The 70,683-nt window shown below is 49.1% G+C and overlaps 3 protein-coding genes across 6 annotated transcripts in view; 1 reads left to right on the top strand and 2 right to left on the bottom strand.

Annotated features, from left to right (window-relative positions):
- LOC118219250 (protein MON2 homolog) overlaps positions 1–7,491 on the top strand; it is a 22,610-nt gene extending 15,119 nt beyond the window's left edge. The window contains exons 24-36 of one of the 4 annotated variants that reach the window (XM_035402258.1): positions 136–298; positions 651–944; positions 1,066–1,264; positions 1,680–2,368; positions 2,685–2,828; positions 3,318–3,335; positions 3,978–4,106; positions 4,400–4,590; positions 5,051–5,111; positions 5,201–5,324; positions 5,965–6,172; positions 6,404–6,486; positions 6,800–7,491. In XM_035402258.1, coding sequence (XP_035258149.1) covers positions 136–298; positions 651–944; positions 1,066–1,264; positions 1,680–2,368; positions 2,685–2,828; positions 3,318–3,335; positions 3,978–4,106; positions 4,400–4,590; positions 5,051–5,111; positions 5,201–5,324; positions 5,965–6,172; positions 6,404–6,486; positions 6,800–6,963 — 2,467 coding nt within the window. In that variant the 3' untranslated portion in view covers positions 6,964–7,491. The remainder of the gene's footprint in view (positions 1–135; positions 299–650; positions 945–1,065; positions 1,265–1,679; positions 2,369–2,684; positions 2,829–3,317; positions 3,336–3,977; positions 4,107–4,399; positions 4,591–5,050; positions 5,112–5,200; positions 5,325–5,964; positions 6,173–6,403; positions 6,487–6,799) is intronic. The other 3 variants (XM_035402259.1, XM_035402260.1, XM_035402262.1) reach the window with 3 other exon arrangements.
- A 14,653-nt stretch (positions 7,492–22,144) lies between these two features.
- ppm1h (protein phosphatase, Mg2+/Mn2+ dependent, 1H) lies at positions 22,145–48,360 on the bottom strand. The gene is made up of 10 exons (XM_035402341.1): positions 47,239–48,360; positions 37,824–37,986; positions 34,322–34,675; positions 31,814–31,926; positions 30,166–30,250; positions 29,882–30,000; positions 24,673–24,736; positions 23,626–23,733; positions 23,010–23,161; positions 22,145–22,498 (listed from the first exon to the last, which is right to left on the bottom strand). Exons 1-10 carry the CDS (start codon positions 47,469–47,471, stop codon positions 22,351–22,353), a joined length of 1,539 nt encoding a protein of 512 aa, XP_035258232.1. The 5' UTR covers positions 47,472–48,360; the 3' UTR covers positions 22,145–22,350.
- Positions 48,361–58,700: 10,340 nt separating this feature from the next.
- Positions 58,701–62,370, bottom strand: LOC118219290 (arg8-vasotocin receptor-like). Its single transcript, XM_035402358.1, has 2 exons — positions 61,401–62,370; positions 58,701–60,448 (listed from the first exon to the last, which is right to left on the bottom strand). The coding sequence occupies exons 1-2, from the start codon at positions 62,368–62,370 to the stop codon at positions 60,159–60,161; spliced, it is 1,260 nt and encodes a 419-aa protein (XP_035258249.1). The 3' UTR covers positions 58,701–60,158.
- Between the last annotated feature and the right edge of the window lie 8,313 nt (positions 62,371–70,683).

Here is a 70,683-nt window from a genome sequence, read left to right as displayed (position 1 = left end):
CCTCCCTTCCAAGGACAACAAGAGTAGCCTTTTCTCTACACATCCATTTCACTTAATGACACAGAAGAAGAGAAGCAGTTTGCATACAGCCGGTACAGATGAACGGAATCACAACGCCTTTGTTTTTGCCTTCAGGGAGTCCTTGATCCGAATGGCCTTCCAGTGCCTGCAGCTGGTGGTGACGGACTTCCTTCCCACAATGCCCTGCACGTGCCTGCAGATCGTGGTGGATGTCGCCGGCAGCTTCGGGCTCCAGAACCAAGAGCTCAACATCAGTCTGACTTCCATAGGCCTTCTGGTAAAAAGGCTCTTTTACTTCAACCAATCCAGCCAGCTAGCATCTTTACTTTTACTTCAGTTTACTTTACTCAGATTCTTTACCATAGACGCTCGACTCCGGAGTGGCTCACAACGCAAGAAAAAGTGTTCTGGGATTGTAGTGCCGATAGGGAAAGTGTAGTCCCAAAAGAGACAGCAAGTGCAAGATGTGCAGACTTCTTAAACAACTTGCCAACAACCCTGCTGAACATTAAACTGTGGGCACACAAACCGCCATTTTAATCTGTGGTCTATGAGGTAATGTTGTTGGCTGTGTATGAGAAACAAGCTGCTCATTGTGCTCTTGTAAAACCCCCCCGTGTTACCTGCAGTGGAACATCTCGGACTACTTCTACCAGAGGGGAGATACCATCGAGCAGGAGCTGAACAGGGAGGAGGCGGCTCTGGAGAAGCAGGCCAGGGAGAAGGGCGTGGCCCTGAACCGGCCCTTCCACCCGGCCCCGCCCTTCGACTGCCTGTGGCTGTGCCTGTACGCCGGGCTGGGGGAGATGTGCGTGGACCCCCGCCCCGCCGTCCGCAAGAGCGCGGGGCAGACCCTCTTCTCCACCGTCAGTGCCCACGGCACCCTGCTGCAGCCCGCCACCTGGCACACCGTGGTCTGGAAGGTGAGCGCCCGTCGGCCAGCTGGATCTGTTTACCTAAATCCGTAAAATGGCCCCCCGGACGCTTGTGGCAGTGGCGGTCTCTGACTAAACGAGTTTTTGGGGACGCGTCTGCCTGCCTCAGGTGCTCTTCCACCTGCTGGACTGCGTGAGGAAGTCCTCCAGCACGGCGGACAAGGAGAAGATCGAGTCCGGGGGCGGGAACATCCTCATCCACCACTCCCGCGACACGGCGGAGAAGCAGTGGGCGGAGACCTGGGTGCTGACGCTGGCGGGCGTGGCCCGGATCTTCAACACCAGGAGATACCTGCTGCAGTCTCTCGGTAACGCGAACGGCCCAACGGAGCAATTCCACATACGTTTGTTAGCCTCTAAAGGCACCTGTGAGTAGGGCTGTTTCTGTCAGTAGCCCAAACTGAGGTTTACTGATGGAGCTAACTATGAAAGCGCAGTTCATTTTGCTTGCAAATTATCTTCGGGTAGCAATAGATAATAGGCTGTGTGCTGCTCTTGTATTCAAAGTCGTCAAAAAACAACCCAAAAAAAACCCCCTTGTTTTAAGCCTAAACTTTGCACCTACCCTAGGCTGCAGTCCAAACTAGGCCGCATGGCTCTATGGCTCCAGTGCTACATAAAGTAGCTAACTGTTAGCGCACTCAAGGCGCAAGCATTAGCCTTGCATCTACGAGTCAGAGTTCCTCCTGTTCCCATAATTCCTTGCGGTGGTCCTGTTCCCAGGGGATTTCTTCAAAGCGTGGGAGGTCCTCCTGGACCACATCCAGTCGGCCGCCCTCAGCAAGAACAACGAGGTCTCCCTGGCGGCCCTCAAGAGCTTCCAGGAGATCCTGCAGATCGCCACGCCCGCCCGCGACGCCGAGCGTTCCCCCGACGCCCTCGCCGCCATGGGCGTCCCCGCGGTGGCCGACCCGGCGCAGGCCTGCGGGCCCGGCAGGCCCCCGCCCCCCGATTCGCCGGCAGAGGGGCCGGGCCGGTACGAGGGGGCGGAGCAGCAGCAGCAGCGGCAGCAAGCCCCGCCCCCCGGGGCAGCGGCAGACGAGCTGGAGGAGGACTCGGCCCTGTGGTGGTCGGCGTGGAACACCTGGTACCGGACGGGGACGAGCAGCACCCGCCCCCCCACCGCCGCCGCCGCCACCGCCACCGCCACCGCTGGGGACGGGCCTGGTCCCGCCTTCATCCCCAGCCAGCCCTTCCTCACCGCCCTGGTGCAGATCTTCCCCGCCCTCTACCAGCACATCAGGGCCGACTTCAGCATGGAGGAGCTGCGCAAGCTCGGCGTCATCCTGCAGGGGGCGGTGTCCGTCCCCATCGGCTCCGACGCCTCGCCCTTCATCCTCCCCGCCTACACCGAGGCCGTGCTCACCAGCCTCCAGGAGGCTGTGCTCACCGCTCTGGACGTCCTGCAGAAGGTGAGCGACCTCTGCTGGCTGGGAGGAGGTACTGCGTTCTAACTTCAGGCTTACCCACAGGCTTTTTTTACTGTTGAGTGTAAAGGACATTTGTGTTAGGTATTGTAAGTGTAGATCTGGCATATACGTAGACTACTGGAGGACGATGTATTGCAATAGTGCTGTAGTTTTTCTCCTTCATATATAAAAGACGTTTACAGATGAATGGATCTTGGCACAGATGGCACAGTTTTGCAGTGTTGTGTAAACCTGTTTCAGAATTGCATTGCCAGCAGTGGTAAAAGGTGTGTGATGTATGTTGTCGTACCCGGCGCAGGCTATATGTGTTGGCCCGGAGAGCATGCAGGTCATGTACCCGGCCATCTTTGACCAGCTGCTTCTGTTTGTGGAGTTCTCCTGCAAGCCGCCGCAGTTCGGGAAGCTGGAGGCCAAATACGTCGCCAACGCCAAGTACAGCCAGGTGAGCGCCCCCTTTCTGTCAGGGTTTGTCACAGTCTGTCTGCCAAACCAGGGTTTGTCAGTCTGTCTGTCAGCCCAGGGTGTGTCAATGTTTGTCTGTTAGCCCAGGGTTTGTCAGTCTGTCTGTCAGCCCAGGGTGTGTCAATGTTTGTCTGTTAGCCCAGGGTTTGTCCCAGCCTGTCTGTTAGCCAAGGGTTTGTCCCAGGGCCTATAGTGACATCCTTGTAATTCATGTAACGTGAATAAATGCAGCCCCCCCTCGTTCCCGCCAGCCGAGAACGTCATTAAAACCTCCTCAGTAACAGCCGCTCCCCGTGCACATTCATCAGCGGGACGATATCCGCTCACTCCCCCTGCCCCGGTTACGTTTTCAGCCACACAGCTTCCTCTTCCTGGATCGCGCAGGTGTACGTTAACGTTTGTACCGTTCTTCTCTCGTTCTGTTTTTTTTTTTCTTCTTCTTCTGTATCACGCGTTGGATCGACTTTAGATCCAACTGTTTACACCGGTGAGTTGACTCTCCCTCGGCCCTCTGTCTCAGATTAATGCACTCTACAGTCGTAGCGCTGACAGATCTAGCAGTTTTACCCTCCGTGGTAGGCACCTATTCCTCCACCTCCACCCTTTCCTCCGTCCTCACACCGTGTGATGTGTAGGGCTTTGAGCTTTCGGCAACTGGACTCCGTGGCCTGTCACCACTGAGAATCCACTGCGTGCCTCTAAAATTCTCTACTGGCACCTTGTGGCTGGAAGACTGAATTACAGGCCATAAATGCGGTTGCCCAAATCCCAGAGCTCTGCTGATGGAGTATCCCTTATCTGTGAGCCGTCAACCCGTCTCCTGTGGTGTATTTTCCTGATTTGACGCCCTTGATTCCCCTCTGATTTCACCTTGTGTTTAATGATTGACCCCCACTGGCAATAATGCATGCTTGGGCTTTGTTATTTGGCGATTGGTTGCTAGCCTGTCAGCCTTCTGATGCTCCACCTTGGCACAAAACGAGCTGCTACAGTGTTTTCAGTTTCGCAAACAATTAAAAATGAGTGTTGATACGGTGGATGTAGGTAACGTGTCTTCTGCATTGAGGTACCTCTCCCAACATGTAAATATGCCCCCCTCTCTCTCTGTCCCTCTCTCTCGGCCCTGCAGGCGGAGTGGGTAGCTTTGAACTATGTACCGTTTGCAGAGAGGTCCCTGGAGGTGGTGGTGGACCTGTACCAGCACACGGCCTGTCACAAGGCCGTGATCGGCGAGAGCGTTCTGCGGAACATCATCAAGGTACGGCGTCCGGCCCCTCGCGAATCCCGACGCGTTCGGATTTCACCCCGACCGCCGCTGCCACGTCGTGCGTTCGGAGTGAGAGCTGGCTCACGACACCCCATAAAAGAGCACCCCTCTCCCACTGGTCCCCACGGAACACTCTGGAACAAAGGCTGTGATGTCACAGAAGGTGACACACCTGCAGGAAATTACAGTCGTGTGAGGGCTTTTCTGTGGGGCCTGGCCCGCACGCTCTCTCTTCTTCTTCTGTGGTGTGAGGAGTCCGGCCCTAACCCTGTTCCCCCCTGCAGACGCTGAGGATGCCCCTGGGGCTGAAGTACGCCTGCCCGTCGGAGAGCACCTGGAAGCTGGCCGTCTCCTCCCTGCTCGCGGCGCTGTCCGTGGGGCTGCCCGTCGCCCGGCAGCACGCCGCCTCGGGCAAGTTCGACGCCATGTGGCCGGAGCTCGCCGGCGCCTTCGAGGACTTCCTGTTCCCCAAAAGGTACCCGCGCCGCCGCGCTTAGCCGCCGCCGCTTCGCCTCGCCTCACCTAGCCTAGCCTCGCCTAGTCTAGCCTAACCTAGCCTAGCCTCACCTAGCCTAGCCTAGCCTAGCCTAGCCTAGCCTAGCCTAGCTATTTGAAGGTCCTTGACTTTGGCCGATGCGGAATGGATTCAGATCGGGTGTGGTTAGGGAGGAGCTAGCCTCGCTAGAAGCTAGCCTCGCTAGGCTCGCTAGAAGCAGTTGTGGCCAGGAGAAATGGCCAGGCAAGAACGGGAGCAATTACAGACCCCGAATCCCCCGGAAACATTTCTCAGTAGAGGGCGGGGCAGTGATTCAGGGCCTGGATGCCAGTTGACTGTTATCCTTTGGGAATTAGTGCTTATTTTTATAACGCACACCCCGCAGCCCTCATCCTGTGCTCATGAGGAACCTGTGTGCTTTTTTTCCCTCTCTTCCCAGCACGCCGCCTGATAGCCTGTCCATCGAGGAGTTCCGGAAAAACGAGAGCGTGGACGTGGAGGTAACGACCCGTTGCGAATCCGGGGGGGAGTTGGGGGGGGCTCCCGGACGGTCACGCGCCTCCTCACGTCCGTCGCGTTGCGTCCGCAGGTGGTGCGGCTCATCAGCGCCCAGATCCTGCCCTTCGCCAGCTCCATCCCCAAAGAGTTCGTGGGGCGCGTCATGGCGATGCTCAACAGGGGCTCCATCCACTCCCAGTCCTCCACCTTCACAGGTCGGGGGCGTGGCCAGCGCGCTGCAAAAGCCTTAAGTGTTTTGGTCTTGCAACGAGATGAAAGAAAACATTATATTTTTTCTCTCTCAAGTAACAAAAAAATATTAGCTTGTTTTAAGTTACTTTTTGCTTGAAATCTTGAAATGAGTCAAACTGTCTCAGGAGGCCAACCCCACAGACCTCATTGGCAATCTTTTTGTCTTCTTTAGCAGAAGAGTAACTGAAATAAGGTTTTAAAGTCTAAATATAAGACTAATGTTCCCGATAAGACTGACTTATTTTTTGGTTTTCGCAGTTGGAGGCAACAGCGTCAAAACACCACCAGTCATTTGTCTTTGCCTTTGGCCTAATGTACTTCTGGAAATATTCCTTGTTGTAGTGCATATTTGAATGCAAGTTCAGAACATGTATTTATTATGCATCAGATGACTGAATCTTCTCTAGATAAAGCAGCAAGCAAGGTATTGTTAATACTGTTTGTGGGTGCAGGTTTGTAAGGGAATATGGCTCACGTTACATTGCACACGTATCGTAAAATCGAGCGTTCAGGATGACCGTTGGGTCGGAATTGCGTGTGAGGCAGTAAGGGGCGTGTCCCGTAGCCTGCCCGTTCTAAAGGGGCGTGTCCCGTGCGGTGCAGAGGCGGAGCTGGACGTGCGCATGCGGGAGGAGTTCTCCAAGGCGTGCTTCGAGACGCTGCTGCAGTTCTCCTTCAGCAGCGAGGCGTCCACGCCGCAGGAGGGCTACATCTCCCGCCTGGCCCTGTCCGTCCTCCTCAGGCGCTCCCAGGACGTCCTGCTCCGCTACGCCGAGGACGAGAGGCTGAGCGGACGCTGCCCGCTCCCCAGGTGAGCTCCGTTTCCCCCCGCCCGCCCCGCCCCGCCCCGAACACCCGAAAAACGCGATGAACCGATGTGGAATGACTCAGCAGAATCTGAGAAACCGTTGCAAGCGTATCCAAGGTCTTCCACAGGCTTAAATCCTTTGAGGACAAAGTTGTTTCAGAACGATACGTACACCTGCTATATCAGGATATTATGTGATTGTGTGTATGTTTGTTTTTTTTGTGTGTGTACTAGGCAACAGGTGACGGAGATAATCTTTGTGCTCAAAGCCATCAGCACCCTGATGGACTCTCTCAGGAAGACCCAGCCTGAAAACGGTGATTCCAGACCCTTTGAAAGGCGCTTTAAGGCATTCTCATTCAATCCCATGTCATTATCAGTCCTTGTGCGTGATAAAGTACGAAACGTATTAATATTTGTCATTTCCTCAATGTGTAAATAAAGCTTTATTATTCAAAAAGCATTATGTGATGTAGCATGACCCAGAAAGGAAGTACGGTGACACAACAGATAGATAGAACAGGTGTAGAGTACAGTAATAAGCGTAGCAGTATAATAGCCAAACGCAGAGCAATCGCTAACTTCTGTGTCGTCACTTCCTGTCTCCTTCGTCCCGGGCGTCGGCTCCAGTGGACGGGAGCACCTGGGCGCAGGTGATCGACCTCTACCCGACGCTGGTGGAGTGCATCACCTGCTCCTCCTCCGAGGTCAGCCACGCCCTGAAGGAGGCCCTGGGGCCCTTCAAGGACTTCATGCAGCCCCCGGCAACCAAAGTTCTCAACGGGGAGTCGTGACCCAAGGCGCACAGCCTTTTCGGGCGGGAACAAAGACGTTACCCTCGGGCCCGCGGGGGGACTCTACTCGAGCGACGAGGACGACCCAAAAGACTGTTACCCGGGCGACTACGAGGGTTGGCGCTGACGGCGGCCGGACGGACCGGTGCCATTGTGAACTTCTCGTGCGAGTGGGCAAGCCGACCTCACCTGCAGGAATTTAACATACCACTTACTACACTAAAAATGGCAGCGTTCTCAATTTAACTTTGTTTCTCCTGAAAGGAGGAGTGAATTTACTGAGTATGATGATGATGGTGTTAATGATGAAGCTAAGAATAAAGGCTTTGGTTGTTATTACTCAAAATAAAGCAACAACAACAAAACAAAACAAGACAAAAAAAAAAAATGAAGAAAATACTTTTTCATCAGGAAGATTTTTCTTTGCTAGGTCTTACTGAAACACTCCATTTCATCATCAGCCAACCCAAGGAAGGATGTACTTCTGAATGTGTGTGTAAAATAAATGGTACAATTCAGTTTTAAAAAGGTTTATTTTCTCTGTGTTTATGCCTAAAGGTCGTTTGCTGAGGGGGGGGGGGGGGGGGGGGGGAAGGTTACTTGTAATCGAAAGAAGTTTTGTGCATTTATTTTTACAGTTTCGACTTGGAGAAAATTACATAGGTGACAAGTGCCTTTACTGATTGAGCTAATGTGGAGCTCTGGAGTTCAGTAGTCAGTGAATCCAGATATTATGGGTTTTAAGCCATGCTAAGTAAATAATATGACACGTTGATCTTGAGCATTGCAACTTCTATGTCTTCGGTGCATTGTAACAGATTTCTGTATTATGTTTATTTAGTTTTAAAGCACACTTCCGTGCATGTTACTTCGCTGATGTTTACTACGCTGTAAACATCAAGCAAGCAAACAGCTTTGCAGGAAACCACATACAAAATATTTTCCGGATTGTTTACAATCTTACCAAGTAACCTTTGCCATGTTTGTGATAACACGCGCACCCAATAAGCGGTCAGAATCCCTATTGCAAATGAGGATTTGAATTCTGACGCCTTAATTACGCAAGCAGCCTCACCTGTGGCGTTTGAACCATAGACATAGGTTATTGCTAATACTGAGGAAAATATTGTAGCTATCTGCTAGTATTTATTCATTTCGCCTCAACTGAACCACTATACACTGTAAAATAACGTTTAATAACGTTGTAGCAAGTTGGTGAGTTAATTCGTTCAGCTTGTTGCTAGCTAGCCAAACTGCTAAACATTGCTTGTATTGACATCTGCCGTAGAACAACTACAAAACTGTTTCTCCTTGCATTGTTAATGTGTCAGTTAATTTTCGCAATTTATACGGTGATTTATTCGTAAAAATGACTCGTTTCCCTGGCAGTTTGAATAGTTCGCTATTAAAGGGTACCTGTTTTGCAACTATCCGTTTGCCTGCCACACCCTCACTTTGTTATTCACTTGCTAGGTAAGTTTTTAGTATAGTAAATAATGTTTTTATTATCGCATAATATTAATATTATTTTGCGTGTACACGGTGTGCATATTAATTTACTGGATCTTCCACTACTAAATCAACTGCTATGCAAAGGTAGCTAAACATTTTGGCAAAACCATTGCTAAGAACTGGGATATTTAAACAAATGATGATAAAATAATTATTGTCATCTACACATGCTTCTCTATGTGTAGGGAACAATTTTCTCTATAGTTGTGCTTTAATAGTAGTTTAAGTGAACCGCCATATACTGAAGTCTCATTTTCATAGTTTAGCTTTGGTTTAATGCTTCTCCGCTCACACGTTTTTCTGAGCATGATGACTGCAACGAATTCTACAGCTGTGGGGCAGAGGTCACGAGAATCCTCCAGGCGCCGAGGAATCGATGGAACGCACTCTTGCCAGAGGGGGGCGCTGTTGGAATTGACTGTCTCCGATTGTGGCCACTGTTCAGACGTATTTTGAGGTACCCTTTAAATACAGGCGTATATGCAGGTATTATACATATATCATTTCTTTTTTTTTTTTGCCAATATATATTTCACTAGAAACATGTCTTTATAGTACACGTGTATTATAACAGGACACTGACAACAAAATGGGAAGGGCTGGTAATTGTAGTAGTAGTAGTAATAATAATAATAATCAGTTAAGATGCAATAGTGCACAGCTGGAGAACACTTTCCAATGGTGTAGAGGTCTGTGGAGAATACTGTGAGAGTTTGTGTGCATCTGATATTCATCTGATTTAACACAGTCACCTAATGTACAATCATCATAATGATACTGAGACACAATATACCATTAAACTCTTTAAGCTCCTTATCAATGCAGATAAGCAGGAGTGTGCGAACTTGGCTTTTGCAGTTGAAAATGTTGTGAATTTCAATCAAATGTGGCCTCACGGCCGTTAATGTGTGGGGAATGGATATGCAGGGTTTGGGAGGGACCCTGACAATGGACGCTGCACGTGGAAGAGGGGGTACAAAAGCACTGTAAATGTGGGCTTCATCGCTGCATTGTGGTGATTGGTGGAGGCAAGATGCAGGGTGGATGAAGTACTGCATTACCAGGCGGCGCACGGTAGGTCCTATGCTGAAGTTGTGTGAAACTGGGTGAGATCTGACGCGTGACCATCTTCGACAAACACGAACGGGTCCCCTTTTCAGATTTGGGTTACTGGTTTTGGGATGCTGACGGTTTGATTGGGTTCTGAGGAGCAATTCGGGGGGGAAGCTTTATTCAGGGAGGCCTGAGACTTGGGTAAATTGTGAGGGTGGGTTCTGGTGGTGCGACATCCATTGTCCTCTTTTTATGGTTTCTATTCAGTGTCTCATCTTTCAGACCCGATAACCTGTGCTTTTAAAACTATCTTAAGGGTTTGCTTTTAGACTGCTGGATAAGGGAGTGTAATGGAGGAACAGCACGTTTGGAGCAAGCCTGGAAATTGTCGTCGTCATGTATTTTTGGAGGGAGCGTGCGCGACAGCTCTCCAAACTAGCATGACTGGTCATTGGAAAAATGACATTGCTTGTGAGGAATTTCTAATTTAATTCAGTGTTTATCCAGGAACCAGCTTCTGGTGCAATTGAAGACAAAACACCAATTTTATAACTGCTAATTAGCTTAATAAGAGACATGCAGCAAGTAAAGATTGTCTATCAGACATAGGTAACAATCTACAACCTAACAAGGACCAAATCATGCTTTATCTACTGGACATAATGTGAGGCAAAGATAACATCTGAAATGTGAGTGGAATTTGGGGCGGTTTTGGCATGCACCATAAATATGTATTTCCTGTAGTGTCAGTTAGCCCCCCCCCCCCCCCCCCCAGCTGACTCGGTTTCCCACAATCCACCGAATACGAAGTGACTACGTGATGCTGTACGCCAAATCTGACGTTTCCCGCGAATTTTATCCAGGGTGAATCAGAGACTTCGTACAGAACAGCCGAGGTTTTACGAGGTGTGGACGTGTCTAGGAAATGGCCGTTGGGTCCCTGCCGTGGAGCGTTCGGATTAATATTAAATGGAATCCGGAGGTTACGAATGCTATACTATTGCAAAGGTCGGTTGCACGAACACTGAGGATTGCCTGGCAGTGTGTGATTGATGCATTCGAGCACGGAGGAGAAAATATTAATTAATCGGGTAATGTAATCATAGAACGGAACTGACAGCTAGGCGTGTTATAATTTAATGAAGCTGAGATCACAATGAACTAGGTCTTGATCACATGCATGGTCAGTAATAGAAAATGGGATGATAACTATAATTAGAGTGATGTTCTAGAATGGAATACGTTGTTTGGAAATAATTATATCGAGATAGTGAGTTGCTATTCTTTTAGGTTGGGTAATATCTAATATTAATTTTGTAGCAATGCACGTGTATCGGTAGCTAGCATGTAAGATTTCGACCTGGTTGCAAAATGTTAACGTTTGCTAACATTTGATGTTTTGAAGGTTTTTTTTTAGGTTTTGGGAATGGTAGCCTACGTAATCTTGGAAACCTGGATTGCTACCTAGTTGTCAGTTATGAAAATCGATCTCATTCAATTGCCATTTTTCAGAGAAGAGCGGATATCGCCAGTGTACATGGCAGTATTTTAGCCTGCCACAAGGCTCGGTATTTGTCTCCCACCCGCTGCGTACTGCGTGTTGAAAAACACGTGTCCATTACTGCCGGATGATATTATATCCTTATTTTGATCCTCGATGTAAATATTTAATCTTGGAGCAGGAAGTATTATTTCTGTTTGTTTGTACTATGGGCTGATTTGTTCAAAAACAGGTTGTTTACATTGGGATTTCTCCGTTTGATTACAATGTTAAGCAAGTGCGGATCAACCTTAACTGTTAGTCAATATCCGCAGACCACACTGTACACAATATTTGAAGAGCAATTTTTGTAAAAGGACGCTTTAAAAATTAGAATCATTGCATGGGCGCGCATGTATTGTGTAATTCATTAATTAATACATAATCGTGTAATCGATAACCTAGAAGTTTCTGACCATGCAGTTATTAGCTGAAATTACATTTCCGCACGCATGCACCGTCCTAACGTTACTCGCCAGCTTGATGACTAACCAGAGAAGTGTAAAATGAGGTTTGACATGCCAGTTCCAGGTCATACGAGGAGAAGGGCAGTGCGCGTCTATGGGAAGGAAGAGAAGGGGAGGGGGGTCCCTGGGCGGGGTTTCCCCCCACTGTTTCAACACGCAAACGCCACCGTCCTCTTCACGAGATGGAACGCGGCGCGTCGAAGGAGTAAATTGGCCATCAGTTCTACATTTTTAAACCGTTCTCATTTCGCCGGCTAGCAGACTGTTACCATGGAAGAAAGGATTGGTAGAAAATACGTCCCACCTCGCGCTGCACCACGTTCTGGCTGAGGTAGTAGTTTGTGCTGTTGGTCGGGTTGTGACATTGCCCGCTATGGAGATGACTGCGCAAGCTACTGCCTTGCCAGCGCTGGTGATAGGCTTCAGACGAACACTATCAGCCGGGACGTGCTTCCTCAATTTTAAAATGGCCACACTTACCAGCTGAGAAGGCCTTTTTTTTTTAATATCCTTTCTCTGTCGAAGATTTTACTAATGAATGTGCCCATGTTAAATGTGCTGTCGGTTATATTTTAATGCAGGTTTACCACACAGTTTCAGCTGCTCTAGTGTGTGTTCTTCAACCACATGGATGATAACAGTACTGTTCACATGCAGGGGACAATCATCGTCTTGAAATTAAAATAAAAATGATTCAATTGGTCTCATTTTGTGGGTTTTAATTTGCTTCATTGCTTCGTGTAAGGATCTGAGACGCTCAAACTCATCATTTCAACCACGCTCAGAGGTGGATGTGTATGTTGCCATGCCCACCTGGTTGTTCAGCAACCCTTGAGGAATTGTATGTGTAATGATGCCATGTCATACCAAAGCATCCATCTACTTCCTGTTTTTATTCTCTCAAAGACAGTGAGCCAGAATGAGAATGAGCTTTTGTTCCACGTGTAGCTGTTCTGAGTGTAGTGCAGTGCTGTGTCGTGCTCTGTGGACAGAATAGCTTCCAAGTGCTTGGCGAAATCCCCTGTGAGCCAACGAGCCATGATCTTACGTGTCAGTTATTCTTACTGCTTTAATATTTCACAGACCGCTCCGGTTCCTTCGCCCTGGAAATTAAATGGCAAGTCCTTTTTTTTGTCAGCTCGACGACAGCCCTTCACCAAACAAGCAGATGGATCGCGTTCTTTTTACACCAGGGAGGGAGAAAGTCATTAATTTTAGATATTTGATCTCCCCCCCCCCCCCCCCCCCCCTCAGGCACTGCTTTAAAAAAAAAATAATAAAAATTAACATTTAGGTCACAGTGCCGTTCCTATGAAGAGCCGTGACATCATATTCTCAGCACTCCAAACATAAATCCTTGTTTGGTAAGGAGGGGGGGAATGAGTTGGGATGAGACACAAGGCTAATGCCTGTGTTAGAGAGACAACTCACGCTCGGCTACAAAGCAAAGTACTGCTTTAATCGTTTTTTTTTTATTGTCGTTTGTTTTATAAGAAACAGCATGAATTTGCTGATCTGTATAATAAGCGGATTGACTGGCGTAGTGGACTCTGTGAATAGGACGAGTAACGTAGACCATTAGCAGATCTGATGAGTTCACAGAACCAGGAACTACGGTGCCAAAACCCAGCTATGTTTTTAATCGCAGTAACTGTCCAGGGACGTGTGCTGGGTGGTCGTGCGGTTTGGACGGGGACACCCGGCCCTGCTGGCCCCCCCACCCCCCCCGCTGGCGAGCCGGTTTGGGAAACGCGTCGGTGCCCCGGTGGCGGTGCCAACCAGAGCCGCTGAGTGCCGGCTGTGCTCCTGCACCTCGCTGCAGAGTAAGCATCGGCTGTCTGACTCCGCCCCCCTCGATGTCACTCTGTCACTGGTGAGATGAGACGGGTGGACACCATTGGTCACTGATTACCTTATCAGATGCTCTTGTCTGAGGTCAGGCTCTTTCACTGGTTTAAAATATAGGAAAGTGTACACCTGTAAGAATTCAGAAGTACCCACGAGTCACAAAATGCAGTTTTTTTTCTGAAGCCAACCAGCCATTTCTGTCCGAATAGCAGCGACGACTTCACATCTGTGCAGAATAAGGTGACTTTAGTCTCCTCCCCTTTGGAACATATGTCAGAACACGAGGAGGACTCCGGCCACACCGATAGACCCGAAACGGCACCGACCCCCCAGCAGAGGCGGTGAAGTTAAGCCGTTGGATATCGGGGGGCCATTTTTCATCGGACGGCATAATTAAAACCTGCGCCGCTCATACGAAACGGTCACCAGCCGCCGCGCGGCTCTGTGCGAGCGACTGCAGGATTAATTATCCCAGAATTCCTTCTCGGGCAGGGGGTCGGGGCTATAAAACCTGCAGATGAACACTAATCTTGTCCAGCTGAATTATGTGACTGCTCCTGAGCGTGCTCTGAGGGGAGGAAGGGGAGGAGGAGGAGGAGGGGGGGGATAGGGGGTTTTTGTTTTTCATTTCTCCATCGCCAAGGCAACGCTCCGGGCTGGGGGGGGGGGAGGAGAAGCCGTCCGGCGCATAAATCAGCGGTAGGAGCGCCGGGAGGCTCCGGCCCCCGTCCCGGGCCGCGATCCTTCATCCGGCGACGTTCCCATTTCAGCCGCCGGCCGTTAAGCCCGGCGGTGGTGAATCAGAGGCCCCCCCCAACCCCCCCCCCCCCTCGCACGCTCGCACCCCGTCGCAGAAAAACCCGCCGGCTGTGATTAATTTCCGGGTCGCGCGTGGGAGCCGCCTGACCGACCGGCAGGCAGGACGGACAGACGCACGGACGGACGGACGCTCACGCGTACGGCCACGCATATCTCGCATGCTTTCAGATTGCCCAACTCCTCCCCGCCGCTTTGCGCAATACGCGAGCGGGTCCTCTGACTCTGCAGATTCCCGACCCCAACCTCCCCCCCCCCCCCCCCCCCCCCCCCCCCCCTTCTCTGCTTCTGAAGTAAAGGTTCTCGTTGGTAACGGGGGATTGCAGTGCTGTATTACAGCTTACGGTGTCCGTCGCCACGGTATCGCGCCTGGTCACCCACCTGACAAACAGTCGTAAAGTAGTAATTTATTAAATTGGAGTGCGTTGCCTACAACAGTACCCTGCGATGTTTCAGGACTTGGAGCTGGGCAACCAGGAAGACTTGTCTACATAAAGGTGTGAGGCCTTGGACTGCAGCCAGTTCAAAGTAATTACAGTTAAATTGTAATTTTTTTTAAAAATGGCCTCCCCTCGGAGATGGCCTCGATGCCTCACGCGCAGCGCTGCCCTTTCGCCGCGGGGGACGGAAACCTCATTCCTCAGCGGCCCCGTTTTCACTCTCACAGGCTTATTAACGCCCCTCTCCCGCTCGGGACGGGCGGTCCAGCCGCCTCCACCAGAGCAAGCGGAGGAGAAGACACGGTCGATAAGGGGGTGGGGCCACTGCCGCCAGACAGTGCTACAAACCTCACCCGTTAGTGACTCCCCTGACAGGGGCTGACTTTAACACTCAGCTTCCAGGTAGACACCACAATTCTGGGGCTGTAGGGTTCTTTGTGGTGTCAATTTGATCCTTAATAGCCTTCTTGCATTTATATCCTAACAACTTATAACTCTGAAACACCGCCAGGGAGAAAGGTGACCAGTTCTGACTGGAATTGCTGTAAAACTACTTAAGTTGTCCTAAGGGTGGGTGTATGTGGTAATGTTTAAGTCTCAACATTCCCTTCAACATTTAGTATTCCACTGGCTGGATGAATCGCCTGCCAACGCAACGTTAAATATGTTTTAATTGCGCTCGTTTAGCAGAAGTTCTTGTGCAAAGCAGATTAGAATAGAATAGAAGAGAACGTAAGCGCATCCACCAGAGTTGTTTGAGCAGCAGTGGCCATACCTGGCTGAGAATAATTCCCCGGACCAGCGGGCATACAAGGTCAATGACGCACTAATGCCAGTTCAGTGCTAACTGAAAATACAAAACCGCAGTACACAGAGGGGAACGTCCATAACCAGCAACAGGAACCACCGACTGAAGTGGAGTCTGAAGTGGTGGACAGGTCTGTAAATCTATACTAATACGTGTCCTCTTTTGCACTTCCCCAAAATCTTCTATACTTCTGCTCGCAGTTCTGTCAGCTCAACGTTTTAATACCGCAATAATCTATCTTCAAACAAACCAAAAAAAAAAATCATTTTTTTCTTACTTTGCAGATATTGTCCATCTCTATTTTTTTTAAAGTAAGGACTCTTTCGGCTATATTTCTCACCAGTTTATTGTAATGTGTGAATCGATGAATTAAAAAAAATAAAATTAGGTCTTGTAGCCTGTGCATTATTTCCCCCCGCATATTGTAAATAATACCAGGCGCTGTGTGTCAGAACGCGGAGGGAAGAACACTGAATTACATGTTATTATTGTGTCACAAATAATTGCACATGGGCTCAGGGACCTAAAAATTCTTTGCAGATGTTGAATTGAATAGAAGTATGAGCGCCCGGAGGTCACAGTGCAGTGTGCTGCTGGGCCCTCGTGCCGCATGCAGTCTTTAAAGCTAAACCCGAGCGAGCCGTCAGAGATGCGAGAACCGGGTGCATATGGAGCACAGTTCAGCAGCTCCTTTGAATCATTCTGACGGCAAGCGCTTGGTGACCTTGAGAAGCCAACCGCCCACATGTACACACACGCACACACAGACACACACACATACACGGACACACACAAACACTCACTGACACACACACACGCTCACACTTACACACACTCACACACATACACACACACACACACACTCACACACACACACACTCACACACACACACACACACACACACACACATTCTCTCTTTCTCTCTCTCTCACACACACACACACACACACACACACACATCGGATCACGCTGAGAGGCTGTGTGTCACCGCTACGCGGCGAGGCCCTCTCACGCAGGGACAGCTGAAGCGTCGCGGCGAGCTAGCGCTCTCCCGGGCGCGCGGAGGATACGCCGTCGCTAGCTGCCGAACCAGATGGCCCCCCCGAACCCCGCTGCTTCTCCGCGGCGAATCCCCCCCCCCCCCCCCTTTCAGATCCTCCCCCTGGGTCTCAGGCTCCGCCCCCACCTGTGGGACGGTCGGTTTGGCTGAAGAGGGCGATGTGGGGCAGAGGCATAGGTTATATTGGTTTATACGGTCTTCAGCTATGACAGTCCGTGAGGATTCACTATCAAAGTAACAATGTCGTTTTTTGGTCAGATTTGTCTTAATATTTAACTGAGAGCTTTTAAGTGTTGTCAGGTAAGCCCCAGTATTGGCCCAGATCGGCCCAGTATCCCAGGTACAAATCATAAAGCTAACGTGGCAAAAATGAAATATCTGCATTAAAGGAAGTTAATAATAATAATAATAATAATAATAATAAGCATCCCAATAGCAAAAAAAAAATTAAATAAAAAATGAATGGATGATTTAAAAAAGAACGTACTTTTTGGAAACACTTTCAAGAGCCCCTGTTTTCTGTTTTCCCTCATCTGGTCCATAACGGGTAAGCTCGATGCGAGCGTGAGCGCGTTTCACTGTCCCAAAGCGACCCTCCTAAGCCCTCGACCCCCCCCCCCCCCGATAAGAGCTTCCATTTCATCAGGGCCCGCGATATCAGGGAGCGATCTCTGCGTCTCTGCAGCGCCCGGCTAAAAGGTTTGGAGTGGATCTCGAAAGCCCCATTGTGACTGGAGGACACCTCCGCTCTCGCCGTTACCGGCGAACGGCACGGCTCTGTGCGCCTAGGAAATCGAGGAAGTGCACTCTCCAAGATGGTGATTAAGGCACACACACACACACACACACACACACACACACACACACACACACACACACACACACACGCGCGCGGAGAATGGAGATTAGCAAAATGCGTTCGAGTGAGCCAGCGCCAAAGCTCATCTAGTCTTATATTATCCTCAACGATACACTCAGAGTGGCATTGATTCAGAAATAATTACGGTAACCTCTAATGCGGATTTATGCTAACGGTTCTCATTACGTGCAGTGGTTCAGAACCCAGGCCGTCCTCCACAATGGTGGCTATTTTTTCACCTAGCGGTCACTATTGAACCCCTCTCCCCGTTCGGTTTTCTAGGATTTGGGAGGAAACGAGCCAGAGTGTTGGTAGAGTCCAAATTAGCATCAAGCTAAATCTCGAAGCCCTGTAAAGCAGGTTTGTTTTTACGCTCGCTTTTGAGTTCAGATTTCTCTGTGTCACGCTAGGCCTGAATTGTAAAATGGAAGTGTAGCAGGACTGAACTCGCTGGTCAGTTGCTTTTGAGGTTCCACGGTGCGTGTACGGAACGCGGTGCATCGCGTCGCTACGCAGGTGATGCTCTTTCACAGTGGCCTTGGCATCAGGGCTTTGGCCGCTTCGCTGGATTCCTGGTCAGTCTTGTGTCGAGCCGGTGGGGCCCTAGAACAACTTGTGGGTTGGGTCCTTGGAACATCTTTTCGACTGGGACCCTAGAACGTCTTTTCGTTTGGGACCCTAGAACATATTTCCGGTTGGGGACCCAAAAACGTCTTTTCGGTCGGGACCCTTGAACGTCTTTTCGGTCGGGACCCTAGAATGTCTTTTTGGCTGGGACCCTGCAGGAATCTGTGACGTTCTCACTCCTATTTCTGCCTGGCAACAGCAGGGATGGACCTACAGCAGTGTGGGGTGGGGTGGGGTGGGGGGTGCTCCAACCCTGTTGCCACGGCGCCGATTCACGCACCCAGCCTGGGCTGCATCAGCACGCACTGCAATCAGCATGATCAATTCATGGAGGCGGATGCAGCACTTGTCGAACCTGCATCAGACTCAGTACTTCCTGTTTGTGATTTGCTCATGAAGTTGCATTTTTTCCTTAGGAAAACTGAGCTACAGTTATAAATATAAATGACAAAGAAAATATGGTAAAAGTAAATATAGCCATTTTTTTACTACATCAAATGTGTTTACATTAAATTGGTGCAAAATTGTATGTGCGTGTATTTATAAAATCACCATTGACACAGATCAGAGGATCTGATTTTATATTTTTAAAAACAACAAAAACAACAAAAAAAAACACAGTAGGTACACAATTTGTTTTTTTCTTCTAGTCCTTTGTTTTTGTCTTTGCACTCAAAATGTAATGCAAAAAATACCCTTTGACTTCATAGCATTTCTCTTGATTACAAAAGGTCACGTTGACAAAAGGGGATTGACGTTGACAAAAAGTTCTTCCATTTGCAGTCTTTACGTTTTTTTTTAGTGAACCGCGTATTGCACACGGCGATGTGTTCTTATCGTCCTCAGAAGGGCCCTACTGCTCATCCCTCTGTCCCCAGTGTCAGCCACAGGGATGAGAGGAGAAAGAAGAAGGGATCCCACTCATCCCCCTCTCCCCAGTGTCAGTCACGGGAATGGAAGGAAAGGGACGAAGCCGGGGGGGGGGGGGGGGGGGAGGGAGGAGTTGGCGGCGGCAGCAGTGCTGGCGGACTCCTGTCCAGCGTGACGGAGAGATCGATCACAGGCTCTTCACTGCTGAGCGCTCCCTGACACCGCACTAAATCACACACACACACACACACACACACGCACAAACACACACACACACACACACACACACACACACAAACACACACACACACACACACAAACACACACACGCGCACGCACACACACACAGTGCGTACACACACACACACACACACAGTGCGTACACGCACACACACACCGCCACGCCAGCACAGACACACACACACACACACACACACACAGTGCGTACACACACACACACACACACACACACACAGTGCGTACACACACACACACACACACAGTGCGTACACGCACACACACACCGCCACGCCAGCACAGACAGACACACACACACACACACACACAGTGCGTACACGCACACACACTGCGTACACGCACACACACACCGCCACGCCAGCACAGACACACACACACACACACACGCACACGCACTAAATCACACACACACACGCACACACACACACACACACAGTGTATACACGCACACTCACACACACACACACACACACACACACACACCGCCACGCCAGCGCAGACAGGCAGCCCATACTGCAGACTAAGGTCACCGTTTCAGGAATATCCGAAGCGTAGTGTCCAGTCCAAGTAATGTGGAATAACTAGCACAGATGGAAAATGAATATGTATTTATGCAGAGGTTTTACTGTTTACAGTCATCTCTGAAAGAGAGTATGTACGGGTATATAGTCCAAATGGTCCAAGTGCAAACGGGGGGGTTAAGGGGAACGTTTTGGCCGTACCGAATGTTTGGGTGATGCACCCTCATTTTCTTGTGCAGAGAAACCCGTATCTTTTTATTTAATTTTGAAAGCTTGATGTTAATGGCTGGTCACAGATTCAGGTTTTAACAACGTTCTGTTTTTTCCCCCCTGAAAAACCCATTAACTTGGGTGCAATGGCACCTCATACCCCCTCTTAATACTGATATTTCCTTTCATGATTTTAGTGGCGCTGACGTTAAAAAAAAAAAGTAAGTACTCGCTGAAGGTCATGACCTTGGTCCATGCAGTTATTCCACAGTCCTTGCCTCTATTTCCTCATTTTGGAAATCTCAGAGCATTTAAAGTTCATGCGGTAGTGATCCCGTTTCAGCACATTTTATGTTTACTTATGGTAACTCAGACTTAAAAATGATCAAGAAATGAAAACACACTTAAACATGGAATGTGGCCACTGGGGTCTTTTTTTTTGAAGCAATCACAATGCCCTTGATCCTTCAGGTAGAGTTATTCTTTCATGCAAGTGTTGTAAGATTTCTAATTTTCTTGATAATTTTCTGGTAATTTAAATGAACTCCAAACCTGTTGGTGTCCAAGCAGTGGCAAATGAGACGTGCTTATCTTTGTTGAGGGCAAAGGGCATTGCCTTAAACAGGGCCTACGTCTAGCTAAACATGGGGGGAGGCACACATTTCTTTGGAAGGGGTGTGCTTTTTGACCCAGTTATAAAGATCTAATTGGCTGATCTTAAATTAAAACCACTCAGGAAGTGTGTATGTTGGGGGGGGAAATGGCACATGCAGTTAACAGGTTGCGTAGCACGTTTGAGCAGTAAACCTAACCGTTAAATGAGTGCAGCGTGCTTTTCTCACAACGGGACTGAGGTGGAGTTTTATCGTTAGCTGTGAGATCAGTTGCTTTTCTAACCCTGAAGTACAGAGCATACGGATGCTGTCGTCTTCTATTCATCGGAAGGAAATGACCAGTTGTGTGAGGTGGATGACAGATTTACCGCGAGCTCTGCGTTCCATTAGACGAACACACACGCTTCGATTTGGTTTTCAATATGGATTCCCTTTGCCTGCTGAGATCATGTGTAAATTCTGAGATGCCGTTTGTACTCAGCACCGTAATTTTAAACCCATATATGACCTACGTAGTCCATTCACAAAGGATAACGATAGCATTAAATAATTACCAAAAGGACATAGCGTAAAGTTGGCCTTTTAGACACTTGCAGTTGTAATTTTCTCATCTGGCAGTGGGTGCTGGAGTTCAGCTGTTGTCTGTTCTGGAGTTTCTCATTGGTGAATCGAAGTCCAATATTAAGAACCATTTTAATGTGAACATGTCAGGATTACAGGCGGGTCTTAAGCATCAGAGGCTGACCGTTAGCCTGTAACTTTGCCATTCAAACTCCCACCTCCATCTCCGTGAATGCTTTTAGAAAATGGTGATTAAAATATATTTTCAAGATATTCCTTAAGTGTGGCCATGACAACAGTAAATCTAAATAGAGTAAGATGTTTGTGTAGAGCAGGTTTGCTCTTGACTCTTTTGCTCTTGCTCGCGGACTTTAACACACCGTTATACGAGGAGCACTTTCAGCTTAAAACCAGTAGCGCTACAGAGTGCCCCTGAGGCCTGTGACTGTGGAATTATGGGTATTTGGACGCTGGGGATGGATGGGTGAACGCAGTCAGGGAGAGCGAATCACAGCAGAGGAGCAGGACAGGTTTGAGCGGAGGAATCACCTTTAACGACATACGATCTCTCAGTATATACACTGTACAGCCAATAAGCAAAACAGGGGGAATTAAACACTGGACCTTTTTCATAGACTTTTTTTTTTGTTACACACGTAAAAAGTTAAATTAAAAAAAAAAAAATTATACACCAAACCGAACAGCAAGTATCAAAAGAAGAAAATTGTAAACCATTGCACTTTGCTCTGATTCCCAGCCCAGTCCCCTGTATTTCATGCCACTGCCCCAGCAACACACACCCCCAACCCCCCTCTACAATCCCCCAACCCCCCTCTCCCCGGCCCTCCCCCCGCAAAGGAATTTTGTCGTAACTGTGAATCATCCACAGAGAGAGCTGCAGAGCTGCAGGGATTGTCTGTATGGCACACCCTGGCTGGAGATGACTTCCCCCTTCAGTCATAAGAGGCTTTCTGCAGCATTTCAATGTGGGGGGGGGGGGGGGACTACAGGGTATCCCGGGGCAATTTGTCAATCCAGGGTCACATGACAAAGGTGGCGTTGAAGATCCTGAGAACTTTCTTCGTTGCACTGCACAGGGTGTTGGTGGGGGGGGGGGGGGGTTGTCATCAAACACTGTGGCCCTGTGACGGGCTGGGGGGAGGCGCTTGGGTTGGGGGGTGTCAGGTCTGTCGATTTTCCATGATCATCATCACTTACAGTACAGTACAGTACAGTGGGGGGCAGAGGGAGAGGGACGGTTTTGGGTTGGGGGTGTCGGGGGGGGGCGTCGGCGTCTCCCCGTCGCTCAGCCTGCTCTCAGGCTACGGCTGCCGGTTGCCGTACAGCAGGGGGATGATGTAGACGGAGATGTCGTCCCCGGAGCCCAGCCTGTCGTTGGAGATGCGCCAGCCCCTGTCCTTCAGCACCCCCCGGGCCCTCATCACCAGGTCCTGAGCCGCCATGGTGTACCTGCGCCCCCCCCCAACCACCCAAAAAAAAAACAGTGTACTCGTGAGGAAAGGCTCAGGGTTACTTTGCATATCTGACTTAACTGGGAAAAGTAGAGAAGACTACAACACCTTTGCAGCATCTATAGCATGACGATACAAAATCGGAGCAATATTACTATTCATTTTCACGAATTATTTTTTTACTAATTATTCCCAGGGCGTGAGCGTTGGGAACGGCTTTAGCTTGCCTTGCTTGGACAGCGTTCTGCCTGTCGGAGCTGTGCGGCGTAGCGGAGCCCGTCAGCCTGTGACTCACGCACCTGTGCGGTGTAGCGGAGCTCGTTAGCCCGTGACTCACGCACCTGTGCGGTGTAGCGGAGCCCGTTAGCCCGTGACTCACGCACCTGTGCGGTGTAGCGGAGCTCGTTAGCCCGTGACTCACGCACCTGTGCGGTGTAGCGGAGCCCGTTAGCCCGTGACTCACGCACCTGTGCGGTGTAGCGGAGCTCGTTAGCCCGTGACTCACGCACCTGTGCAGGTCGTCCGGGTCGCAGTTGGCCAGGAAGCCGGCGACGGCCTCGGACACCTCCTCGTTGGACAGCACGTCCCACAGGCCGTCGGTGCCCATCACCAGGACGTCGTCGGCCCCGTGCTCGTACTGCGTCAGCGGGTACACCTTCACCTGCCGGGGGGGGGGGGGGGGGAGGGTGGAGAGAGGTGCTTAAAGACCAGGGGGGGGAAGGGTCAGTTCCGTTTCAAATCCGTTGTTTTAGGATGTGAACCATGATTTTAATGCGTTTCCCCAATTGACCCCTGACCTTTTGGAGGTTTGTTTTGGCTAACTTGCCTCTAAAGTCCAAGCACGCACAGCCCACGCAGACTCTGGAGGCAAACCGCCATCTACGAAACTTGTCCCCCAGACGCACATTTCCGAGAACGCTTTCACACCGTAGCCATTTTAGCAGTCATTCTTATCTAGAGCGATCATACTGCTTTGACCAACAGTACATTTCTCTGTCTGACTTAGGGTGTGTGTGTGTGTAGCACAGTGCGTGTTAACAGGAACACCATAGCGCAAGCAGCGTGTCGCGGTCTCCCGGGGAATTATGGGTATTGTAGTCCTGCTTTGCGGCACACGGGCCCTACCTCCGGGCAGCAGGAGAGGAAGGGCTTGATGTAGATGTTGGAGTCGTGCACCTTCAGGTCGTGGTCCCCGAGGCCGCGCGTGACGCCGATGGTCGCCATGACGCGCGCCTGCAGAGGAGAGCCGCCAAAATTCACCCAAAAACATTTTTTTTTTTAAAAACATAGACGATAATACAGACACCCAGACCATATAACACAGGAGGTGGAATCACATTAGAATGCATTACAGCACAAACAACTCATTTGACGGAAGCTTTAAAATGTATTGCAGGTTCACTTCTCCGTCTGCCCTCTCTAAGAGGGATGAGAGCATGTCTCTGTGCCATCTGGCGCGTTGCTTCTCCGTTCTCCCGACACAGCCCTCCTCTGTTTGAAGCGCGGTTATGTTCGCCCCGTGACGCAGTCGTGGCCGTTGAAACAGGGGCAGCCCGCGTAGCCGGCCCGAGCGGTGTCAGATGGGGGAGACGGGAGGTTTGGGAGGTGAGAGCAGCCCGCTGAGCAGATGGAGGAGGAGGAGGAGGAGGGAGCGTGAGGAGGAGCCGGTCTCCTCTCGCACAGCGGGAGGAACCTTCTAGATTAATCGTTTGCTCTGTGGCCCGGTGCCCCCCCACCCCCTCCACCACCACCGTGGCACTCCTCTCATCCATCTTTCCCTCAAAGCAGGGACCCCCTGGCCTGGCTTTTAACACTCTTCATCGCTCTGCTAGTGAGCTCATGTGCGTGAGGTAACCTACAACCCAACCGACCGGCTCAGAATGTTTCAAACGATTTAGCTCTCCAGTCCCAGAGATGTTATGAAATGTTACATTGTTACTATAACCTAAGATACTTTACCATCCACTTGGACAGTTTTCGCACTGGGTGAACAAGGACTGCAAGGAAACAGAGCCCCCCCCCAGTTCCATGCTTCGACAGTTCCTTTAGTATCTGGTCGGATGTGTAATGCCACAGATACTTTAGCCTGACCAGATAGTCAACCCCGTGTTCCTGACGTCGTCAGACTCGAGGTCGGAGGAGTGATTCTGCCAGCTGCGCCAGGGCTCTTACCTTCTTCCCTTCCCCGTATATCAGAGGAAACTTCAGGTCCTCGTCCTCTATGGTTTTATACGCCCTGCACAGGAGAGAGGAGACTGTAACGCGTTTGGGCTTTATGCCTTTCAATGTACAGAGAGAGAGAGAGAGAGAGAAAAGGAGGGAGGGAGAGATAGAGAGAGAGAGGATGAAGGAGAGGGAATGACATAGAGAATGAGTGTGCCTTTTTTTAACTTTTAGCTTCCCTTTATTAACAATAAGGAAAAAGATACCCACAAATAACCAATGTTCACACACTGAAAACCAAAACCAGGAAAGAGAAAGTGAACCAGACATACATATTTAATATATTATCAATGATAATAATAATCATATATTGTACTACTACATTGTGTACTACAGCACACATGGTATATTTTGGGGAGTGAAGATCATTACACTGTCGGTGAAAGCTGTGCTTTCATTGCATTTGCCAGACTAAGCTGAAGGGAGTGTGAGTGCTCAGAATTTGGGATTTTATCCCGCTTTCTTGTGCTTTACGGGACGGGGAAGCTGCTGCCGCTAGTGAATAATGCATCGGAGACCAACTGTGCGAGTAAATGATGTATTACGGCACTTCAGAAGGGGGGAAAAATACAAGTGGAAAAGTTCTTTTTTTTAATCTCTGGCAGAAAGATACCGTTGGTTTTCATGATTAAATATTAAAGTCTCGGGCCGCTGGCGGGCAAATTCGACGCGATTTTCTGAAAGTGTGTGCAGCCGCAAAGCTTGAAGGTGGGCGTGGCATCTCGGGCGTGACAACAGCAGACCTGTGTGTGGGCGGGCGGGGTCACGTGTTGTGACAAGCTTGCGCGTGATTGGTCGTCCGCTGAGACAGACTGTGTGTACTCAGGCTCTCTGGGAGGCGGGGAAGGGAATGCTACTAGTGTGGCCAGCCAAGGGAGTTTTTTTTAAATGTACTTTACCTCCATTTTAGATTGTAAGAGGGCAGGAGAACAAATCAGTAGCACACAGCAGGTCTTCCCGTGAAGGGGTGTGCCATTATAACGAGCCTAAGCAATGACATGAGCAGCGCTCGAGCTGATTGCTTATCAGCCTCAGCTGTGCCTGTCTGTGTGTGAGGCTGCTGTCCAAGGTCCTGCACGCCTCCCAGCCTCTGTAGTAGCATAAATTCATGTTTTATAATTTGGGGGGTTAGCAGTTATTCTCATCAACCTTACACCCTTCAAAGTGTGCAAAATTGTAAGATAATACAACAGGGCAACGAATATATTAGCAAAGGTATTTCAGGAGTGTCACTCGAAGAGCCGCGCTGGTCCTCAGGAACGTTTTTTTATTTTTTATTAAACAGATTGGCTCCCGAGGACCATATGCCCTCACAGCAGGCGCACCTCCAGAGTCAGCACTTTTCAAACCGCGGCCTCGGAATCACTGAACAGCGCGGCTCGGCACCCGCCCCCCCTCCCCCCCTCCCCCGCCGAGTTAGCCTTCCTCGTTAGCGTTTCGGCTTCAACGCGAAAAAGAGATTTACGGCATGGAGGAAAGAAAAGGGCTCCCTGACCCCCCCCAGCCCCCCCCCCCCCACCGCAGATACCGAGGAAAGTTCGGCACTCAAAAGAGCTGTAAACGTGGCGGACGGGCGCTAGCTCGATGCTAACGGGGCGCCGGCGGCGAGACGGAAAGAGATCAATCTCGTTTTAATACCCGCTTCCGCGCTCTCCTCCGAGCCGCTGCCTCACCGCCGCCAGAACAGTTCTTTTGTTTATTTATTTATTTATTTATCGGAGGGAAGGCTGACAGTCCATCAAATTTAATGGCCTCAAATTTAGCACGCTTAAATTTAGCACGTACCTAAAGGTCTGTTCGCGGCTTCGCGTAAACGCGACTGGGGGAGGGGGGGTTGTTTTTTTTTTGTTTCGTTTTTTTTTTTTGCATAATCAACCTTGCGGCAAGTTGGGCTGACCCGAGAGCGGCCTCTCTGCTTCATGAAGCGTTCGGGCGCGGGCCACGGACCTGAAAGCCAAGCGAGGAGCGTGTGCGTAATCGGCTGTGTGACACCGCGACATTACCGTCCCGTTGAGGTCGATGCCGGAGGTCGAAGTCCAGCTGCCTGCGGTACTGGGTGATACTGGGCGTGACGCGAGCGGAGAAGGAAGAGAGCTCAGGAGGATATCACTGAGAGTCCGTACGGAAGCCGGTTCAATGGTCACAGATACGGGGGGAGAGCATGCGATGACTATGATCAACAACTGGGCGTTCTATATTGGAATGAAATGTAAAAATAGGCTTTAAAAATACACCATGTCGTCTCTTCCATGTTTGCATGTTGGATTTACTGTACTGTACCGTAAATAATGAAGGCTTCCTATTTCTTTTAATATAACAGATCGAACAGATTGCCAAGAATCAAGAAGGCTTGGGTAGCCTACGTTTAGTTGTGTGTCTATATATAGGTGCGTATTTCTTATTTGTCATTGAAACTTCTCATTAGCGCCATTAGCTTTTTGTAATAAGGTTTCCATTGGATAAGAAGCTGGTGAAGAGCACAGCGCAGGAAGGGGCTAATTTGTGGGTCATTGGCAGGAATACCAGGCCGTTACCCCGGGTTACGCGTACAAGCTGGGGGGAAGTCGGCTGTTTTCGGGGGTATTCGTTTTACAGTCAAGTCAAGTCAGAAAGGCTTCCCCCCCGTCACCGCTGACCTTCAGCGACTTTCAGAACCCCTCCGAGAATGTGGCAGAGCGGATTAGGATCTCCACAGAAAGCAAAGGTCACCTCATCACTGCCCGGGCACACACACACACACACACACACTCACACTCACGCACACGCACACTCACACACTCACAGGCACGCAGATCACTGCCACACTCTTCATTTCCGCTGCAGAGACGTCTCCGCTAACACGTCAACCCAGCTGCGATTACAGTTACCAAGGAGACTACGAGGAGAGAGAATCCTGCTGGGCTCCTCTCTATTAAAGCAAAAGATACTGTAACATTACACACACATACACACACTCTCTCTCACACATATACGCGCACTCATGCGCACACGCACACACAGACACAGACATACACGCACTTTCTCTGTCTCACACTCACACACACAATGTCTCACACACTCAGTGCAGTCTGTGACCAGCCCCAACATCACACACACACGCACGCACGCACGCACACGCACACGCACACGCACACGCACACGCACACGCACACGCACACGCACACACACACACACACACACACACTTCGCAGTATTCAGACCTTGCCCCAGACTTGCATCTCTCTCTTTCTTGGAAGTTCACACTGCATGCCAAGAAAAGAAAATGGCACCTGTGAGCAAACCGATATCACCTTAGTAATGGTGAGCTTAGCCATCCCAAATACAGGGAAAGATAAAGGAGTAACTCCGGCTCACGTAGCTCAGACGATGGCCGGTGTGTGGCAGCGTTAATGATCAGTGACACAGAGCAGCTAACAGGTTGTGTGGCTCTGATGATTCACAGACAGAGTCCTCATAAGCTTCTCCTCTCTTACAGTCTGCTCATTTGCATAATGGTAGTTAGCGGGGTTAGAGAACGGCGAAACGAGCAGCGTAGATTTTTGATACGTTTCTTGTGATTCACAAAATCTCTTAAACTTTTTTAAAAATGCTTATTTCTTTATATCTCTGCTCCACACACTCTCTCTCTCTCTCTCTCTCTCGCTCTCACTCACTCTGACACACACACTCTCTCTCTCTCTCTCTTTCACACTGACACACACACTCTCTCTCTCTCTCTTTCACACTGACACACACACACTCTCGCACAGTCCGTGACCTTCCCCCCCCACACACAGCGCGCACACACACACACACACTCTTCCCAGTAAGGAAGCGTTCAGAGTCATTTCGCTAGACTTGGAACACAACGCAACCCCCCCACCCGAGCTTTAATTTACCCAGAAAAGGAACCGTTAATCCTTCACAGCAGCCTGCCTTACGTCAGCAAAAAAAATTCAAAATGGGTGACACGGTTTCTCGTGCACTGAACTGGCCTCGCACGCTTGCCCTTGTAGAGGAGCGTGCCGAATTTAAACCTCTCCACCTCGCCTGACCCGGGTCTTTTTTTTTTTTTTTTTTTTTTTTTTTTTCTGGGGCTGACCGCTTGAAGTGCCTGTTTAAAAATACATCACAGGCTCTCAGGCCGCGAGGACGGACCCGCACCTCGCTACTGTGATAATTATAACGAGCAAGGGCCGCAGGGCCGCGGGGTCTGCAAGCTGAACTGCCGCGGACCTTTTTACTGCTGGGCCTCAGGCTGACTGCAGGCAGCAATCGGTTAATCGGCTGCGCGCGCGGTTTTTTCGGTTTCCATGGAAACGGCACCGCGGGGGGGGGGCGAGATTTCTTCTCTCTTCTCGCCGCCTTCTGTCGTGACTCGGTCATTTCGGGGGGGGGGGGGGGGGAAACGTCACCGCGAGCGCACGTCCACCGCCCCCCCCTCCCCCCGTGCGTTCGGGGGCCAACCTTTTAAGCCGTTTGATTTGCGGTTACGTCAAACGACTTTCAGGCGCAGGTGAGAAGGTCTGAATCCAGGAAGCCGGTCTTTCGAGGCGTTCTGTGCCTACGCAGCGGTCCGTCGGCGTCACCCGTAGATACCGAGCGTCCCGCGACTTCCAGCGGATTATTAACGGACAGTTCACCGATGGCGAAACCGCGCGTGTCACTGTCACTGTGCCTTTGGGAGTAATGCACAGGACGGCGGGTGCAGGAGCTGGGATTGTGTGGGTTCAGGCGGCATGGCAGCAGACCAGAGGCGGTGTCAATACCGCTGCAGCCGCAAGCAGGGGAGACGGGGGACCACTGCGCCCGCTAATCAGAGGAATCATTCCTGAACACAGATTTAGGTCTGCTGTGTCATTCCCCGAGAGAGAGAGAGAGGGACAGAGAGAGGGGAAGAAGAGAGAGAGGAAAAGAGGAAAAGAGATAGGGGGACAGAGAGAGAGAGGAAAAGAGGGAAAGTGAGAGAGACACTAAGGAAGAGAGAAAGATTGTCATTAAACCGGCATCGGTTTCCTTCCTTGCGTTTTCTCACTATTGGCTCCATTCAGCTGGGCTGTTTATCGGCGTCTGGTCTCACTGTTAACTGCTTTGGCATCGCCGTCGCACGCGCGGTCGCGCCAGCGCAGCGACGTTTAACGGAAACGGGCAGAGCGAGAGCCGCGCGGCGCTCACTCACCAGCCGCTCATGGTGAAGTCGCGGTACAGCATCCTCTTCCCCACCTCCTTCCTCTGCACCCTCCTGGGGAACTCCAGGTGTGTGAACTCGTTCCCCAGCAGGTGCGGCTGCATGTAGCCCTGTAAAGAAAAACAAAAAACACAGAGGCCCCGCCCCCAGGAAGCAGGGAGGCACGCCTGAAAACTTGCACACAGACCGCGCTCTTATTTTGAAACCTCTCCTGGTAGTTTATCATAGAACAAGCTTTTATTTTTTTTTAAAGCACCTTGCCACCCCGCCCTTACCAGAAACTGCAGCCTCTGGCGTTCGGACTCCGGGGTGAACTCTGAGGACATGGGGACCACTTCCCCGTTCCGAATGATTATGGCTCTGACGGGAAAAGAAAACGGGGAAGCAAATCAAATAACCCGTGGCAACAGCAGACGCCGTTACCGGAACGCAGTCGCGATGTTGTAAACACGCGCACTGGTATTCCGGCGTTAGCCAGCGCGTTCCAGTATTCCAGCTACGGCCTGAGTCACGTAAACAGTCTTTCCTCCGATAACCGTAGCCCAAATAAATGTGTGTTCTGTTAGGCAACGTTCTTCTGTGAAACGGAATACTGAGTCATGGAAACGCCTTGCTTTGATTATTTGGAGCAGACGGGGGACACGTTTCCGTCTCTCGTTTGCCGAGTTCCGCGTTCGCTGCGGCGAAGCCGCCAAGCTGAGCTCATGAAGGAAAAGCTGCCGTGTGTGTGCTTTACTTGTTAGTCACGGTGAAGGGCAAGTGTCGATTTGAGTGCAGGTCATAGTCGTTTAATTTCCCACGGCAAGAAGCATAGAAAAAAAGGCATTTGGCAGAGTTGTCAGCGTTGGGTCTAGTCCTTCATCGTGATTGGTGCAGTAGCCCGCTCCCTCCAGGGGCGGGGCCAGCTGAATGCCAGCGGGACCGCGCTGGTATATCTAGTGCCCGGGCGGGCCCTGCTGTCACGCTCCCGTTCGTTCACGCCCCACTTCCTCTCCCACTTCCTGCGCGCCGCGGCGACAGGATGTCCGGTAGGGCGAGCAGTAGGACAAAAAACTTCACGTACGCGCATTCGGAGAATGGAATGAACTTCCCTAGAGCACACTCACAGCAGAATAATGTGATTGGGTAATTAGATACATAGTGTTAGCCAATCAAACAAGCTTTTGTTTCAATGTCAATGTCAAAAGGTTTCATTTCATGTGTCAGAGTAGGAGACGTGGGGGGGGGGGGGGAGGAACAGACGGCGAGCCGTAATCACTCCGCACCTCCGCTGACGACGCGTGATGTCACCTGCGAAGGCCAGCGAATCGGCGCGCGGAGTGACAGGGGAGTGGGGGCGGGGCGTCTGTTGCGGCAGCGTTGCCATGAAAACGGCGCTGCTCTTGAAAAGTGCGCGCACAACCTTCTGTACAGGCTAATCAGATGTGAACGCTTTGGAAACGCACGCAATCCATATATTATGCATCTATATCTGTTTATGAATTCATATACCTACAATACACGCACAGCACATTTACAGACCTGGGGCAAGTATACTTAATACCTTAAGATGCTGGTGAAATTTGAAAACAGCCTGGCAGATCCTTTAGAATTTTCCACAAAAATATGTGAACCGAATTGACTAATCAAATGAAGGGAGAATTGTATTTATTTAATATTTATGAAAAGAATATTTAATGAAAACACCATAGATTACTTTTTAAATTATTGACATTTTAACTATTACAAATCTTCCTGTTGCTTTATGGGTTATTTTAACTGGTGGATATGTATTACTTTATTTGTTAAAGGATTTCAGATTTGACCCAGGTCTGATGCGCACACACACGCACACACACACACACACACACACACACACACACACACACACACTCACACATTACAGCGCGCAGTGTAAAGGCAGTGAGGGGCGGAGCTTCTGACCTGCTGTCCCCGGCGTTGCCCACGTACAGCTTCCCCAGGAGGAAGACCACCACCAGCGCCGTGCAGCCCCCGGAGATGCTGTACACGGCCTTCTCCCGCTCGATCTGCGCATCCTGCGCACACAGAGAGAGAGACGCGACACTCAACAGCCAATCACAGCGCTCAGTCCGGTGCAGTCTGGTCGTTACCTCTGGTCCAGTCACAGCACAGCACTTATTTCAGTGTAGTCTGGTCTTCATCTCTGGTCCAATAACACTTCAGTGTCAAAGGACAGAGTGAGGGCGTAAATATGGCAGCCGTCCCTTCAGGAAAGTTCCCCGGTCAAGCCTCGTTTTTGTGTCGCAGTTTAGGACTCACTCTGGGAGCATTAAACATGTGCAGGACCTTTGTGTTAGTGTAAGTTACTTACTTGTGGATGCATGTATTATATGCCCTGAAATGGCAGTGTGTGTGTGTATATATGTGTGCACGTGTGTGTGTGAGTATATATTTATGTGTGTGTGTGTGTGTGTGTGTTTGCATGTGTGTGCGTGTGTTTGTGCGTGTGCATATGCGTGCGTGCGTGCATGCGTGCGTGTGTGGGTTTGCATGTGCGTATGTTTGCGTGTGTGCTTGATTTAATCTGGCTGAAGAGGCCTGGCTTTGCTAACTGCATTTGCAGTGGTGACAGAACAGCCAGAAGCAGAGATCCAGGACCCTTCCCCTTGTCCAGTGCAAAGCACACAACCCCCTTTTTTATACCCTCATACAGCTGGGTTTTAGCCTGCAGCCTCAGAGTCACGAGCACAGTAACCTCATTACCGCAATACTACACTGCTGGCCCACGACCTCAGCTGCACTGTGAGGGAGCGCTCTGGGTGTGCAGGCCTGTCCTTGAGTACGACGTGACTCCCCCCCCCGGGAACGTGCTCCTCCCACGCTTTCAGCTGGGTCGTTAATCAAGCATCCGATCCGTGTGTCCACACTGGGGCCGCGATGCAAGGCATGGGGGGCGGGCATGATGACACGCGCTCCGCACCACAGAGCACAGCGCGTATTTCAGCTCTGCTGTGGCCTGGGGGGGGGGGGGGGGGGGCTGATGACACGCGGGCCTTTTCCTCAGATCTCAATCCCCCGCCACTTACAGCCTGCGCAGACACCGCGACTGATAAAGCCCCCCCCCCCCCCCACCCCCCAAGCACAATCCCCTTCCTGTTTGATGCCTTACGCGCTCCTCTGTGTTTATCTGTCTCCGGCAGATCCACCCCCCCACCCCAAACGGGCTCGTTTCCATAGGAAGGCACTGCCACTCTGCTGGCAGAGCATCAGACAGGGATACGGAGATAAGATAAACCGGATTTTTAAAAAATACATAAAATGGAGTCATTCCATTTGCGAAATAAAAAGGGCTTCGTGAAAAATCTGGGTTGGAGAGAGACAACGGCGGCGTAGAAAAAGTGGGTTTAGCGGAAAGGGTTTGAAAGGTCCGTCCGAACGTGGCGGGACAGACAGACGCTTCGTTTCTGCACAACGCATGAAGCAGACGAGGCTTCAGAACTCCTTGAGGGGCGAGGAAGAAGCTTCGCCTCTGCATCGAGGACATGAGCACGGAACACAGGCTCCCTGAAGCCAGCGCTTTGCCTGCGTGACCTTCACACACGGCCACTAGCAGTCAGGGATCTGAGTCCAGGGATCCGCCATGTTTGCTCCAAAGCAAGGGCATGCCCGCGCAGGTCTGTGCGCATAATATCAGACATATTAATCCTCTTTAAAAAGCAGGCTGTTATCCATCCGAATAAAAGCCAGACAGTGCAGACCTTTGAGGTCTCACAAAAGCCCTCATTATGGCAGCTAGACCTGGACTGAAATTATTATTATACGTTGTGCATTTTTACAATTGAACTCATAGAGTAAAGAAGGACAGTGAGAGATGGGACAAAGGGTTTTTGGTTTTGTGGATTGTCGATTTGAAATACCTTCTGAAGGTGCCATTTCTCTGGTTGCAATCGGTTACGATTGTAAATTTGCAAAGCCGTTAACAGAAATCATGGTGTGCGAACACGTAAACACACTGTACCACTGCCTCTCGTTGTTGTAGCGGGAATTTTCGTTTCGAGCGCATTTCGTGACAAGCACCTGAGGATGGCAGAATATATTGAGTCACACTGCCGCCTAGTGGAAACATATCAGTAGCACTCCAGCATTGCGTTAAAAATATAAAATCCCTGCAGATTAGACGGAAGATCTCAATCTGTCAGAACCAGGCAACGGCAAGCTGTGCTGGCGAGCAGATTGTGAAAGTTCTCTTCACCATCCACATATATCACAAGCACAACTTCCCCTTCTGTGACAGCCGGAATCAACAACAACACCCCCCCCCCCCCCCCCCTCCCCTGCAACCTTGTAACCATGGGCGACCGGTCCAGGCCCACCAGTTAAGAGTACTGATGATGACGCCCTGCGGGACGGGGGTAGGGGTTAGGGTTAGGGTTGATGGGGCGGGGGCAGGGGTAGGGGCGGGACCCTCACCATCTCCTTGAAGGCGTTCTCCATGGCCCCGATCACCAGGCTCTCGTGCTCCACCTTCTTCTCGGTGAAGAAGCGGGTCGGGGGGGGCGTGCCCGGCGAGCCGGGGGCCCCCGCGGCCCCCCGGAGGGAGGCGGCGCGGGTGAGGGCGCGGTGGGAGGCGGGCGTGCTGCTGCTGTTGGGCTCCTCCCCCAGGCAGGTGGGGGGCAGGAGGGCGGAGTTGCGCAGGACGTCCAGCACGTCCTGGAGCTGCTCCACGATGTGGTGCTGCAGCAGCTTGGAGGCCACCACCGCCGCCCCAGAGCCCGCGTGCCCGTCGAACAGGGCCCAGTAATGGAAGGCCAGCCCGTCAGAGTCCTGCACACACACAGATACACACACACGACACGCACGCATGCACGCACGCACACCACACACACACACACACACAAGCATGCACACACCACACACACCACACACACACACACACACACACACGTGCATACACACACGCATGCACACACACACACAGACACACACAAGACAGACAATTTTGAGTGTTAATTCATTGTCACTCTTGAAATATTTACGTACACAAAGATTAACTACTGTTAAAAGGTTGTTGTACTGTTCATAACAAAATTGAAGCTTTATTCCTGTCCCAGAGCTGTTGGTTCTGATACAGTTTCAGAGGGCAATCATTGGCGTGTACCACTGGGTTTCTACTTGATGCATCACATGCTATTGATTACAGTCCGACCCTGGCTTTACCTAAACCGTAACATCGTCGTAACTAACTTTTCTGCCGGGTGTAAAAAGCGCAAGTCTGCTGACTTTCTAAGCCTGCTTTCGCCAGCCCGACGCCGCTCGTCCTTTCGCTTTCCGCACAGGAAGCGGTGAAAGCTTTCCCCGGGCCTGACCAGATGGCCACGCCGCGGGCAGCACGCGCGATTCAGAACCGCGTGACGCTGCATCACAAACCTCCCGCGCGAGGCACCGGGTCTGAGCGACGCTGCCGCGCGTTAAAGATCAGCGCTGCACATCCGACCCCGCGTGTTAGAGGGTATTACTACAGTTCAGAGAACCACTGTTTAAATCTGGTGAGTAAAACAGCACAGTTTTATTCAGTCCACGTTGCTTCCTGGCTAAAACAGTGGGGCGTCATTGGTTAGGACTTCCTCATTCTTCGTGAAGTAATTAATCTACTTCATATGTGAGATGTGTACATGTAGCAGCAACCCTATTTCTGTAGATCTGCCATCCTGTGGGTTTTCTAATTTGGTACACCTGACTACTAATTATCAGCACAATGAGATCTCTAGCTGTTGAACGAGGTGGGTTCTGTTAGGCTCGGAGTTAGGACCTACAGAGCGGTGGATCTCGAGGAACGGGATTGGGCGGCCCTGACGCGCATAACGCGGAGTGAAACCGTGGCGACGCAGCGCTTTCTAACGCGCGGTAACTCTACCTCAGGGCCATCTTTAAGAGGATCAGCGTGTAAGAGCGAGATTGCATTGAATAAGACACGCTTAACGGGGGGGGGGGGGGGGGGGGGGGTTTTAAAATGGCATTATCTCTATTAATAGCAGAGCCTTTTCAGACCAGGCAGCCGGGGCTAATTGAGAAACACAAACCCACTCCCCACCCCCCCAGAGCGGCGGGTCCCCCGAAAGCAGGTGTCTGAACCGACGGTGACCCCCTTCTCAAATTTCCCCCCCAGCACCTCCTCCCCCCCCCTCCTCTGCGGACACAGTGCGATCCATTGTTCAGCAGCTGTTACAACCCCGGCTGGAATGTCTAAGGCAGAAAGGAGGGAGGAGGCAAGATGCTGCGGTTTTCTGAAGAAATGCTTCCCGTCTAGACACAACTCCCCCCCCCCCCCCCCCCCCCCCCCCCCCCCCCCCCCCCCCCCCCCCCCCCCCCCCCCCCCCCCCCCCCCCCCCCCCCCAGGTTCCTTTCTCCTAATTTTGAAACGTGAACCTTGAATGCCGCCTCTCGGGTTCCCTGCGAGCACCCGTCGCCCGCGCGTGTTCATCAGTGCGCGGGTTAGCCGCTCGCACATGCTCTGTTCCGCCCTCTCCAAGCACACGAACGCCGAGACGTTTGGCAACCGATCCGCTGACTGATACGCGGTCTGACGAGCTCGCCTTGCAGCGTAAGGGGTTTGTCCAGTTCCCCTTTTTTTTTTTTTTTTTTTTTTTGGCAAGAACACTTACAAAAGCGCACTTTTGCGTGTGTAGGCGTGAAATCACAGGGCGAGAATCATAGGCGATACTTAAAAAAATGGGGAACATCCATTCTGACTGTAAAGTTGTCTTGCTTTCAGTTTGACCTTCACAACCGCTAATCACGTCTGGCAGGATAATGCCTCAGGAAATTATTGTTTTATTATGTGAGTTAATTACCTGCCATTGGTCCCAAAAAAACATGTGTTGAGCTAAAATGGCGAGGCTCATCTTTGCCATTAGCACAAGCTAACTCATCACAGCCTTTGGTTATTTACTGTCGCAACTGACACAAATTCTTCCACAACTGTTTCAGTCTGAAGGGAACAGCTCCGCACCAGCAGTTCCAATTCCTCTCTCACCTCCTAAAACCCAGAATTTAATCTCTTAGAGTCTCTGGTCTTAGTCTCTACTTAGTCTCCGTATATTCGACCATGCTGAAACCTACACTACAAGGGACATTCCGTGAAAAGTTAAACGACATTTTTGAAAATATTTTCACTGCAATGTGTTTTTGTCGCCCAGGACACTTGTTATTATGTTGAAACACTGCAGTCTATAGGGGGTGTCAGTGGTAAGGCTGGGCCCGTTATGACTGTTCACTTTCAATTCCCTTTCTTGCGCTCAAAACGGCCAATTTGACCGTTCCCATTTCCCAGTTTTAATGTGTCAACTGACTTGCTCGGTCTGCTCGTGGAAGCCAACGTAGTTGTGGACTCACGTAATCCTGTCCACAAGCAGGCCTCAGAACAGAGATTGCGTAGCACTTGTGTGATCGGGCTTGAGAGTTTGAAGCTGATGAGAGGACCATAGAACTGAAACAAGATGGCATGATGGGATTGCTGGAGGAGAGGATGATTGGATAACATGAGAGAAGAATTATGTGACAGCTGCAGCAAAGGAGGATGGGATAGCAAGAGAAGAGGATGGTGGGATAGGTGGAGCAAAGGAGGATGGGATAGCAAGAGAAGAGTATGGTGGGATAGGTGGAGCAAAGGAGGATGGGATAGCAAGAGAAGAGTATGGTGGGATAGGTGGAGCAAAGGAGGATGGGATAGCAAGAGAAGAGTACGGTGGGACAGCTAGAGCACAGCAGGATGGGATAGCAAGAGAAGACTATGGTGGGACAACTAGAGTACAGCAGGATGGGATAGCAAGAGAAGAGTATGGTGGGACAGCTGGAGCAAAGCAGGATGGGATAGCAAGGGAAGAGTATGGTGGGACAGCTGGAGCAAAGCAGGATGGGATAGGTCGAGGCGCAGACGGCAGCCTAACAGATGGCGGGGAGCGTGATGACTCACCGAGCTCTCCCGCAGGCCCAGGCCCTCCCCGTTGGGCAGGGAGGACCTCCTCTTGGTGGTGGGCGTTTTGCCGGGGGTGGAGCTGCCCGCCTTCCTCTTCACCAGCACCACCTCGCAGCAGGCCTGGTCCTCGTTCAGAGTGCTCTTCCCCGCGTTGATCACCCTGTGCGACACAGCGGTCAAAAAACCATTCACCGCTCCGTTCGCAACAGTCCTCATTCACTCCTTCAGTTTCTCTTAAACGAGGGACAGTCAAGGGCTGTGATTGGTTTTCCTGCGAAAGATTCTGCGATCCGATTGGCTTTTTGCAAGGTTTCGGCCAGCATTCCTTTTGGCTTGAATCGCCACAGCCAATGGAAAAAAGATGCTGGATTTTATCAGAAGGACTAACAAGAGCCTCGGTTCCTTAGCATAACACAGCCCAGAAAGCTCAGCTGGCTTACCTTACGTGAGAATATCAGCCTGGTGAGGAACACTGTTACCATAACCCAAGTGAGGCTGCTCCTCCATTTAATTAGCCAGTCAGTCATTCATTAATAACAATAGCAACAGTCATCCCAATAATAGCATTCGACCATTCTTAGGCCACCACGCATACGGGTTTAGACATGCACTACTGACAGGTGGATTAAAGTTAAAATGGCCGCTGAGACTGAACAAAGGTAATGGAAATGTGAGAGACGGCTGACTGGCGTGAGGGGCGGAGGTCTGCGTAGTAAGCGCTAGAAAAGTAGCCGCGTGTAACCGCGCTGGTGATCGTGCGTTTTCTGAACAAGATACTTCACACCAGACCTGGGTCAAATACGTATTTGTTTTGGATTCAAATACTTTTCTGTGCTCTGTTGATCTTGCCTGGTGTAATTGAGCCTGCCAATATGACCAGAAGGCGGGGTCTGCACTATTTGAGAGTATTTCATTGGTTCCAGTACACCAGAGGGTTGTAATGTGTAGTGCGCTACCCGATCCACCCAAACGGCGGAAATGCATTCGGGGCAGGGTCAGGGTCCGTTCCCTTTCGGCTCAGTCCAGCACAGGGGAAAAATAACGGTCGTATTCTGTGAGGACTTTTCACTTCCTGTCTTGAATTTCAGTTCATGTCGATCAATGCCAGCTCTGATTTTGAGTGCCCTGCAGGCTCTGTTTCACTGACCGCCTACAGCTGAATGCATGTTTTTTTTTTATACCTTCTGTAAACTTTTTAAATTGTGCTACAGTTCACTCTCAGGTTTGAGAAGCAACCTATGGCAGTAGTTCACTGCCCTTGATCTTTGTGTGTGACATACTCTATTTGGTTTGTTACACAGCTCGTGTACCTTGACACTGTTAAGAACGAACGGGTTTTAAGGCTAAAAGGATTGCTTGGTCTTGTATAATGACCATGCATACTGTATAGTGAAGATTGACCTGATGTTGCGTTGATGGGTCACTTGAATAACGTTTGCCATCTCCCCGTTGTGGTGTGTCTTGACCTTCACTGCATCGAGCAGTCTATACACCCTGCCACCGAATCACATTGATTTGATTGATTGATTGATTAATTAATCTTGGAGGGGGCAGAGATTATCATTACCTGCGTTGTAGGTGTATTTCTTTAACAATTTTGCATGCACGCATCACTCGCATTCAAATTAAACTCAATGCAAAAAGCTAGGCAAATAGGACACTGAATAATAATGTGCGCAAGGTTCAGTTTGCCTTCATCAGTCTGCACTGGGGTTACTCAGCGAGGGCTCTCAGTAGATTTCATTGGGCGCTGGGACAAAAGGAGCCGGAAAAAGGGGTCACTAAGGGTCAAAAGGGCGGCAGAGAAACCCTGGGGTAAACAAGTGTGTCCCCGCAGTGTCCTTTTCCAGCCCCCATAATTCATAGCGAGGGTCCACTGGGTTCAATAAGGGTCACAGGGTAGGCGACGCCCAAGAAGTACAAAATAAACACGGGTAAAATGTCCAGTGTTAATTCAACTCTAACAGAGTACATGCTGTACGAGTGCAACAGGGACCGTGCGTACTCTGTAAGAGTCGATTTAACACGGGACATTTTACTCCGTATAGATCGGCAGCTCCGGTGTGGCGGCTGCTGATAGGTGGACATTGGCAAGAGGGGATGGCGAACTTCACGCCCCCCCCCCCCCCACCCCCCCTCAGATTCTGTACGCACACCGCCATGTCCCCCCGCGCCAGATCTCTTGAGGCTGTCCCGGGTCACAGCTACACATTTAAATCGTGTTATTCTGACGGCAAAGCCTTGAAGCGCTGCAGCCGCGATTTCCATTCCCCCAAAGAAACACAGCCCACCCTCTGGCCTCGAGCGTTTCTCTCAGCACAGACGATCGCCTGCCAGGTCAGATGAGAGAGAACAAACCGTCGCTACAGCGAATAAGTGCAGGGTTTCATCCGCAGGTTGTATATATTTGAGATATTATTATAATATTATATGATCATATGATTTAATAATCCTGGCAGTTTTGTGTTGCACGTGTATGAGCTTAATAATAAGTAATAAATAATTTCAGGCGTTTATTAGCCTATGCATAACAGATAGGAAAAGGCCATTCCCGTGTTAAAGACTCATTTTCATAAAAATTACAAGAAGGACCCTATCATTCTAAGCTATTGATTTGCTAAAGGGGTATGTTTAGAGTTTTCGGACAGACCAGGAAACAAGGATCTGTGGCTCTGCGTCTCTCTCTCTCTCTCCCTCCCTCTCCCTCTCTCTCTCTCTCTCTGTCTCTCCCTCCCTCCCTCCCCATCCATCCTCGTGTCAGTGACCGTGGGGGTGGTGGGGGGGGAAGGGTGGCTGACCCTGTTCCACACAGCCTAGCCTGAGGGGAACATCCTCTCATTCAGGAGTCCTGCCAACAAACAGCCAGGGCCAGAAAACAGTGGAGCCGCAGCAGGACCAGGGGGCACAGGCTGCCCGCAACCCCACGCAGATCGCACTGACACACTGCCAAGTGCCAGGCGGAGCGGAAAGGAAAACATCGTTTACTTTTGCTTCGTTCGTTTAACTGTCGGGGTCGTCTGGGAAACGGCATAAACTCAGACCCTAGCCCGAAGTAGCGAAACGTGGGTGACTCGTGATTGTTGGAGCTTTCACCCAATAAGGTGTAAGATCGCAAAGTATGTTCTTAGGATGTTCTTAAATGAACATTCTAACGCTGATACAACAACCACTAGCCTGTTCGTAATTGACAGCAATGGGGGGAAAAAAAAAATTCCAAAAAAAAACATACTCTTGGACGGGTGTGGTATAACCGTGGAATATAAAATGGTGCCCCTGAACGAACGTGTTGTACACGGGGGGGGGGGGGGGGAACGCGTGCTAGCTGTCTTCATAGTGCAGCATAGTGCAGCTTCAGGGTTTTCAGAGTTGCACATTGTACATTTTATCTTCCGTGATACGGCATCACAGACATCGGACGGGCGCTCTTACTGAGCAGAGCTGCTCTAGTCTAGTCAGCCTGGATGTCAAACTCTTCTGCCAGCGGAAGGGTCTCGGGGGGGGAGAGACTCCTCGGCCGGGACAGAAATCTCCCCCGAACGGCTCGTGTTTAGACTGTTCAGTTAGCCACTGTCAGTGCGAGCCCGGTGGAACTCAATCCAAGCAGAGCGCCGCGGCACACGCCGTACGCGGCTACGTTCAGAAGCCAACGAGGCCAGGCGCTCCCCCGCCCCCCCGCTCGAGCGCGTTACGCACTGCCCTCCGTCTGAGGGAGTAGGGGGCCGGGAGGATGAGGCAAGCCTTCTTAAGGAGAGTCAAATTTCCCTCTGATCCACGTCAGCTCCTAGTTTGCACCTTTTTTTTCAAAAAAAATGCTAACGACTCAGCCAAAGCCCGCTTTTCCTGAAACAGCAGTATGAAAATGGGCATCGAGTAAACCGGCAATGAACTACCCTGGGCCGCCAGTGGTCAAACACCATTCTGTCACAGTCATACGTTAAGGGGTGAAACTGAGAATTTTTTACCTGGACGTCACCTGTGCCTCTAAAACCCCTGCGACATGCGGGAGGAACCCCCTGCCCGTTCTGCCTGAGAAACGTCAGCACGCCGCCCGCATGCGTTAAGAAGGCTTTTCGACGCAGAGGCGCTGACCCAGTTTCGGGAGTCACGCAGGCAGCTTGCGCTCCCGCCGGTTTTGGGAAAAGGCAGCAGCACAATGGCAGCACTCCTGCCCCTTTGCTCTCAGACATCGGATACGGAGGCGGATTATCGCCGAGGGCTCGCCAGCGTGTGGCAAAATGGAGGTTCAGAGTAGCACGCACAGCGCCGGGTGTATTTATAGCCTCTGAGGTCTGAGGGTCCGCGACATTTCCTTTCACGTTGCCGCTCGCGCTGCTTTTCTCCTGGATGATCTCCTGAGCGAATCCTCCGCAGGTCTTGGCAATTTGGAGTGTTGGGAGCGGAGGAGGAACTCGGTGCAGCTCAGAACTGCACTCCTTCGATGAGAGGAGGTGACATTGTCGCTTGTCCCCAACACCTGTGGCACCAAACGCGCGACGCCAGCAACCCGGTTCCAGCTGGCTTCCGATCGTCAGCGTGATGCGAGATGATTCTGATCATCGTCTGAGATTTGCAGCCCCATAGACAGCCTCTCTTTTGCCTCATGGAGATGCATGATGCATTCTCAAATGACCGTGACCATGGTGATTAAACATTTGAACATTCCGTTAATCCTCAAGAATTTGAACCGAGCAAGAATCCGTCTCTCTTCCTCATATCTTGGGTTCAGCCGTGCGAGGGCTGTTGCTCTTTATGCAGTTTACACAGAATTTCCCTTACCCAGAGAGTAAGAGTAACTGCCATACCGTGTGAATTAGCCTTAATGCTGAGGACAGGTACTCATTATGGGAACTCAAGAAAGCACAGACCCTAAACTGGACCACGAGATGTCCGTCACACAGCCCAGCTGGGACGGTTATTGCATTACACAGAAATAGTCCAGTAACGTGAAAATGCCGAGGCTTTTAAATCATTAGGAGTAACAGAAAGAAGTGTCAGTGTGAATGCTGAACATTCACTGCTTATCAACTCAACCTATGCCCCTTTTAAGGCACTGTGTCCGGTGAATGCAGTGCCTTGTTTTGGAACGGGACGGGGCAGAAGGAATTAACAGGGCCTCAGTCCAAAACGCTTGATCGCTTGATGCATGCTGTACGACAGGATTCTGAGAATTTCTGGGGATTTAATCCGTTCAGGTGGAAGGTCAGCGTTTAATTTCCTAAAGCAGAGGGCTGAGGCCTAGGGACTCAGCAGCAGACCCCTCACCAGGATGCCCCCCCACCACCCTCCCCCCTCCTCCCTCCTCCCTCTCTCTCTGTCTCTCTCTCACCTGCCTTTCATTTGGGTCACCATCTCGGGACTAATAATTCAGCATCCACATGCAGCGGGCTCAAGGCAATGTGCTAAAGCTGGGAGCTACGTCCCGCTCTGGGTCACACCGCAACAGGATAAACGATAAGGGAAGTGAGGGGGGAACAGACAATGGAAGTAAAAATGCTGACCGACGAGTAGCTCCGGTCCCTATCTGCCTATCCCAAACCAACTGACCCGGCTAGTCTTTCGAGTCTTTCCAGGTACGGGGCAGCTTTGAACGCTGAGCTTCGGGACAAATGAATATGCAGGCTGAGACCCAGAGTCCGAACGGCACACCCCCCAACGAAAAATTAAAACCACCCACCAAGAGTTACCTTCAAAATAATTAAGGAAAAATAACAAAGTAGTGTCCCGATGGAATGCTTTGTAATCTAGCTGGGAACACTAACAAACCGGGGTCACTATATAGTGAGCAGAGGGGCAAAACGAGAGTTGCGGTCGAATAGAGCGAGTCAATAGTCAGACACGAAATCCAACCAGGAAAATCGATCAAAACAAGGTCAAACAAGCAAAGTCAATCACTGTCCACAAGAAACGGAAAACGGCGGCTTTTTCAAAACCGGAGTAACCGGAAAGATGGAGACAGCCAATTTAAAGACAGACTGGAAGAATGAGACACGCGCGCGCAGCGAGGAAAAATGTAAACACGACACCCACCGCAACACGGGGATTACTCCACAGCGGGGACAAGCGTAGCAGCGGAGACAGGCGAGCCTAGGTGTTCCGACACCGTGCCAGAGAGCGATCCAACACACAAACTGGTATTGACCCACATTCCCATAGCAGACAAATAGTGAGCTGCCTCTGTTAAAAGTTCTTTGTAAAAGTTGAATTTGCAGGTTTATCGGAAGACGAATGTCTATAATTTCAGAGCACCTGGGAACGATTCTCAAATTTTGGCCGCTGTGTACAACTTGAATGAAGTCACTTCAGGAAGAAACCCCTGGTGACAGCTATTTAGCAAGTATGCCATGTATTTTGAACCGTCCGCCTGTTTTCCATCAGTGGGATTACTGGGCAGATGAACTCATTCTCTGGCACAGTGGCATGCGCCAGTAACCAGGGGAGCTGGAGCACAATGCCCGAACACAAGAGTGGCTTTAGGCCGTATTACTGGGTCTCCCGCACAAACGGATTATTCCACAAATGCAACTAATTAATGTGGTCATTAGTAGCGTAATCTAATGCTGCTTGTGTTCCTTCCTGTCTGTGACTATCCCATGAAAATTCTTGAGAATAATGGCATTTCACGTGGAAGGCACAAAAAAGCCATCCAGCTTTAGGACAAACTCAGGGAATGCGATAGCACAGTTTGTGTGAACGGTCTGAATACAGGCCGAAGTGACTGCAGGTAAGAGTCCTCTGAGCAGCGTTGCTATTGTCAGACACACTGAGAACAGTGTCACCATAGTGCGAAGGAGTTTAGGACGCGCAGAAAGAGGAAAGAGAAAATGATCTCCTTTTTCCCTCAGAATGTCTTGGAAAGAGTAGGAATGTGTCTAAAATCACTTCAGACTTTGTAAACGTTTCTCTAAGACCTGACCTGTGGCCCAGGTTTCTGATGCGTCGACTCGTAGAAGTTTTGTATGAACTCGTCAGGTGGATCAGCAGATCTGCGGTGTTCAGATAATCTCCAGAGAGGCCGCGATCGGAAACGATGTCTTCTGTAAGACGCCGTACACGCAGAACAGAGATAACCAACCGCGTTCGTGCGACAGCCTGGCATCGCCGTGGCCACCAAATTCACGCTTCAAAGGTGTTCAGAGGTTTCGTTGAGTGAGTGCAGATCACATTAACTGAGGAAGAGAACCACGGGACCCCCCCCCCCCTCCAGTGTGGGAATGCCATTGGGGGGAAACATTCCGGAAACAACAGCGTTACCGAAAACAGCTGAAACAGCAGACAGACCTTCCTTGCATTTCAGTCCCATTGTTTGTTTTTTTAACTTTTTAAAATTTTGTATGCCCTGCCGTTACCTTTAAAGGAGACGTTCCGTACTGTTGTGTTTTATTTATCCCTCTGTCGTTGGAATGTGAAAAATCACAAAGCTGCAGTTTGCAGTTATCGGTTTTTACTCTAAAACTTACAAGCCTCCCCCAGACTCACCCAGAACAATTCCTGCAATTCCTTGCCCTCCCTTCCCCTCTCTTCCTTTCTTTAGCTTCGTTGGGCTTGGATTGGATTTCAGGGCATGTGCAATGAGAGAACGCATGAACGAACCACCTTTTCATTATGGGAATAAGAAATGCTTCTGCGATTCAACCGGCTGGCTTGTGCTGCTCAAGGATGTATGCTTAAAGAGATTCGTTTATTAGGAAACACCTGTTTTGCATAGTCAGACACTGACGCAATTAGGCAGAGTGCTAGCTACTGAAGATGTGTACAAATCATTTTAAAATTCAGCCAGAATGATTGAGTGATCAACTCATAAGGTGCATGTGGTCCCAACTGGACTCTTATGCACTCTTCTGTTAGAGTTTAATTAACTCTGGGCAATTTACTGTGTAGCTGGCTAGATTGCTGGTTTTGTTGCTATCTAGGTATTTAAATGAGCCTTTAATTATTTGCATGCGAGAAGACCCAACATGCTCCAAATTCAGTTAGACCCTTCCACCGTATAACAGAAGGAAGCAGGCTCCCTTCACTTTCCTTCTGAATGTGAATTAAACTGGGTCTCCTAGCACCGACGCTCCACATTACTGATTTCTGCATTCACAAACGCAAAGTGGAAACTGCAGCTTGGCTTCCCCTCACAAGGCTCTCTGTGCGTCATAATACAGAGCCCTGACTGCAGCGGTGCCCTGCTAAAGAGGTCCCACCTGAAACTGCGACCGTGCAACTGCAAGGCCACAGGTGTGCGGAACCTACAGGACCCGGCAATATCGCCACCAGCAAGAGATCTTACAGCAGTTATCGAATGCGCTTAAATTAACAGGGCTGGGTCGTAATGCAACTGTGCAGTTACCATGTAATGTACCGGTTGTTGCATACAGAGGAACTGATGTGTGAAAAGACTTAGCTGTTCATGCTAACATAGAAGTCTCACTAATTATGACCCCACTCCCACCCCGTGCGCTAACCAGACCCTAACCCTAATGCCAAAACAAATGTACGTCATTCTAAGGCCATTTAAAATTGAATTTGCTGAGGACAGCCCTTTGGGTCCAAATGTGGGCACTGATATTTTGCAGTATGTGTGTGCTTATCTATACATTTGAATTACCCCCTTCTTTGATCCCAAGTTTCAGTTTTCTGAATTTAGAAAACGAAAGTTGTAATGAAATGCGTCCAATACGATTCCTCTACTGTGTCTGGTCAATTGAGACGACCCACGGCCTATGAGAGAATGCCCACAGCACCGCAGGCCAGAATGAAGTTAAGTAAAATGAACAGCCGTATCCGAGAACAGGTCAAAACCCATTCCACGAGATATGTTTCCGTTTATTGAGTGGTCGACAATATATTTAAACCAACAGTTAATATCAACACGAAATTAGATTTTATCATGACCTCGATGCGTAATGGGTATGGCGCGGCTGTCACTTTACATCATAAATGTACGGGGTAGCGACGGTACCTGGCTGCAGAATGAGAGGGGAGTTGCGGCAATGTAACCGTCCGCTATAGCTTTCAGTAGGCTACACCAAACATTCAAGCCTGACTTTGTAAACATAACGTTCATAATGCATAAACAGCGTCGTTCCCAAATGCAATTATGTAACAAGCAAACATCCTACATAACAGCGATGTTATTCAACCTCGGCTGCTGTCTAATCTCATTTCGAACCGCAGTCCTGCGGTTAATCTTCATTTTGCCCCTGTGACAGTCTCTCGCGCACGCATACACGCGCAGATATATTGCGTTTAATTCGGCCAGGGGGGATTTAAATTAAAAATCGCAGCGTCGCCCCGATGGATTCTCAAAGACAGTCGCAGCACATGATGAGTCTGTTGCAGCAGCAGCAGCATCATCAGAGCGATGCGCATAGCTACAGAAGCGGGTTTGCTATTAGTTTAAGATGGACGCGGCGTCGCTACTTACTCTGCATAGCCAGTAGCCCAAGGCAATCTCTTCGTCTCCTTCAGAATGAGAATCGGCCGCGCGATGTGATCCGCGGAGCACTCTATCTCGTCCTGTGACAGCCCCAGAAACTCCGGTCTCATGTAAGGAAATTTCAGCGGCAGGTCGGAACCGCTGAAGTTGTCTCCATTGGAACCGCCAGCCATTATGCCTCCCATGAAACTGGCCACCGCAGATTTCACCCGTGTGAGCATGTTATTGCTGCGGCTCGCGTCTTTGCGGTGAAATGAGCGGGTCCCCTTCCCCGAAGTGCCCCCCAGCTCGGCGACGCGTTCCAATGGCAGCTCGGTGCAGGAAGCAGGGCAGGAAAAAAAAAAACACCAGTCAGGATTTCATTCAGTTGAGTGAGATCCCTGAGAACACGGAAATAATTTCTCCGATGAGCGCAGTCATGTGACAAACCGGTTGCAGGATTTGGTCGCAGAGTCACCGCTTTGAGCTGATTACTGCTGGTAGCAGTAGGTCAAAGGTAGCCAGCATCCTGCAGGACGGACCTTGACCGACGTTTATAACCTGCCGACAGCGGGGAGCCTTTTCATTCCCTCGGTTTCCTGCGGGAATGTGGCATTCTTTCCGGCTAATGACTGCTGAGAGCTGATTAACTCTTATGAGGTGTGCATGCCGGTGCGCGCGCTCTCTCTCTCTCTCTGACCCGTATACTGCAGCGTAAACTCTCAGTTTGTCCTGTTCACTGGGACTGGGTGAAATTGTAAACTGTTTTAGTCTATCATCTCAGCCCAGGCTTGCTCTGTTAATATTGCATGTCTTTGTTGTATTAGGGTTCAGAAATGAGGAATATTTTTTAACCTTGTATACTGTAAACCTTGGCCATTGCACCAGAGAGGAGGGGAGTTGATGATGAACAGATTATCCTGTCAGTGAAATTAAGAACCCCTTCAGAAAAGACAAGAAAAGAGCCACAAGGGAGTGACGGTTGGCTATTTGGGGAGAGGTGCTTGTCTGGCCAGCCCGACGGGGGAAGCGCGAGGGTTTCGGGGACGAAACGCAGACTAGGCGGTTTCTCTGAGGATCGATTTGGCACGGGGCAGTGGACTGGAGTATGTGGGTCAGTCAGTCAGCGTCCCACACGGTCTCACTTCCACGCGGACGGACCTGCGAACAGGGGTGCGACCACAAGCCTTTACATGACCCTTTTTTACGACCCAGAGGCCTTTCTCTGGACCCCCCCGGTACCACTGGTCACAGCTGCTGAGGATTAGATAAAGAAAAAATAAACAGTGTGAAATGAGCCTAGCGGAGGTGCCCGTGCGGCCCAGATGGACCGTCTAGATCTGTAGATTGCTCCTAATGCTTCAGAATAGCCACACTAAAGTCGGCAAGTGTCGCTTCAACCTGTAAGATATTAATGACTAATGAAAAGCAAGGAAATGCACACTCCATTCAAGCTGAATTCTTTCAAATTCACCCATCACATCACCCATTTGAACGGATTGTTGAAAGCTTGACCTTAAAGGGCATTTTTTCCTACATTTTAAGGACTAACAATCACATAAATTAAAAGGTTGACCGCAGTTTGTGCAAACTGTTTAAATGAGAAGGAAGGTTTTACAGTTTCAAGATAATGGATGAATACGAGATCGTCTGCTGAACAGACAGCTTCGTCTGATAGGCTGATGATCCTGAGTACCCCGTCTCCACTGTGATGTAACCCCACTGATTTTGTGTGTGTGCTCTGCTGATAAACCAATGGCCAGTCGCCATTTCTGACCAATCACAATCCCGTGAAAGCAGAATTGCAGTTCAGGAGGAAACAATTAACAGGATGGTAGAACTAAACAAAGAACTTGAAAGGAAGTCACCTGCTTGTCATAACCGTACTCATGTTTCTGGTTTCAACAAATACCCCTGACTTTACATTGCTTTTCTCACTGCCTTAAAGCAGCCGAGTCGGCAAGATGTGAAACGTAACGAGGCTCCCATCGTTTTACCATCAAGTCAATTACCAGCAAGCAGACAGACAGTTTGAGGAAATAATGCCATCTGCTGGTTTGCTGTTCAAATTTCTGCCTTACTGCAGTCATCGGGTTGAGAAGTTACACTGGATAAAATCCTGCAAAGTCACTGGAACATCCATGCCATTCAGTAGCTCTAGGGGAATATAGCAGCTCTCTGATTCTGCTTTCCTGAGCTCCATCGTTCTCTGAATGAATTTGTGCGTTTGAGCTTTTGGTCTCAGAGAAGCTGAATGTTTATACCTCACACTCATGCTGCATCGTGCGCAGTTAGACGCACATTCAGACAGCAGCTCTCCACTTTGTGTGTTTCACGATTCGGATGCACTGGGCGTTGTGTCATATCGCAGCACCGCCTGGCTCCCTGTGCCAAGCGTGAACAGGCAGGTTCCGCAGCAGGAAGACAGAACTGCGCAGTGCTGTTCCTGATGACGTCAGCCTTTCTGCAGTGCTGCAGCTTTGGTAAACGGCCCGCTGGCTCTTGGTGTTTTCGTCAGCTTGGAGTATGTAAAAAAAAAAGAGAGCGCAGGGATCTTAGGTTTATAGAGATTTATACCAGCCGCTGTCCGATCTTCTGAATGGAAAGTTATAGTCCTGGGCTAATCCTGAATGCTCTGCTATGTGGTCTAAGGTTAGGCCAGCCTGTTGCTTCCACACAGCCTGTGGAAAGGGATCGGAGAAGATCGGTTCCTTTTGAACAGCCAATGTCAACTCTGTGGTTTCCGTAATGGCTTAAATTAAATGAAGCCGTTAAACATAAATTATGTTGGAATTCACGTTTAAAAGTAGAGCGTCTTGTAAAAATGTGTTTATTTTTATTCCTTTCACGCATGCAGAAGATCAGTGGACTGGCATTTGTATGTATGTGTTCATTATGCCATACGTAAGTTATATATAGTATTATCGCAAATTAATATGTAGCACTGTGGTGAACGAATTATAATTGTCTGGTCTAAGAAAAATGATTAAAGTTGTAAGGAAAACATAAACTGTGAGAAATACAGAACACAGGAAATTTAAGAAGCCTAGCTGGCAGATTAAGTCTATTTATGTTACATAAATTTTATGGGAATAGGATCTGACCCAGTATTAGGTAACATTACATATGATGATAATCCCTGAAAAATACACACATTTATTTATAATATGTCCTAATAATATTACATGGCTTAACGAACGGCGATATAAATTAATGGTACAAACAAATAGAGCATGGGTAGACTAATATTGCATGCTTCATTAATTGTACCATGCACTTCATCCAAGACAAGAAGATTGTATTTTTGTTTCAGTAATCCGGTTTATTATTGTCTGTGAGGTAATGACATTATAATTGTATATATAGACTGCCAAAAAAGAGAAGTAAGGCATTAATCAGCCAATACAGCTCAAAACATTAGTACTGTAGGCGTTTTGACCACAGTAATACATACCGCTGTCCTTATTGGTGCAGTATTCCAGAGTGTGACACGCTCACATTCTCCTGCGTTCCCATTGGACGGCTGCCCGTTCACCGGATAGAGACCGGCGCGATGACACCGCCTGCCCCGCGCGAACGCCATCTGCCGCGCGCCGAGCGTCCTCGTGCTCAGAGACGGGTCATTTACCTCGGCGCTGAGGTGTGGGTGGCAGTTCGACTTCCTCGATTGGCTGCGGGGGGGGAAGTCCAAGTGGGTGTGAAATCCAATTGAAGAAGAGATGGATTTTTCTAAGATTGCAGGGCAGTGCTACTCCCCCACAGGGAATGATGTCTGTGACATTTACTGTAGTGCATCTGAAAGGTGATTTGAAGTCTGTGTCACGGTTTTTGGTTCTGAGATGCACTCAGCAGTCTGCACTTAGTATCGCAGGTTACTTCAAAGTCAATATAAGTATGAAACTTAAAATGTCAAAAGGGAACTTCATGTTGTTTTAATCATTATAACTTTTATTTGTGTAGCGCCTTTCTCAAACCCAAAGTCGCTTGACATTAAATATTGTGGTTCCTGGAAGCGAAGCTGCATAATATAAAAAGTTTGAAGAAAAAGGGACATTTGCGACCCTGGAAATTTTAACGAATAGCAGCAGTCACAGCACGAGGGTGCCAGATTGGATAAGACTCATCCAGTTCCTCTCTTGCCGTTGAATCCTTACATTACACAGAGGGTTTTTTTTTTTTTTTTAAAGTGTGTTCATTTGTAGCTGTTGGCGGGTTTGTTTACTGGGAAGGCCAAGCAGGATCTTGTTCTGCTCCCCTTCTGGCAGCTTGTGTTTCAGTGACCAATGTCTGGGAGAAAAACTGCCGTTTTATTTATTTATTTTCTTTCTGTTTTTTCTTGACAGGCCCTTAGGGCTACTTTGCAAGAGCGAGCGCAGTCATTTCTGTATTTTCACCCCATCACCAAAGCTCCCTCGCTGAAGTGTTTCCATCACTAGGTCGGGATTGCCAGGCCTCGTCCAATCTGGACGAGTTATATGTGTGAGGTCACAGGGGGCGGGGTTTTAGCTGGCATCAGCTGTGTTGCCGGGCGCTGGAGTGACTGACAGATGGGCTGACTTCAGCACGGACAGATGGTCAGGACATTGTCTCTCAGAGCAGGATTAATTCCCGGTGGCACCTTCCTCTGTATGAGGATAATCCACAAACTTTGAAGTCGGTGTGTGTGCGTGTGTGTGTGTGTGTGTATGTGTGTGTGTGGAACGTGCGTCCTGTGTGTTTGGCAAGTGTGGCGTGTGCTTGTGAGGTGCGGTAGTTTGGGAGCACCATCAGACAAGTTTTAAAAGAAACATCTTGGTTTTTAACTGTTTCTGAACAGATAATGTATTTCATATATATAGTTGACCCAATTCAGGTTGCATCATGTACTGGACTGTTTAGATTGGTTGCCCTGTAGTGTTTAGTTTGGAAGAGCAGGCTTTGCTATTGTACTGGAACACTAGGTGTCACTGTATCTCACTGTATCTTTCCCTGGGCGCATCTGGTCCTTGATCTGTGTTGTGTCCGTGATACGATCCAACACATGCACACACACACACAGCCACACGTGCACGCACACACCTGCATGCGGCCGTGTGCACACACCCACACACACAATGTTAAATACCAATACACAGTTTCTTAATTGTGTCCAGAATTTAAGTTTGTTTTAACTGTAGAGACTTGCAGTAATTCTGATGGACAGTTTGTAGTAAACATGATGTCATGTCCTTTTACTAGCAGACGCACTTGTGTTTGGTAAGCAAAGCGGTGGCAGCACCAGAAGCAGCCCAGCAGGGGGAGCTATACAGCTGCAGCAAAGGAGAAGTGTGAGAAAGTGAGCATTAAAAAAAAAAGGTTCCGAAAAAAATACTAAAACCTGAGGCAGCCGTATCCTAAATACCAAATATGTTTATGGAAGCGCACAGTGACCCCCCCCCCCCCCATTATTTTCAATGATACTGAGTACATCATCTTGACAAAAGAGTGTTTTTGGAGTGAGCCTAATCCCCCTTGGAGGATTGCCATATATTCTGTGTGTGTGTGGTGATGAGTAGGATGGATGAAGAGTGTTAGCTGGAGGACGCTGTGGGCTGCAACGGTTGTCAGGGAACGCTGAGTGCTGAGTGGAGGGCTGTGTCTCTGTGTCTGTAGAGTGCTTTCAGGGACAAAGGAATCAGGGGTATATTTCGGATACGTGCATGGATTTCCACCTGTGTAATTCATAGGAAATAGCCTACAGGTTGTGGAAATTGATCTGAATTTTTTTCTTCTTAATCCTCTCCCTTTCATATAAGGCCACGGCGGCTGCACCGGCTCTTGCATTCACTTCCTATTTGTTTTTCACTGGTTGTCACTGTAAAAGCACTCTGAAGTACTCACTTGACCTACCAGGTGACCACGTGAATGATTTTTCTGATTGTGTTCTGCTGTCAAGGTTTTTACTCGATTTTTACAAACAGCTTGTGCATATTATCTCAGGTGAAATGACATACGCATACTGGAGAAAGTGTTCCCGATTAAGAAGTTTTTTTTTTTTATCTTGCTGTCGTGCTACATAGGGGTGTTTTTCCTCAGATGAAACGAAACTCAGAAATGTTTTTCCTGGCTGCCATAACGCGGTATCTTTAAGCATCAGGGGCACTTAATTCCCTCTAAGTAGCCGTGTGCTTACATGGCGAAATAAGTGCGTGAGGCTGAGGGAGAGATATACATTTTTTTGTAAAAACAGTGCCGGAGAGAGAGGGTATTGAGGAAACCAGAGATGTTGAAATAACACGTCTCCGTTGATTTGGCAGACTGAGGTGTGAGGGCGCTGGTCAGGACAGGGGGCGGAGCTTACGGCCCGTGGCCAACATCCCGCCACTTCTGTCTCCGTGACCCCGGGGAAGATCGAAGCGCTTCGCGGAAAAGGAGGGGATGTTTTTGATCGGGCGTCGCGCGCTGGAGACACGGTCCACGGCGTGATTTGCGTGTGGATATACGCTGCTTCGTTTAGCCCTCCCCTCTGAGGGTTTCTCTCCCCGCTGGCTGTTATGTAACCTTATGGCAGACGGTCGTTCAGCGCTTTTAACACAAGATGTCTTGCGGAACAGCAGAGTCGCGGTCGGGAGCGTGGGTTCGGGGGGGGGGGGGGGGGGGGGCGCGATGCGTTCTCTTTGCACCTCTCTTTCACGTTTCCACAGAAACGGGCCAGGCCGACACAAACCAGACGCACCTCTCCGAGATGAAGATTGAGTTCGGCGCCGTAACCGTGATCACTTTGACAGCCATATTGAGTGCCGATGACACCGGTTTTCATACGAAGCAATAACCCAGTGCCCCTTTATATTGGATCAATTTAAAAACCGACAGGTTTCGCACATTTGGTAAAGTAAAGTAGGAGCTCATACCCTGCCAGTGGAGACCTCCACTGGACTCTTCTACCCAGAATGCACATGGCTCTGGCACAGTCGACTGGCTTGGCGATGGCCGAACGCACGGGGCCCAGCTTGGCCCACTGTGGGCGCGGCTGGCAGTTCGACTCGACGGCTGAGCCTCTCTCTGTAGGCAGAGAGTTGCCTTCATCACATGGCCCACCCCTGAACCGGGTCCAGAAACCGGATCCGGGGCTGCTTCCGTACCGCCGGCCCAGGCAGAATCTGGGCCGGGTCGCGGGTGGTTAGATGGCTGACGTCCAGCAGGGAACAGGACCTGTAGCTGGGGAACAGCGCTGACGCTCCCAAACCCAGCCAATGGAAACGCAGGGATGTTATCCAGATCACTTGGCTGGGTGTCATTCAGGAACAGAGATATTTTTGGCCTGCAAAACCCCAAAAAAACAAGCATTTTAGTCTCATATTCACACTTGAATATGAATACAATGAATACAAAACATGTTGCGAAACATGAATCGGGGCCCAAAAAGCATCAGAGAAAAACGCAATGAATTGGCTTGTCTTTTATTTAACGGCAGCAAGGGGGGTTGTAATTGTTATGGTCCATTCCCATTAGTTTTGTCTCTTGGAGTGGTATTTGGCTGAGTCAAAGTGAGACTAGTTTACGGAATAGGGGGGCGTTCATTTCCCATAACACAGGACGAGGGCAGGAAGTGGATTCTCCGTTGTCGCTAACGGAAACCGCTCGCTGGTTTTCCTGAAGTCTGGTCCCGAGGAAGGGTTAATGCTATCGCCAGGCGTCTGCTAGGAGGCTGGAAGGGCCAAAGCCTTTTTTTTTTAAACTGCTCAATGGGTGCCTTGTCAGAAGAAAACATGACAAGTAATCACACAAAGCTTCTTTAAATATTGGTTTCGCAGCCCAGCCAAAGCACCCATCTTCCTTACATATGGCAAGGATTGCAGCGAGTCTGTCTTAGAGTCTTCAGACGCCACGGGTTACAGAGAGGAAGAGCCCTGTTATCGGGTTAAAAAAAATAAATAAAATGAAAAGTGTTCCCAGGATCTGTACATGCTAATGATCACTTTCCTCCAGCAGCTTCCCTCGAGTAGCCTTTTAAAATTCCTCCTGGAAAACTGTTTGTGGCAAGTGCGGTTGCAACAATGTGCTTTAAAAATAGAATTTGGCTGATTGATTGATTGACCAGAGGACCAGAGAGTCCTTGGTCCTGTGTAGTTGCAAAAAATAATATCCAATACCCAGAAGTAAAACACACTGTACGCATAGTCACTGAGAAAAGACAGTGATGCTAAATTCAAGCATTCGGTACACCAAGTACATGCAGTTCTCTCATGTATTTCAAAGGGAAAACGCACGCACACTGTCACAAAAAGCACACTATGGGACCACTGGGAGCACATGACCGCCCTTGGATGGGGAGCAGCTGATTTAAATCTGTTCTGCTTAAATGTCACAGGTTCGATTCCCAGGTGGCACACTGCCATTGTACCCTTGAGCAAGCTACTTCACCTGCATTGCTTCAATGTATATCCAGCTGTATAAATGGATGCAATGTAAATTCTTAATTATGTAAGTTGCTCTGGATAAGAGCGTCTGCTAAATCCCAGTAATGTAATGTAAAGCACACGGGGCAGAAGCAGCCAGACTCGCGTTTTGCGCAGCTCGTAATAGCGTGCTGGTCCTCTACAAGGAGGAGGCGAGCGCGAAACTTGCACCCGGCAATAAATCTAGGACTCGGCTCGCACCTCGCGTCTTCGGCCGGGAGCCGTGCCTAGGCGAAGTACCTCCGGCTCCTTCCCTGACCGAGACCACACAGCTTACGCAGACACCGAGCCCCGCCGAATATTTATTATGCCGTCCCCCACGTCAGCCCCGCACGCTCTGAAACCGAACGCTAAAGCTTTATTATGCTTTCCTCCGCGCCGGGTCCTGGCCAGGCTGTTATTGGGTAATTACGCGTCTGTGATAAAACCGTCTCGGCGCGCACGCCGGTGGCGGCTGTCCGTGCCGCGGAAGATTCTCTGCATTCCTCGGCGCTCGCGCGGTTCTGTTTACGCAACGAGGACCGGCACAGCTTCTGCTCAGCAGCCGAGGGCTTGAATTTGTTTTCAGAATTTTTTTTTTTTTAACTCAGAATGAACATATACGGTAACTTTTTCTGAAGAATGAGCATTGCGAATATCCTAGAAACCAAGCACAATGTGCACATATCTATGCCGTTTTATCAAACTGTCAGAAAACAAACCATGGCAAGGATTTATATTTGTACTTCATGTAGCTCCCGTCATATTAAAAAAATTGCTTTTACCTCAAAGGCAGTTTAAAACCATATCATCTACTGCCTTCACATTTCTGTAACCCCAGTGTTACACTTTAAGGGACTCTGAGTTTGAATAGCACTGAAGAGAAACTAGTGAACCTTTCTCCTCGGGTGAGTTTTAAAAGGAAAATGCTTTTACTTACATGCAAGCAAAGGGGCGGTTAAGATGGAAGGTGAGACCAGTTAAAAAGCATTGGTTAGTACTGATGCTGCTGTGGCAGGGTGGTGAGTGGTGAAAACGTTGTCTGGGCAGCCAATTTTTCCTCTTCAGCTCACGGCCTTCTCGTAGGCAGAGCCAAACCTCCATCAGACGCACAAAGGCAGGAGGCCTGCAGGTTCAGCAGAGGGAGCGTGAGCACGTGGGTTTTGGCCGAACACCGAGTTTTCACAGTTTACCCAGAATAACTCCAGGTGCCGCGTCGGAGGGCCGAAGCCGAGTCTCCAGGTTCATCGCCCGTGGGAGCCGTGCGCCCTCGTCCGCAAAAATTGTCATGGGACGCGTCCTCCCCCCCCCCCACCCCCACCCCCACCCCCACCTGTGCGTGTATAAACGGTGCCTGCCGCGTCCGGCGCCTGAGGCCTCTCCATACGTAACGCGGCCTGTTTCACGCGGGGTCAGCCGGAACGCCCTCTCTCATTTCCTGAGCGGACGCGAGAGCGCGTCGAAAATCCCCCCCCCCATGGTCTGGAAACGATCGTCACCTCGACTCCAGCCCGTAGCGCCGCCGCCGCCGCCGCCGCCGCTCTCCCCGGGCAGGTGCGCGAGGTGCGATTCCCGCCACCTCCGCCCCCCCGCCCTTAACAAAAAACACACACCGGGCACAGCCCCGAGTCGAAACATTCACTCGGTCCCGTAGCGACCAAAACCGCTACTCCGGTCAGTCCCCCGGGCAACGGCAGGTCCTCTGCCTCACAGACGCTCCGCCAGATGTGAGACGTTTTTTTTTTTTTTTCTTCCCAGCAGCCTTTGCTCCCTCAGCTCCGTTATGCGCAACCACAGAAGAACCCCGGCTGGAATCTTCTAGAAGGCGCTGCGCTTCAGCGGTGAGGTGCTGTGGGCATGTGAGAGAACGCGGGCAATGCGGGAATGTGAAAAACAGCCGGCCAGCTGGTCTGCAGCACTTTCTCTTCTGCCCAGTCTTTCTTTCTGGGGAAGGGCGGACTGAACGAGAGCAAGATGAGGTCTCGCTTTCACGACGGGAGAGCGGGGCTTCTCACTATGGCGATGCATTGATGAGCTTTTGGGGGTTACGCTGTGGTGCTCCTGTTAATGTCCTGTACAATATACCAATCTGGCTGGCAAGCATGTATGTCTCTGTTTAGTGGTCTGGTTATTTGGCCTCATCGTAGCTCTGTGCTTCTCTTGACCTACTTGCTGTGGTTAGTTAAGTTTTTTTTTTTTTTTTTTTTTTTTTTTTAAATCATTTCATGATGCATGTATTCAACCTGCTCCAGATGGAGGGCAGTGGGAATTTCTGTGAGAAGGACAGAGAGTACTGCAGGCACTGTTATTGCAGGATTTCTCAGATGGGGCTGAAATGCACATTTGTGCTATTTTATGCACGTGTGCATCCCAAAAAGTTGCGGAAGTATTACTTTCCAGTTGAATTTTATCCCATGTTTGCCTGCTGGGAAGCTCAATCCAATTCTAATAGAAGTAACGGAAAAGCCCCTATAGCCACTGGAGATGCATGCCAGACAATAGAACCCGTGTTTGTAGTGCTGATACACAGTAAATATTCAGTGTTAAATCAACTCTTGCGGAGTACGTTGGGTCCCTCTTGGATTTGTATGTGCTCTGTGAGAGTTGTATTAACACTGTGATTATTTTACTGTGTTGGTTATTAAATATACTCAAGATGTATGTGGCTCTGGGAACCTGATGTGAGAGGTGCTGGGAAAATAGTTATTTCCTGTTATGCACAGATTTCCACCATCAGTTCTTTCCCGAGGTTTTACAGACAGATGCCCACTCAGCTGCTGTTTCTCTTCAGTCTTCAGTCCATCAGGTTAGCCAATCAGCCTTGGCTATAACTGGGTACAGCAGGCTGACCGCAGGTTCTCAAAAGGACCAGAGGGGTCGCCAATGCGCAATGAACAGGGCCCCTAATGGGGTTCCCTGAGAAGCTTGCCAGCCCAGATTGGGAATGGGGTCTCACTGGAGGCCAACTGCATCCCATGACTGCAGGCTGGCAGGGTACTTATGAGGGACTGGCCCAAATTGTTGGATTCGAGGTGCACTAAATGGATTCAAGATGACAAAAACAACTGACGCAGATTCGTGTGTACAATCACTTTTTTATTCTTAATATAATTTTACATGTGCAACATCTAATGTGTGTACAACGTTTAATATACAAATCAGATGCACCTGGAACAACATAAGGTTTGCAGAGCAGCAGAAAGTCACATTTTGTCCATTTGCTTCCATTATTTTTTCTGACGCACTGTAATTCTCAGAATGGAAATACAGATTTCACCGAAATGGAAACAGAGAAGTTAGTCTGACAAAGACAACAAAGAACGGTATGAAGAACAGTTTGGAGAACGGATTGTGGAAAATTAGATGGGAAAAGTAAAACTTTGCGTATGACGGATGAAAGAAGTTGGAAAGAAGTTACACAGCCGGTGTGGGAAGGCAGATTCCCCCACTGAAGAACGCGCATGAAACAGAAGCACTTGCTGTTATCCAGCTGCGCTATCAGCTGACTGATCTTCCTTGGCAACAGAGCGTTCAGGCCTCTGTAGTTCACGTAACATACGTCATTCATAGATGCGACTGGGGAACGACTTTAGGAGCCACGTTTTTCTGATCAAAATGCCCAACGCGGTACAGGTGCTGGACAGATGGAGAACACAGAGTCATGTCTCGTGAAAGCACAGCTAAATATTTCGGACGCAGCAGTAAACTCAAGCCGTGGTTTGTGGAGACATTTTTCGTATATTCGGTGTATTTAGAGCTGAAACTGTACGATGCATATTTGCAGTAAGAATCTATGACATAAATGCGTGAGTGGTGAGACCAGAGACTGTTTCATCGTTGTGACGTTGAACTGAAAACGCGTTTTGATCACCAGACCCCCCACGAGCTCACTGCATCCCAAGTGCTGTTTTGTGAACAATCAGGGCAAAGTCATATTTCAGCTTAATGACACGTATACCAGAATGCAACTGATGTGAGGTAAAATGCGCACATTAACGCATGCATGAACAGGACGTTATGCAGCCTTTTATAAAGTGATTGATTTTGGTGTGAAACATTAATATTAGAGCACAGTAACATTAATTACAGACGATTTAACCAAATCTATTTTACAGTAAAGCTTTATGTACAGAGATTGTCATATATTATAAAAATTATATTCCCCAACAGCATGTTCAAGTAATTACACCCAATAACACATTGTTTTGATATACACATACAAGTACGCCCCAGGTATTTGGAAAATTACATCAGCTGACAATGATTGCAGTGAAGCTGATTTTTTTTTTTAATTCTAGTTTTCAAATGTTGCTGAAATACTATATCAAATCAAAGTTTATATTTTACAGGGTTTTTTCCTTCTGTTGCCACGTTTATGTTTCTGTCATATTTTCATTGAATATGACCGTATCATTTCCTAGGGATTTTAAGTGCCCGAGGAATAGTCTGTATGTAAAGTAAAGATCTGTTGTACCACGTGAGTTCGGTTGTTCGTTATTGTCAATAAATAATTGCGGAGACGCAGACGCGCGTTCACGAATCCATCGGGATGTCGCCGCTGGGTTTGATTGGGTTGTCGAAGTCTTTCCAGGTGCCCGAGCTGCCCGTTGGGCTTCGGTTGGCGATTTTCGTTATGAGCGTGGTTCTTCTCAGGCTGCTGTCGGAGTCCTCCTTGAACGCATGCCGCATTCTCGGGCAGCAGGGGAAGCACTGGGCGAAGTCGTACAGGAGGTGGCCGCTGAAGATCATGTAGATCCACGGGTTGCAGCAGCTGTTGAGGCTCGCGAGCAGAGCGGAGAGCGTGACCGCGGTGTTCTCGGAATCTGGAACGAAGGCGGAGAGAACGGGAGAGTATCACTTATAACTGACCTTGAAATTGTTGCCATTTTTTGCATCTGATATGCAATGTTGTATGCCTTGTATGTGTTCTGTAATTGTAACTTCTTAAAAAAAAGTATCTGATGTTACTGAAATCATTACGCGCATTTAATCGAGTAATCTGATTTGCCAAAATCCTTTTGCGCGTGTCGCACAATCTGTTGCATTATCTTTTATATACAGAAAGGTACTAATTGGGCAGTTCTGGAAAAAAAACTGTTTTATATACGATGCTCCTATCTTCCCTGTTATGCATGATCATACAGGTAACTATAAACACCTCTTTACCATCAAACTGTTTTATATATTTTCAGCATCTGTAGTCCTGCAATATAATCGCCTTACCCGTACGTCACATGCATGCGGTTTATAAATATAGCAGGCAATGTCATAAAGAGAAACAACAGTGACATCTGCCAAAACACAAAGCTATATGACACCTGTGCACTTGTCTCATTTTTTCGAGGCACACAGTCGTGTTCATTAGGTAGCGAGCGCAAACGTCATTTCTTCCGTCGTTGTAGCAAACTTTGTGTATGGTTGACTAAATTCAGTAACCCAGTACACCTTAAATGTATACTAATGACCTTCTTTACATGTAGATGGCTGTCTTTCGGTACAGATCAACTGCAGATACAGAACACCTTTTGGAATTTTCGTAATTTCTGAAATGCGCAAAGAAAACGCGCGTATTTGCTGCGCAAAGTTGTTCTGTGTTTGGAAAGCACTACTTTCAGGATGAACGCGGAAACCCATGAGCTGATATTAACTAGATACATGTTCATAATCGTAACTCAGCATTGCAGCAGGCCAAATGCACATTATTCACAGAGTTTCCGATGTGTTTTTTTATCGAAACAACACCGATTATCCAAGTGAGTCCAATGCACAGCTTACCGTCCCAGGAGAAGTTTTCATCCCAAACCGACCACATCTGCACGATGAAAAATGGAGCCCAGCAGACAATGTACGCGAGGACTATTACAAAAGTCATTTTGACAGTCCTCAGCTTAGCTCTGGATATGGTGGTGATACTATTGACGGAGGTCTTCCCGATCAAACCACTTTTAAACGCAGTGTGCGTCGTGCTCTTTTTGGTTTTGTACTTGATGTTTTTCCAGATGCTGTGGCAAATGAAACCGTAACATATCATCAGTATGACCACTGGGATAAGAAAGATGCCGACGGTTATCCACGTTATGTACGCCTTCACACCCCAAGGCTGTATGAAGTGACCCCAACAGTCGTACACGTCAGACCCGTTTTTTATCTCGCTCAGGGAAAATATGAAGTACTGCGGACTGCTCAGCGCCAGGCTGCATATCCACGTGCTGATGATCATAACGTACGACCTCTGGGTGGGTTGCTGAAGCGTCTTCAGAGGGTGACAGATGGCGATGTAGCGGTCCAGAGTCATCATGACCATCATGTAGGTGGAGGCGAACATGCCCAGGACCTGCAGGTGTTTGACGATCCTGCACAGAAAGTCCGGTCCGTAAAAGCGAAAGGTGATTTCCCAGCAGAGCTGCGGCAAGACCTGAAAAAAAGCGACCACCAAATCGGCCAGGCTCAGGTGCTTGATGAAGAGGTGCATCCGTGACATCTTCTTCTTGGTGTTGTACATAGCCAACAAAACGCTCAAGTTGCCAACGACGGCCACGACGAAGGTGATGCTCAGAACCGTTATTTCTATCTTCGCGACCTCTTCGTTTCTTCCAAACGGGTCGCTGTCGTTTCTCGTCGAGTTCGCCCTGTCGGAGAGTCCCATTGTTAGACCGTCTTTGGCACTAAATTGCAGGGACTCATTTGTGTCGGTGAAATTCCACGGGGCTCCGGGGTAAATCTGCAAGTCGGCTGGGAAGTGCATGGCAGAATCTCTCTGCGCGCGCCTTTCGCCCCAGCTGTGGAAAAGGATTCTCCCTGCACTTCTGTTGCCGTGCGCCACTCTCCGTAAAATCTCACCGGAGACCACTAGTTGCACAGAGAGCCCACAGGGTTTTAAGCGCGCATCACATTTCAGCTACCACGCATGAGCCCCCAACGGCCAACCCCTCTGTCTCTGCGCCAGTGGCCAGTTATGTAGCGCTTGACAAAATAACTTACCCCCCCCCTCCCCTTCCCCTCCAAATATGTTCTGTGTAATGTTGTTGGACATTTTTAACATACATCATGTATTATAGCAACATTATCACAGGGTAATATGATGAAGTCACATAACCTAGACCATGTTAATCTAATCTGTTTCTGAAGAGTCGGAAATCAGTGCGCCCTGGGGCACAGAGTTCACTGTTAGCATTGTGGCTTTCAGTGCGTTCTATAAACTACGGATTTTTAAATACGTTTAGAAATGTCTCGAATGTTTTTGAAAGTAATTTAAATTCAATATATTAAATAATTGATTATTTGAAATGATACAAACACACAGTATATGATCGCTTATCGGAAATACTCTTATTTACTCGGTGTCTTTATTCAGCATAAAATCCAGCGCAACAGAATTAATCTTATTTTGTCTTTTAATTACAACATGCCCTTATGGTAGTGTATACACAACATAACCTGCTCCCACATTTGCATCATTTGTCAGAAAAAAATAAGCAGTATTCAAATTTATGTAGCTTGTTGTTAGTCAGAATGATTCAGCAGGTTTAAAATAGGTCGCATCTTATGTCTCTTGAATTGATAAACGTGTTGTTTATGCTCAGTCATTATCGGTAGATTGATACAGGACCACTGGCCTGCATTCTTGGGCATGCGCAAGGTATACGAAATGTATTCGACACAATATCTGTAACATTTTAAGGAAGCATTTAAAAAATACTCAAGATACCTTTAATATGAGTATTCTGTTTCTCAAGAAATACTTTTTAGTGCTCAGTGAAATATTCACAACCCACAGGTTTTATACAGGGGGATGAGTCTGCTATCTGTTTGAAGATTCACAAGAAGAGAAGGGCATTGAATATTTCTCTCACATAAGTAATATTTCAGCATTGATATCTCTGAATAATATCTACCATAAACAATAAATATTTTAGTCTGCAAGATAAAAATTCAGTTTGACACTTAAACTTAAATTTTATGAGAAACCCAAACCTTTCACCTTCGTACCATTGGAAAAGAATGTTACACATTTACTTTTTCCCCCCCATTTCGTCAGGAATGGGCTCGATAGCATGTGAAGTACTGTCAGGTGCACATGAAAATCCGTTGACTTTTAAAGCAAGTCGATGTAAATTAAAATGAGAGAGGCTGCTGGGTGGCTCACCCGGTTAAGGCTCTGAGGCCTGAGTGTGACCCATTTTATTTGTTTATACGACCGGCACTGGAAAAAAAAAAAATGCAAAAAAACTTTTACATTATCAATGGAAGAAATGTAGTTATTTGAGAAGGGCTACGAACCTTCAGGTCCGTGCGAGTGTAATGCAATCCGCGGTGTTTACGCTGCACAGCAAATCTTATCTTTGAACATTCATAAGGATAGAAGAGCAATAAATAACGTTGCTTAGAAATGCGTATTTTGACTCCGTTGTCTCTGGATGGCATCTAACCGTAAACAGTTACGAGGAAGGATTTAGAAATGGCCGTTCCCCAGGCAACCCGTGCCGTGAGTGCAGGCGATGCCGCGTAGCGTGCGAGGAACACGCACGCCGGGGAGCTCGTCTGCGTTTGACGCAAGTGTGGGTCTGAGCACCGCCAGGGCCTTCCGCGGGTTTGCGTTTTGCACGCTTGAAACCCCGATGCAACGCTCGAGTGTGCCTGCGGTACTTTTGGAAAGGGGGCTCTCCTTCAGGGTGGATTGCTCCGGCTCGTTTTTCAGTCGTCTCTGTGAATCGACCTATTGACTTGTTTCCTGGGCCACGGTTTGCCGTGAAATGCCATCGCTTTGCGGCTACTGTAGCGCGAGCCTCCATTACTAGCGTGTCACTTCCTGAAGGGGCCCCCCTGGGCCCGCTGAAGAAGTGTACCTGAGGGGCTGCTTTAGAACGAAGCGCAGATTTATGGCCCGCCTGTATTTGGGCGAGTAGCGCTGCTTTAAAGGACAGTGCGTGCATCTTCACAAGGGTAATTCAGACCTGCAGTGGACCACCCTCAACATGAGAGCTTATGTGTGTGTGTGTGTGTGTGTGTGTGTGTGCATGGGGGGGGGGGGGGGGGGGGGTCTTTTTCATGAGCCATACAATGATGTGCAAAGTCTTTAGCTTTTCAGTCTTCAGGCTTCACCAGGCTTTCAAAGTAACTTTGAAACATCATTTAGGCCAGTTCAGTCAAGGCTGTTGGCACAGACGTTGCTTTCCCACAAGCCTTGCGCAGTTATTTCTCAGATATTTTCTCTCGGAACTCCGACTGTTTTGGGTGGTGTGTTCGTCATGGTCTTATTTTTGGTTATTTTTGTAAATGAACATCTCTTTCACATAGTATTGATGATACCCCCCCCCCCCCCCCCCCGTCTCATCTCATTGTCCTGCTCCCAGTTTGGGCCGGCCAGCTCAGCTTAGTCAAGGTGGTTTTGCGTCACTCTCTCCTCTGAGGATTCTCTCGAACCCTTACACAATCGGAACGTCCCTGCTACGGGTCAGGGGTGCCCAGTCCAAACCAAACAGGGTCGGTGTAGGGTGCAGGCTTTTATTGGAGCCCAGCACAACGACACCCGATTGTGCTCATTAACCAATCACGGTCTTGGATCGAGACTTACACCTAAAATCGGGCGTCGAAGTGCTGGGCTACAGCAAAAAAACTGCACCCACATCGAACCAATTTGGATAAGACCGGACACCCCTGCTTACGGATCAGGGGCTTGCAGACTCCGCCCTGGAGATCCGCAGTGTACGCTGGTTTTCATTACAGCCAATTAGCAGCTTGTTAAAGCCAGAAGGTTTTATATGGTCCTTGGAAGGAGAGCCAGGGTCCCAGGACCCGGTTTAACCCCCCCCCCCCCCCCCTGCTGTGGAAGGTCCTCATGTGCACTCAGGGCTCCCCAGGTCATGTGGAAATTCGAGAGGCCTGGGGGGTCCCACCCGGCACCCCACCCCGTCCCACCGGGACGTGGGAGCGGCGAAAGCAGAGCAGGGGGGCTCCCCACGGAAGCGGCTTCTCCCGAACCGAAAATCAGCCCGGGTCTTCCCATCAGAACCGTCCCGCAGGTTTAACGTGACACCGAACCGCCGAACCGCAGGGTCCCCCGAGAGAGGCCAATCAGAAGGCTCCGTTGGCTCACTCGCGCTCCTCATTCACTGGCTGCTGACATCATCGCTCTGTCACTCGTGGCCCGGGGCCAGTCAATTAATTTTATTTCTGTAGCTCCGCCTGTGATTGTGCCAGAAATCCTGGGAAGGGAACTCAGCTGATCTATTGCTGTGTCCCTACAGCACCTCCATTTATTAACTTCTTCAAATTTTTCGACTTTTTTTTGTGCGCTGTCTTACGCTTGCTGCCCTCCATACAGCGCCTGTGCTCTTTCCGGGCCTGAGTCATGAAACCCGAATGTAAACACTGGAGCTTTATGGGATATTTCGCTTTTCCGGTTTGTTCTGCCGGTCAGCTCTCTTTCCCCCTCACTTCCACTTGCATAAATAAATACGTTCATGTAAATTATTCATTGCGCAACATTGCTGTGGCATTTCCAATACAAGAAATGGCCTCTGCCGAGGAACGCAACAAAGTTTGACGTTCAATTTAATTTTCGATTTATATGCCTTGCCAGCCAAGTTCCATGCGAGACGATAAGCATTTATTTTACCGTATCCCGGTAAACGTGGACAGGCGGAAGGGCCGATCGCACTAAACGAAGAGTCGAGTTACGCAATAAGAGTTTCCAATTATTAAGATTTATTAGAGCTAAGCTTTGGTATTGGACGCCTGACCTGTTTCATAATCTGCACATTGTCGTTGTCGGGTTCATTTGACACCGCTACTGTAGGCTCATTAAATCCGCATTAGTGGCGTGTTTCTCCCTGTCCGTTCATTTGAACTCATGGGGACTGGTCTGCGCGGTGCATTGCAATACACCGAACAAAGGAGAGAGCCTCGGAGGGGAGTCTGTGTCACACGTCCTCCTCAACCAGTGTCGCACAGAGAACAGTGCTGTAAGAGTGTGTGTGTGTGTGTGTGAGTGTTTGCATGTGTGTGTCTGTGAGTGTTTGCATGCGTGTGTGTGTGTGTGCGTGCGTGCGAGTGTGAGTATGAGTTTGCGTGTGTGCATTTGAGAGTGTGTGTGTGTGTGTGTGTGTGTTTGAGCATATGTGCGTGTGCCTGTGTGTGTTTGAGTGTGTGTGTGTGTGTGTGTGTGTTTGTGCGTGCGCGTGAGCGCGTGTGTGCTTGAGTGCGTGTGTGCTTGACTGCGTGTGTGTGTGTGAGCACGCGTGTGTGTGAAAAGCACCGTTCTCTGTGCAACACTAGCGAGGACAGTGTGTATCTCAGTGTCTCAGATCTTTTTCTCGCGCAGCAGAATGTGTCTCAGGGAGCTACACCGCATTCTTAATGGGTCCGTGTGAACCAGCCTCACCGAGTCCCATCTGGCACCACCGTCGCCTCTGAATCACATGAATGAAAAGTACACCATGAGCACAACTGTTATTGGCGGATTATTGTGATCATGTGCTAATTGGCTAGTTTTTCTTACGGTTGGGATTTGTTCTGCTACTTGGTACGATGGGTAAAAACAAGGATCTAATTCAAGAGTATTGTAATTAGCCTATTTAGTTTAGCCTTTAAACTCTTTTTAAAAAAAATCTTTTTAAGATGGGACACTGTAATGAAAATGTGATCTGTATATTGTGGGTTATGTAAGTTTTATACCTTTATTTTGTGTGCACTGTCTGTGCAGGGACTTTGTTGAAGACTAAACAAACATTACATTGGGTTATCTCAATCCCAATCAGATACTGCTTGTCTTGTATGAGTTATGGAACTTGTATTCGTATTACATGGTAAAACGCCTGAGGGCGTTTTTTTTTTTTTTTTTTACTGTTAAAAGCAAATGGCAGTAATATCCGAAGCGGCCAGTGCAAATAGTTTCATAATGGTTTGTGTAATGTGAATTTAAATCAAATCAGACGCACTCTACATTGGCAGCAACCTGCGGCAGCTACCGTTATAAGGTAAAATTGGATTTTTGTGTCAGTCAGCGTTAACTGAAAAAAAAAAAAAAGAAATCGCCTGTAAATGAAACCGTTGGTCGATGGGGAAATTCAGTTTATACCCCAGTCTTCTCATTTAGAAACAATCAAAAGGAAAGAAAGTTCAAGTGACACCGAAATTGCCTTGTAAAAGCTTTATTTATTGCCTTGCCTCTGAGGTATTTGGGTTTATGAAGACAAATGCACATCATTTTTACAACCCCTGTTAATCCACTACTTAATGCCTAGAACATATTCTCTTTCATCAGACGGATAATATGGGAATAAACAAAAAATAAACCAGTTGTGGACAATGTTGACTGTCCAAGGCCAGGAATGCAGACCTAAACCTGCTGGTCAGAGATTAGGTTTCATAAGCGCTGCATTTGGGACAAGCTCTCTGTTTTTCAGCACGCAATCACACACGCATTTTCCACTTCAACGGTGTGTGATAGTGGGGCTGTTGTAGTGGGTCTCTAGTGCCATTTGATAGCTATGCTCGGTCCTCTGCCTTTCTTATTAATGCAGATGTTCCCTCGTGTGCTGCAAGGTTTCTGAAGCTTGTGTTAAGTATCGCTCTAAGTGCAAATATTGAAACGATGCGGACACATCCTTTTGAGGGCCTTTTCGGTGTATTACAAAAAAAATGAAATAACTATTGAAAGCCATTCTATTTCTAGAACAATTAACTGCTTGCAGAAACTCTGGAGACTGGCACAATAGCCAAATGCACTATGTAGTTTTATTTTTTTTTTAAATTTAGTCATATGTAGCCTTTGAAATTTCAGAACGCTTAGTCGTAGTTGGTTGGAAGCTGACAGTGGTGACATTTACTGGCGCCTAGCAACGCAGCGGTTTCCCTGGATCCATATCATAACCCGACAGAAAAAATAATTCACAGGACTGTGACTCGCGTCCTCGGCGGCATTCCTGTTCTGAAATTCCGGAAGGGCCTTTTAGAGATAAGGCGGGGAACGCGTTCGCTCAGAGGCGCGATAACGCCCGCGGATCTCCCCGGCAACGTCCGGCGGAACCGCCTCACCCTTTTTTTTTTTTTGTTGTTACGTAACCGTCGGGAACGTGCGCGACGGCAGCCCCGCCCCGTTTCTGCGGTGTCACGCCAGACTGCGCTCACGTGCTCGCTCGCCGGCGATGCTAATTCTAACGGCGCCCGGTGGGGGGGGGGGGTTAAAGTTCACCGAGCGTGCGTGCGACTGCATATGCAGTATGTCTGAAGTTCCGTGAAATTTGAATAAATAAACCTTGACCGTTCTGAGTCTGGATCAAAGCATGTGTTTTAGAGGATTGGCAACAAGCCTCCAGGTTCGTTGGCGCTTCGTTCTGTAAATTTCTGTCAGCAGGTGGTGGTAAGTTTTTAGATGGAATGCACGCCTGAGGAAAGGCCACTGTCATTCGCTGAGCGATAGGCTGTGTTGCCAGAAGAAGACTGGAATGGGATTTTGTTCAGGCTACAGGGCTAATCATTATTTCCTTTGGTTTTTTTGTAACTTAATTACATTGTCTTTATATTAGAAAAGAGTGCCATTTTGACAATGCAAGATGAGCAGCTCTATATATACCGGTGAACTTATTTTCTCTGTTGTTTCCTGAAGGACGCTAGCCCTCTCTGATAGGAGAAAAGTTAACTGCTGCTTTATAACCTTCCCAAAGCCACAGTGCACACAGCTCCTCGCTGTGTCCGTTTGAAGCTCAAATATGAACCGAGGAAAACAACAAAAAAAAAAAAAAAAACGATAAATCCTCACTGACAACGTAAGGGCTCCTGTTAGATAAGTTCCAGTTTATGACTACGAAAGATAATCCTGCAAAATTCAGTCCACATGTGAAGAAGAAAATACCCCGCTTTGCTCTTTGGGAGTCTCTCTTATTTATCTGCACCCCCTTAAATTAGAATTCTGTTTGTTATGCTTTATTCTTATGCATTTATTCATAATGCATCATTCCACTATATATATATATATATATATATATATATATTCCAGTTTTATTTTATTATATCATATATCATATATATATTACATCTGTTTGTTTTTTTACCTCTCTCTGTTTTCTTAATAGTACAAAAACCTTTTTTGTCATGCAGTGTCACCAGTGTGTTCACACAAATGATGAATGCCCCGAACGGAAAACATTCCTTCAGAGTTCCTTCATGTCATGAGAATCGTTCGTGCAGGACGTGTGGGAAAGTGAGACCCATCGGAGCGAGCGCTGGTTCATCAGGACGCCTGTAAGCGGAGCTCTCTCCTGGGTTAGGCACTGAGGGCCCCTCTCCCCCCACACGGGCGAATCCCCCGCCGCCCGCCGCCCAGGCCTCTGATCTCCGCTGCTGAACTGGCCCGGATTTACAGCGTTTCGGGGCGGGGGGGGAACGCTCCAGTATTAGAAACCGCGACCCTTCGCATTGCGTCCTCACACTTGGAATGGCCGGCTCATTCGCGAAAACGCGCTGGAGGGGGGATTGGGGGCGGGGCTAGGGGTGCCTCGTGAAGGGAGGCCCCTGAAGTTTAACGTGACAAGCGGAGAAAGACCCTCTAATGATGGCGAGAAAAAAAAAACTCCCCAATGGGGAGAAGTCTCGGGAGGAACCGGGTATGGCTCAATTCAGAAGTTGGTTATAACACTACCGCGTGCCCCACCTGCCTCGAACGAGCTTAGCCGAATCCCGTGAGTGGGAAAACCAGCCCCGCGCTCTTAATGGCCACTGCCGCCATTTGACCTTTGACCTTTGACCCTTTGCCGTTGTTTCACACAGGAAAGAAAGATTAAGGTCACCGGAGGGGGGACAGAGCAGCCCCGTTTCACAGCCTCCCGGGCCCCTCTGTTAGTGAGGAGAATGTACTGTGGCCCGTGAACGAAGGATGGCCGTGGCACTTCCCCTTTCTTCTTCGGGGGGGGGGGGGGGGGGGCGGCGGCGCATGGGGGGGAGGAGGGGGTGATCCATCCATCATCCAGATAATCCACATGGATTATCACAAACTTTTTCTGTGAGAACGCGACTCTCTTCAGGGGTGACTGAGTTCCAGCTCGTGGATGACCCATTG

Source organism: Anguilla anguilla, chromosome 19 (assembly GCF_013347855.1).
Source record: "Anguilla anguilla isolate fAngAng1 chromosome 19, fAngAng1.pri, whole genome shotgun sequence".
Lineage (NCBI taxonomy): Eukaryota > Metazoa > Chordata > Actinopteri > Anguilliformes > Anguillidae > Anguilla > Anguilla anguilla.
The sequence above is the reverse complement of the archived record's forward strand: the minus strand, read 5'-3'. Positions and strand labels throughout refer to the sequence as shown.

Coding starts and splice junctions, on each gene's coding strand:
- ppm1h (XM_035402341.1), bottom strand. CDS start 47,471: ATGCTCACACGGGTGAAATCTGCGGTGGCCAGTTTCATGGGAGGCATA. Junction 30,251..31,813: donor GGCAACGCCGGGGACAGCAG/GTCAGAAGCTCC, acceptor TTTTCCCGTCAG/AGCCATAATCATTCGGAACG. Junction 24,737..29,881: donor GACTTCACCATGAGCGGCTG/GTGAGTGAGCGC, acceptor TCTCCTGTGCAG/GGCGTATAAAACCATAGAGG.
- LOC118219290 (XM_035402358.1), bottom strand. CDS start 62,370: ATGCACTTCCCAGCCGACTTGCAGATTTACCCCGGAGCCCCGTGGAAT. Junction 60,449..61,400: donor TGAAAACTTCTCCTGGGACG/GTAAGCTGTGCA, acceptor CCTTCGTTCCAG/ATTCCGAGAACACCGCGGTC.